Source organism: Theropithecus gelada, chromosome 14 (assembly GCF_003255815.1).
Source record: "Theropithecus gelada isolate Dixy chromosome 14, Tgel_1.0, whole genome shotgun sequence".
NCBI classification, from domain to species: Eukaryota; Metazoa; Chordata; class Mammalia; order Primates; family Cercopithecidae; genus Theropithecus; species Theropithecus gelada.
Genome location: NC_037682.1, coordinates 94,828,030 through 94,900,118, shown reverse-complemented (window position 1 = coordinate 94,900,118; position 72,089 = coordinate 94,828,030). Strand labels below are relative to the sequence as shown.

General features: G+C 39.4%; 1 protein-coding gene across 2 annotated transcripts; it reads left to right on the top strand.

Annotated features, from left to right (window-relative positions):
* The first annotated feature begins 33,049 nt into the window (after positions 1-33,049).
* MMP13 (matrix metallopeptidase 13) lies at positions 33,050-46,192 on the top strand. 2 transcript variants are annotated; one of them, XM_025356892.1, is made up of 11 exons: positions 33,050-33,192; positions 33,285-33,526; positions 34,179-34,327; positions 34,508-34,633; positions 36,610-36,771; positions 38,561-38,678; positions 39,637-39,770; positions 40,745-40,904; positions 43,049-43,152; positions 43,581-43,698; positions 44,817-46,192. In XM_025356892.1, exons 1-11 carry the CDS (start codon positions 33,073-33,075, stop codon positions 44,851-44,853), a joined length of 1,470 nt encoding a protein of 489 aa, XP_025212677.1. In that variant the 5' UTR covers positions 33,050-33,072; the 3' UTR covers positions 44,854-46,192. The 2 variants fall into 2 exon arrangements, with proteins under 2 accessions (XP_025212677.1, XP_025212679.1); XM_025356894.1 differs by lacking the exon at positions 43,581-43,698.
* Positions 46,193-72,089: the final 25,897 nt, after the last annotated feature.

The following is a 72,089-nucleotide window of genomic DNA, read 5'->3' as shown; positions in this document are numbered from 1 at the left end:
GGACGTTTACTCCAACAGTGTGTATATGAGTCACTTCCAGAGCACAGTTTTGGTCAAGTGGCAGTGGCAAAGCTCAGATCGCAGCCACAAGTGAGTGGTGAGAAAAGGAGGCAGTAAAATTGAGGAGAGAAATGGGACAGGACCATAAAGAGAATAGCAAAAGTTCCCGCTTGGAAACTCAGGGAAGTCAATATGACAGGGCAGCATGGAAGACAGGGTGGGTGGAGAAGGGGCTGGGCAGGATTACCCAGGACATCTTCAGCCAGGGATGGGGGAGGAGTTTTATTTTGAATGAAGGGAGACATAATTGGAGGATTTTAGTGAGAGAGTGAGATTATCTGGTTTTCTATTGAAAAACATTTTCTGAACTGGGCATGATGGCTTATGCCTCTAATTCCAGCACTTTGGGGGGCCAACGTTGGAGGATCGCTTGAGGCCAGAATTTTGACAGCAGCCTGGGCCTCCGTCTCAACAAAAAATAAAGTAAATTAGCCGGGCATGGTGGTGCCCACCTACAGTCCCAGCTACTTGGGAGGCTGAGGTGGGAGGATTGCTTGAGCCCAGGAAGTTGAGGCTGCAGTGACCCAAGATTGCACCATTGCACTCCAACCTGGGTGACAGAGTGAGACACTGTCTCAAAAAGAAACAAAAGCAAGCAAACCAAAAAAACAACAAAAAAAAAAAAAAAGGAAAGAAAAGAAAAACATTTTCATATGCTACTTATTCTTACAAGAATAAATTTTATGGCAAAAAAGTGGAGTCAGTAGGGACCAGTTATCAGGCTACTACAAATGGTTGAAAAGACAACACCCAGCTCGAGTTTTGCTACAACTGTATTTCTTCCTGATTACACAAATACAGCAATAAATATAGGAATGTGATTTTTCACATTTTAGGTTATTACCTTCAGAGAGAATTCCTGAATTAAACTAACTGAATTTCAAAAAATCACCATTTTTTTTCCCTTTAAATGTAGCCTATAATAGCACTATTCACAGTAGCCAAAGCATGAAAACAACCTGGATATCTACCAAAAAATGAATGGATAAATAAATTTTAGTACAGGCACACAATGGAGTATTATTCAGCCATAAAAAGGAATGAAGTACTAATACATGCTATGAGATGATACACCTCCAAAACGTTATGCTAAGTGAAGAAAGCCAGATGCAAAAAAATCGCATCTTGTTTAATTTTATTTACATGAGCCACCCAGAATAGGTAAATCCATAGAGACAGAGAGCAGATTGGTGGTTATCAGGGACTGGTGGGAGGAAGCATGGGGAATGACACATTTTTTTTTGTGCGGTGAAGATTAAAAGGTTTTGGAATTCAATATACATGGTAATTCACTATAGATGGTAAACATTGTAAATGCACTAAATGCCCCAGAACTTTAAAATGATTAATTTTATGTGAACTTCACCTCAATAAAAAAAGTGGGTTAAAGACATTCTGTACATTTCTTTACTTTGAGAAACCTTGTAGTGTGTTCACTTGGGCTTTGTAAAAGGAGGCAATTTATCCTAGTGCCAGCAAGGTACAAGAATTCCAGTTTTATTATCTACCAACAGTATTCTTTGCAAATAACACTCCAGTTAAAAATTCATTGGTTATTTGTATCTCAGCCACATTTTCTCTTCTAAAAATTGTTTCTTTTTGTCTTTTACTTCTTTGTACTGAAGTCTGATGCTTCTCTTATAATTCCTTATGTCCTTTATAAAATAAACATAATATCTCTTTTTCTGTTCTCTTTGTTGCACATATTTTTCCTCAGTCTGTCTGCCTTTTTAAAAACTATGTATTTTTTTCATTTCTGTATCATCATGCCTACTTGTCTTTTTTCATTGCGATTTATTCTTTTACCTCTAAGCTGAGAGAGTCATCCTTTTCAGGAAGTCTAGTTAATATTTAATTGCTTTTTTTCCTACCTTTTGTATGGTTTGATCCATCAGGAATTCATTTTTAATAGTTAAAAAATTCTTTATAAAGTTTCCCCCTTTTTTTTTTTTTTTGAGACTGAGTCTCACAAAAAAGACTCAGCCACCCGAGTTGCTGAGATTACAGGTGTGCACTACCATGCCCAACTAATTTTTATAGTTTTAGTAGAGACAGGGTTTCGCCATGTTGGCCAGGTTGGTCTTGAACTCCTGGCCTCAAATGATCCATCCACCTCGGCTGCCCAAAGTGCTGGGATTACAGGCGTGAACCACTGTGCCCCGCCCAAAAATTCTTTATAAGGTTTTCTATAGGCAGATGAGAAGTTCTAATTTCTTGTTTTTATGAGAACAATATCATTTTGAGCATAGTTTCTTAAAATTGAGCAATATGCAGACCCTTTTTTAAAAAAGAATATTGTAGTCTTCAATGATAAAAAAATTATTATGTAAATAAATTCCTGTTATGGGTTGAATTGTGTCTGCCCCCAATTTTTATGCTGAAGTCCTAACCCCCAGAATCTCCGAATGTGGTCTTGTTTAGATATATGGTCATTGCAGAGGCAATTAGTTAAGATGAGCTCACACCGGAATAGGCCTCTGATTCAATATGACTCACTGGTGTGCTTATAAAAGGGGAAATTTGGACACAGGCATACGCACAGGGAGAATGCCATGTGAAGATTAGAGCTATGCTGCCACAACCAAGAAACTGCCAGCATCCAGGAGAGAGGGCTGGAACAGATCCTTCCCTAGCTCCTCAGAGGATGCATGGCCCTGTCAATCTTGGACTTCTAGCCTATAAAACTGTGAGATAATAAATATACATTGTTTAAGCCACCCTGTTTTTGGTACTTTGTTATAGCTGCCCTAGCAAACTAATACACTTACATATGCACAAACTAATACTAGTTATACACGCCATGAACCTATAACTCTTTTACAGCATCAAAGCAAAGTACATTTACAAAATACATAAGGCCAAGTTGAAATGAACTCCATTAAGTTGACATGACGTTCAGTGCAATTTGCTGAAACTAGATTATGGCTCCCAATATGAACATGTTTCTGACTTTCCTTATTCACGTATGGGTGTAATGCAATTCTCCCACCCTTTCTCTACCCCAGAATCTTCCTTCACACAGCGCTTATCACGTCATTTAGTTTTTACTTTGCCTAGTCAGTTCTCTTCCGTTCTTTCTTCAGTCATCCTCAATAATTTTTAAACATAACAGTAATCAACATGGACCCTGAAATTATGTCATAGTTCCTGGTTACAAGGTGGTCATCCAGACAATTTAGGTTATACGTATGTTGTTTACCTTTAGCTGATCATTAAAATGAAAATGTAAAATAAAAAATTATCATGGGAACATTGCAGACCCCTAAGAATACATGCACAAATTACCAAGCATTCAGAAACCTGGATTTGGGAAAAGTGCAACCCTGAGAGATCCTTTTATTTGGTGAGGTTTACCCTGGGAACACTCTCTCTACTCTTCTTTTCAATAATCAACTGGATTATTGGGGCAGAGAGATTTCCTGCATGTTCTCACCCTGGTTTGCTTTTCTTTGTTATGGTTGATGACTTGAAGTCCCACCTCCCTCTCAGAGAATTCTGAAGATGCTGTAATTGCTTCCTCAAAGCCAGCTTTTTTGCCACCACAAGGCAGTAAACACCTAAGCTGTGAATAGGGTTCAACACAGTGTTCTCATGACCTAATGCAAAGGCCTATTTAAAAATAAATAAATAAATATATTAACTTCAGGTCAGCCAAGAATGTGAGCTGAAAACAAACCAGTCAAAGACCAACAGGAAAAGATGAATTCATATAAGCATTTACTGAAAAAAAATTAAAATCCCGACAATGTAAATCTAGACTGCTGTGGTCTCACTTCCCAAAACACCCAGGGTAGAAACCGGAAAGCCAGTAAACCACTTCTCATGCTCTGTAATTTGGAAGAGGAGAGAACTAGATTTCACAGCATTTGGACACCTTTGCTCAACTGTACTATAAGCACTTTTTTTCCTCTTCAAATTTCTGGGAAAACTAGCATTTCTCTAAAATAAATGCCAGATTTTACCCAAACCTGGGCCAAAAGAAATAATAATAATAAAAAAAAACTTGAAGAATTTATTCAAGGCTTCTTGTAGAAATAAGCATCACAATCATTAAAACATTCTAAGTTAATTTCACCAATGCTGGCTAATGGGATCAGTAGACATGGGATGTGCTGACTTATTCCTTTGTGCGGTGCCACATCCTGGGGCAGGATGAGAGAAGTGATATCTTTAAGCTTGAGAACATTTAGCTGATTGCTTCCCAAGGCAGCTTTGAAGTTGACATGATTCAGCCAATCAAATAGTTTGCATCATGGGGAGACTAGAGAGAGTATGTGGCATGGAAAGGAAATCTAAATTTGAATCCTGGAGGACTTTAGATAGATAAGTTCTTATATTTTCTTAGCTCTTGCTTTTACATGTGTAACTTGAAGAAATTGACCTCCTTTATAGGATATTATAAACATTAATTGAAGTAAAATATGTAAACTACTTTGGTCTCACACACACACATTATATACATTATATACTCAAACACAAATATTAGGTAGAACAATTAGAAATGGATATTAGTCATTGTTGACCTACAAAAATGGCAATTTCATGTGGTTTGACTTAATATGTATGTAAAGAATTATAGGCAATAGCAAAAAAGTAAGGAACATCACCTCTTTGAGTTACACAAGATGTTTAAAATATGAAGCACCCATACTTTAAGACATAATGGATAGTGCAATAAGACATATAGGTGCTGCAGTGGGAGAAGAGAAAACAAAAGGGCAGAACAATAGCCATGTGTCCATTCCTAGTGCATATCGAAGAAAAGGCATAGCAAGAGAACTGAACTAGACCCTAGACCCATTTTGGCATATATACGCTGTGCTAACATCAACTCTTCAAAAAAAAGTAATTTATGAGCTGAAAAAATAGAATATGCCCAATACACAAGGCAAATTAAAAATACACTTTGATTTGTCTTGATACTTATTTTTTAATTCAATTAACCCTGCGGCATTGTTTAATGTTGATGCATGTTGATGCCAGGATGTGAGTCATAATATTTTGCTCATTAGCCCTTATTTGCTATCCTAATGGAATGAGCTAGCCCTGAGACATGCAAGATTACAGTTGTTTTTCAACTTTTCAGACTAGTAATGAACAATGTTCTACCAATTTGCCACCCCCACATTTGGTCTCCTGGAAATAACTTGCCCCTTTCAAGTTTTGTCTCCAGATTAGTGGTTCAGATCTTGACTTTTCAATTAGGTGACTTTCCTACCTGGTGACCGGATGAACCCTGTGGCTTTTTCCAGTTAGGAGACAGGGTGACCACTAACAGGAACTGGATCAAAATGGTGAGAGAGAGTATGTGGCATGGAAAGGAAATCTTATTTATGGCAGACAGCAAAACTAAAATGAGGTCAGAAGGTCAGATTAGTAGCTGACTTGGAGTCTTACCTTTGGGGCTTAAGAAAAGTTCAAAAAAATGTAGCTTCGTGGGAGCTGGAATAGGGGATGACCTATTAGAGCAAAGAACTCAAGAGTGGTTTACATCCCTATATTCATTACATTCATGAGTTCTTCTGGAATTATGAGTTCAGGGAAACCCTCCAACAGTTTAGCAAATACAGAGATTTCATCACGTTTCCCACCAGACAAGTACAGACCGATGCATTGCTCAATGTCTGTACGGTAAAATTATATGGTGTGGTATATGTAAAAGAGGAAAAGCCGTAGTGGAGGACATCTTATTCCCCATAGAGCGGTGCTAATTTTGGTTGGTAGCACCACTGCGGCTTCCAGGAATCTAAAGAAAAATAAAAATATTATTTTAAATGGTTTCCCTAATGTGACACATTTACTTCAGAACAGAAACAGTAAAATGTTTGACTCAATGATGATATTCTAGACCTTATAATGGAATCTTGATGAACCTTTAATTATTATAAAATTATTCTCTAATTATTTTTGCTTATTTTCTCTTCTTTTCTCCTGATTGGCTTATTGTGGGGTTTTTGGTTTTTGTTTTTTCAAGACAGAGTCTCACTCTGTTGCCCAGACTGGAGGGCAGTGGCAACCTCTGCCTCCCAGGTTCAAGCAATTCTCCTGCCTCAGCCTTTGGAGTAGTTGGGACTATAGGCATGAACCACCACACCCAGCTAATTTTTCATTTTGCTAGAGATGGGGTTTCACCATGTTGGCAGGCTGGTCTTGAACTCCTGACCTCAGGTGATCTGCCCACCTTGGCCTCCCAAAGTGCTGGGATTACAGGCCTGAGCCACTGCGCCAGCCTTATTGCAAGTTATTTTATGAGAATGCAATCTGGGTAACAAGCCATCTTTATTTTGACTTGGAATTTTTTTCTGCCCAAGATTTGAGAAACTCTGCCCCAGTAATTATTTAGGATACGTTTACCCAGAGGTTGCTTGGAAGTGTTGTGTGGAGATAACATGCCAAATATAAATGAGTATCCACTTTGGTATGTTATTTATTTATTTATTTTATTGATTTTTGAGACAGAGACTCATGCTGTTGCCCATGCTGGAATGCAGTGGTGCAATCTCAGTTCACTGCAACCTTTGCCTCCTGGGTTCAAGTGATTGTCCTGCCTCAGCCTCCCGAGTAGCTGGTACTACAGATGCCTGCCACCACGCCTGGCTAATTTTTGTATTTTTAGTAGAGATGGGGTTTCCCCATGTTGGGTAGGCTGTTCTTGAACTCCTGACCTCAAATAATCTGCCCACCTCAGCCTCCCAAAATGCTGGGATTACAGGCGTTAGCCACTGCAACTGGCCTGGGATGTCACTTTTTATCTAAACAAATTGGCTACTCCATAAGACAAAATTTGTAGTAGTAGTAGAAGTAGAAGTAGTAGTAGTAGTAGTAGCAGTAGTAGTAGTAGTTAGTAGCAGTAAAGACATGGTCAATTTCAGAAATATGTAATACAATTAAATGCACACTTTATTTTCAAGATGCCTATTGGTGTTACTGTAAAATGTTTTAGTGTGTATCAGTAGGTGAAAAGCATTGGAGTAACACCTTACTTAGGAAGTTGCCTGAGCCCAGGACAACTTCCTTTTTCTTCTAGCTTGGTCCTTGGGATCATTTGTTATTTGCTGGTGAAGGGAAGCAAGGTATGCCACACCGAAATATGCCACTTTGACGTAAAGATTATTTTTAGCTAAAAGCAATTGAGAAGAAGCAGACACAAGAAAGGTCTCTGCCTTCCTCCTATCTGCTTAAAAGAGGGATATAAATTTGTCAAGGTTTTCCCCATACCTCTCTACCAGGAAAGACAGAAGTTAATCACCAGAGACCACTCTAGACCTTTATCATCCTGAAGACTGCACCCAGAGTAGTCTACATAGCCAACCTTACTAAACAGCCTTTATCTATAATTAATTTCCCTATATATTTGCTCTCCCACAATTTGCCACCCCAGAAACTCAAAGTACTTTTCCTTTGTTTTGTCACTTCTCTACAAATTGTTCTTTTGTTAAGATGTGATCTAACCCCAAGTTCTAATCACTTCTTTGAATTACTCATCACTGACTGCTCCTTTGTGTATACACAATGCACATGCTAGCAAACTTTTGCTTGTTTTTCTCTTGCTAATCTGTCAATTGCTAGTCTAACTTACAGGGCGCCATTCTCCCCTTCATTGGTCTGGGACTCTCTAAGCAAACAACTCCATTGAGTTATCTGTATGAATTGTTAACAACAAGCAGAAAGTGATTTGGCTGACTTTTGTCCCCAGATGGGTTAAGGGCACCAACCAAATGTTATATACAGATCTGAATCTTTCAGTCTTGAGTGTTTACTTCTTGATATTTTCCCCCTTTTGACCTTTAGTTTCACGTTCTTTCTGTGGGATATGCCTCTCTCTCTCTGTTTTTCTCCTCAAACTCTAAATTTTAGTTTCCTTATCTGTAAGAAGGAAATAATAATAAATAATCACACCCATTAAGTATTATTATATAACTAAATGAGGTTATTCAAGTTACAAAATAAGCATTAGCTATTATAACCATTCTTCTTATTTAATTTATATGTCAGTGTGTATAATGCAGAATAGTGGTAGAGGGACAAATTAGCCAAAAAGAAACTTTCTTAAAATAAAAGTGATTGATTTAAGGACTATTCTTCTGGTCAATTTCAGAAAATATGTAATACAATGCACACTTTGTTTTCAAGATGGCTACTGGTGATTATTGTAAAATATTTTAGTGTGGATCAGCAAGTGAAAAGTGTTGGAGTAACACCTTACTTAGGAAATCAACCTAAGTGATTTGGGAATTGTTAACTTTGACTTTCTCCCTCTTTGTTCATCCTGCATTATCTCTTATATTCTTTTTTAATATATTTTAAGTCCTGGGATACATGTGCAGAACGTGCAGATTTGTTATGTAGGTATACATGGGCCATGGTGGTTTGCTGCACCCATCATCCCATCATCTACATTAGGTATTTCTCCTAATGCTATGCCTCTCATTGCCCCCCTCCCCAACCAGGCCTCAGTGTGTGATGTTCCCCTCCCTGTATCCATGTGTTCTCATTGTTCAACTCCCACTTATGAGTGAGAACATGTGGTGTTTGGTTTTCTCTTCCTGTGTTAGTTTGCTGAGAATGATGGTTTCCAGCTTCATCCATATCCCCGCAAAGGACATGAACTCATTCTTTTATATGGTTGCATAGTATTCCATGGTATATGTGTGCCACATTTTCCTTATCCAGTCTATCATTGATGGACATTTGGGTTGGTTCCATGTCTTTGCTATTGTGAATAGTGCTGCAATAAACATATGTGTGCATGTGTCTTTACAGTAGAATGATTTATAATCCTTTGGGTATATACCCAGTAATGGGATTGCTGGGTCAAACGGTATTTCTGGTTCTAGATCCTTGAGGAATTGCCACACTGTCTTCCACAATGGATGAACTAATTTACACTCCCATCAACAGTGTAAAAGCGTTCCTATTTCTCCACATCCTCTCCAGCATCTGTTGTTTCCTGATGTTTTAATAATCACCATTCTGACTGGCATGAGATGGTATCTCATTGTGGTTTTGATTTTGCATCTCTAATGACCAGAGATGATGAGCTTTTTTTCATATGTTTGTTGGCCACATAAATGTCTTCTTTTGAGAATTGTCTGTACATGTCCTTTGCCCACTTTTTGATGGGGTTGTTTGCTTTTTTCTTGTAAATTTGTTTAAGTTCCTTGTAGATTCTGGATATTAACCCTTCGTGAGATGGGTAGATTGCAAAAATTTTCTCCCATTCTGTAAGTTGCCTGTTCACTCTAATGATAGTTTCTTTAGCTGTGCAGAAGCTGTTTAGTTTAATTAGATCCCATTTGCCAATTTTAGCTTTTGTTGCAGTTGCTGTTGGTGTTTTAGTCATGAAGTTTTTGCCCATGCCTATGTCCTGAATGGCATTGCCTAGGTTTTCTTCTAGGGTTTTTATAATTTTAGGTCTTACATTTAAGTTTTTAATCCATCTTGAATAAATTTTTGTATAAGGTATAAGGAAGGGGTCCAGTTTCAATTTTCTGCATATGGCTAGCCAGTTTTCCCAACACCATTTATTAAATAAGTAATCCTTTCCCCATTGCTTGTTTTTGTTAGGTTTGTCAAAGATCAGACGGTTGTGAGGGAAGAGAGAGACCCTCTCATATTGTTTTATATTGTTTTATACTCAGAAAAGGAAAGAGAAGCGAAACTAAAGGCAGGTAGCCCGGCTTCTAGGAACCAGACCAGAAACGAGTCCTCGGCCTGCCTGACCTAAGCCTGATAGTTAAAATTCCACCCCTGACCTAGCAACTGATGTTATCTATAGATTCCAGACACTGTATGGAAGGACATTGTGAAACCTCCTGTTCTGTTCTGCTTCACTCTGACCACCGGTGCTCGGTGATGGCAGCCCCTGTCACATACCCCCGCCTGGCTTGCTCAATCGATCACGACCCTCTCACGCGGACCCCCTTAGAGTTGTGAGCCCTTAAAAGGGACAGAAGTTGAGCACCTGAAGAGCTCGGCTCTTGAGACAGGAGTCTTGCCCGATGCCCTCGGCCAAATAAACCACTTCCTTCTTTAACTTGGTGTCTGAGGAGTTTTGTCTGCAGCTCGTCCTGCTACATTTCTTGGTTCCCTGACTGGGAAGCAAGGTGATTAATGGACGGTCAAAGCAGCTCCTTAGGCGGCTTTAGCCTGCCCTGTGAAACATCCCTGCGGGGGATTTCAACCAGCGGGAGCGAGGCGGATCCTGACAGCGCTCCCGGGTAGACATTTGCCCCGTGGGAAGCCTCACCAGAGCAGTGTGTAGCAGGCCCCCGTGGAGGATCAACGCAGTGGCTGAACACCGGGAAGGAACTGGCACTTGGAGTCCCGACATCTGAAACTTACTAAGACTAGTCTTTGGAACCTGCCCACTCCATTTGAGTGGAAGTGTGGCCTGATCACCCACGGCATGCCTTTATCACCACTTTGGTTTTGGTTTTGACTTGGTTTGAATGGCTTGACAGGATGGGTCTTGGGAACCTGCCTACTCCATCTGAGTGGAAGCGTGGCCTGATCACCCATGGTGTGCCTGTACCCACACTTTGGTTTTTGTTTTTGACTTGACTTGGATTGCTTGATACTTTGGTTTTGGTTTTGACCTGGCTTGGATTTCTTGATACTCTGATTTTGGTTCTGATTCTGGTTTGGCGTAAACTGTAAAAGTGTGTGTGTGCCCTTTTTACGTGTTCTTTCTTTTGTAGTGTGCGTGTGGCGTGAGCGTGGTGTTTTGTCTCGGGGAGACATGGGTCAAGCACAAAGTAAGCCCACCCCACTAGGAACTATGTTGAAAAATTTCAAGAAAGGATTTAAGGGAGATTACGGTGTTACTATGACACCAGGAAAACTTAGAACTTTGTGTGAAATAGACTGGCCAGCATTAGAGGCAGGTTGGCCACAGGAGGAAGCCTAGACAGGTCCCTTGTTTCAAAGGTATGGCACAAGGTAACCTGTAAGCCAAGGCACCCAGACCAGTTTCAGTACATAGACAGTTACAGCTGGTTTTAGACCCCTTCCCCCACCACAGTAGTTAAGAGAGACAGACAGGAAGAGACAGAGAAACAAAGGAGTCAAGAAAAGAGAGAGAGAGAGAAAGAGAGAGGCAGAAAGAGAGGAAGAGACAGAGGCAAAAGGAAAGTCAAAGAGAGAGAGAGAGACAGAAAGTCAAAGAGAGAAAGAAAGAGAGAAATACAAGTGGTTAAGAAAAAAACAGTATATACCCTATTCCTTTAAAAGCCAAGGTAAATTTAAAACCTATAATTGATAATTAAAGGTATTCTCAGTAACCCTGTAACACTCTAATACCACTTTGTTGTCATTGTAAACAAGGGCGTATGCCGAAAGCACTGAGGCCTTCCTATAAAAAATCTTTAACCCAGTAACCCATGGATGGCCCAGATGCATTCAATCTATAGTGGCAGCTGCTTTGCTAACAGAAAAAAGAAAAAAAAAAAAAAAAAAAAAAACCAGGGGAGGCAGAATTTATGTAAAAACAGTATTATATGGTAAATTCTTGTCCTGAAATAAATTAACTGGTTGTTTAAGGAAAGAAATGTTTGTAATAGGTCAGAAAGTTCAGACATGTCAAAGAATTGTCTGCAGAAGTCATGAAAGAAAAAATGTTACAAAAAAAATTTTATGCCAAAAATGTTGCATAATTTAAAAGTAATAAGGCCTCCTGAGTACTATTGAAGAAGCAGTTTATGTGCAAGGTGTATAAGGAAAGTAAAATACACCTTTGGTAAAATAATTATAAGGAGGCATAAGAAAGTGGATTTTTACCTACATTAAAATGTTTTAAAAAAGTATTGCTTTGAAAGTTTAAGCAAGTTTTAAAACGTTAATAGTAAAGAAAATTCTGTGTTAGCTAAAGTTAAAAAGGTATGATCCATTTTTTCTGTAAACTGGACATTAAAGTAAAAACGCAACAGGTTTTTCTTAAAGCACTAACCTGCTCTTTAACAAAGATTAAGGGAGCCACAGTGGCTCAGGCCGGTTGTCCTGGCACTTGGGGAGGCGAGGCTACATGTTCACGGCCAACCTGGTCAACACTGATTGAAAAAAAAAAAAAGAAGATTAAAAAAGGTTAGAAAGAGTCTATGAATATCTTACCTTATAGTCCAACATTAAAAATTGAATAAATGTGTATACAAAGTTTTATTAAAACTAACATTAACCTTAATAGCCCACTAATATAAAGGTGAAATTTAGCTTATCTGGTATAAAAATCATACAAGAAGCATTATTAAATATAAAATGGTGTTTAGCTTTCTTTGGTCTAAAAATTAATAAAAATAGGTGCTAAAGGAAACATTCATTTTACTAGAGGATCATAGAAGTTAAAGACTTGAAACAAACTTTGGCAATTAAGACAGCATACCAAGATGCAAATGCCTGGTTGAAATGTATCAAATATTCCATCTGCACGTTAAATAAAAGCAATTATTATGCCCATGTACATGGCAGGCCAGAGGCCCAGATTGTCCCCTTTGCACTAAGGTGGTCCTCCAGTCGACCAAGCGTGGGCTCCATGGTAACTCTTTTCCAGGATTCTACAGCCTGGTGTAATAAGTCATGCCAAGCTCTCTCTGCTATATCCCAAAGTCTGGCACCCTGCGCATCAGCCCCCAAAGGCCATCCAGCCCATTCCATCTCCCAACACTAAGTTCACTTTGTGTCTCTCATGACAGGGAGGAAACTTAGCATTACTTGGAGACCTGAAGGAATGCAATGAGCTTAAGAATTTTCAAGAGCTTATCAATCAGTCAGCCCTTGTTCATCCCTGAGTGGATGTGGTGGTATTGTGGTAGACCTTTACTGGGCACTCTGCTGAATAACTAGAGTGGCACTTGTGCTTTAGTCTATTTAGCTATCCCTTTCACCCTGGCATTTAATCAACCAGAGGGAGAAAAAATAGGACATTGTAGAGTGAGAGAAGCCCCTTATGGGTCTTTCAACTCTTACATCTATTTAGATGCAATTAGAGCCCCGCAAGGAATACCAGATCAAGTTAAAGCTTGAAATCAAATAGTTACAGGATTTTAGTCATTATTTTAGTAGGTTACAGTTAATAAAAATGTAGATTAAATAAACTACATCTATTACAACCAATAGCAACAAACTTTTCATGAGTTAAAAGAAAAACTCATGTCGGCTCCAGCCCTGGAGCCCACTAATAAAAAGTGAGAGTCTCAAAGAGGAGAAATGAGGGAAGAGAGAGACCCTCTCATATTGTTTTATATTGTTTTATACTCAGAAAAGGAAAGAGAAGCCAAACTAAAGGCAGGTAGCCCGGCGCCTAGGAACCAGACCCAAAACCAGGCCTGGGCCTGCCTGACCTAAGTCTGGTAGTTAAAATTCCACCCCTGACCTAGCAACCGATGTTATCTATAGATTCTAGACATTGTATGGAAGGACACTGTGAAACCTCCCGTTCTGTTCTGTTTCACACTGACCACCAGTGCTTGCAGCCCCTGTCACGTACCCCCTGGCTTGCTCAATCGATCATGACCCTCTCACATGGACCCCCTTAGAGTCATGAGCCCTTAAAAGGGACAGAAGTTGAGCACGAAGAGCTCGGCTCTTGAGACAGGAGTCTTGCCCGATGCCCTCGGCTGAATAAACCACTTCCTTCTTTAACTCAGTGTCTGAGGAGTTTTGTCTGTGGCTTGTCCTGCTACAGTTGTAGATGTTTGGTGTTATTTCTGAGGCCTCTGTTTTGTTCCATTGGTCTACATATCTGTTTTGGTACCAGTAACATACTGTTTTTATTACTGTAGACTTGTAGTATAGTTTGAAGTCAGGTAGTGTGATGCCTCCAGCTTTGTTCTTTTTGCTTAGGATTTTCTTGGCTATACGGTCTATTTTTTGGTTACATATGAAATTTAAAGAAGTTTTTTCTAATTCTATGAAGAAAGTCAATGGTAGCTTGATGGGAATAGAATTGAATCTATAAATTACTTTCAGCAGTATGGCCATTTTCACGATATTGATTCTTCCTAACCATGAGCATGGAATGTTTTTCCATTGGATTGTGCCCTCTGTTATTTCCTTGAGCTGTGGTTTATAGTTTTCCTTGAGGTCCTCCACACTCCTTGTAAGTTAATCCAGGAGCTGATATTTTGAAAAGATTAACAAAATACATAGACCGCTAGCCAGACTAATAATGAAAAGAGAGAAGAATCAAATAGACACAAAAAAAAATGATAAATGGGAGATCACCACTGATCCCATAGAAATACAAACTACCATCAGAGAATTCTATAAACACCTCTAAGCAAATAAACTAGAAAATCTAGAAGAAATGGATAAATTCCTAGACACATACATCCTCCCAAGTCTAAACCAGAAAGAAGTCAAATGCCTGAATAGACGAATAATAAGTTCTGAAGTTGAAGCTATAATTAATACCCTACCAACCATCGAAAGCCCAGGACCAGACAGATTCACAGCCGAATTCTACCAGAGGTACAAAGAGGAGTTGGTACCATTCCTTCTGAAACTATTCCAAACAATAGAAAAAGAGGGACTTCTCCCAAACTCATTTTATGAGGCCAGCATCATCCTGATCCCAAAACCTGGCAGAGACACAACAAAAAAAATAAACTTTCAGGTCAATATCCTTGATGAACATCAATGCGAAAATCCTCAATAAAATACTGGCAAACCGAATCCAGCAGCACATCAAGAAGCTTATCCACCATGATCAAGTTGGCTTCTTCCCTGGGATGCAAGGCTGATTCAATGTTTGCAAATCAATAAACGTAATCCATCACATAAACAGAGCCAATGACAAAAATCACATGATTACCTCAATAGATGCAGAAAAGGGAAAAGGCCTTTGATAAAATGTAGACAACCCCTTCATGCTAAAATCACTCAATAAACTAGGTATTGATATTTCAAAATAATAAGAGTTATTTATGACAAACCCACAGCCAATGTCATACTAAATGGGCAAAAGTTGGAAGCATTCCCTTTGAAAACGAGCATAAGACAAGGATGTCCTCTCACCCCTCCTATTCAATATAGTATTGGAAGTTCTGGCCAGGGCAATTAGGCAAGAGAAAGAAACAAAGCGTATTCAGATAGGAAGAGAGGAAGTCAAATTGTCTCTGTTTACAGATGACATGATTATATATTTAGAAAATCCCATCGTCTCAGCCCAAAATCTCCTTAAGCTGATAAGCAACTTCAGCAAAGTCTCAGGATACAAAATTAATGTGCAAAAATCACAAGCATTCCTATACACCAACAACAGACAAACAGAGAGCCTAATCATGAGTGAACTCCCATTCATAAGTGCTACAAAGAGAATAAAATACCTAGGAATATCTTTTATATTCTAATTAGCCAACCCTAGTGGAGGCTGTGAAGCAGCTGAGTATTTTGGGGAAGTTAATGATTTGCTCAGCACATACCATGCCTGCAGCCCCCTTTCCAGGAGTGACTCCTTAAACGCTGGTTTTACATGTCTATTGACCACTGTAACGTCATCCTGGCCACCTAATTTAACCAGTACCCCTGACCCAAAGGTAACCATTATAGGCTTGCCAGAAAGCTTTATGCAGGAAGAACAATTCTGTATTGGAGAGCATCTAAATTGAATTAATCAGATTCTTTGTGTTAGAGCACATCACACACACACACACACACACACACACACACACACACCAGAGTAGGTAGAAATAGAAAGGCTGAAAAGCATATATCTAAAAAGGTTTTACAAGCAGACACTTTGAAGCAATAGAAAGCATAAATAAACAGAAACCAAGAATGAAGGAAAACTAGGACAGTCAGGGGTCAATTCAGGCAGTAGAGAGTTAAGCAGGAGCAAAGAAACAGAAGCAAAGAGGCATGAGTGCAGCAGTGACCCTAGGCTAGTCTTGGGCTTTGGTGGGAATATCAACCAGAGCTGATTGGACAATGAGAATTGCCAGGGCATTGGGAAAGAACTTTTAATTCTCCATGAGGACTACCTAGATGGTGTAAATATTTTAAAGGTAATGAGGCCTTCATAACTCCCTTCAAGTATTCCCAGATAGCGACCACTTGGTCAATCTTTGGGATAAGCTGGCCCTTACAGGCGACCCTACACCTCACATTCTGACTTCTTTCTCTCCCTTTTCTTCCTTTCTTTTCAGCTAGCAGATAACCTGCCAACACTTAGTGATTCTGTACCTGAGCATCCCAGCAGCACTCATAACTTAAACATGTGTCACATCTTCAGGCACCTTTCAGGTTGGCCTTTACCATAAAACCTCAATGCACTGTGTACTCAAAGGTAAAGCCCGGTGAGGAGAAAGGTCAAAGAGAGGACTCCTGTGAATATGTCAAAACAAGGAAGAATATGATTTATCAACTGGAAAACAACTTGTTTATCTCTGTATATTTACCATATATGCCATTTTCTCTACTCAGATGTTATTCATCCTTTCTCTGCTAGTCAAAGTCCCTCACCGTTGTTAGTGGCACAATGTCAGATGTAATCAAGTTCATGCACGTTTGTGTGTTTTTACAGGGTCAAGTTTTTATCGATGCTGTTTTCATCAGTAAAGTCATGAGCTGCATGAAATTCCCAAGGAGGCAATTTTCCTTAGAGCTGCAGGCACTCAAGCCGATCCACCAAGTCAGTCAATATTGTAAACCATACATAGTAGTGTATTTAATCTATATATAAATATTATACATTAAATATTTCACATTAAACAAAGTGATATTTAACATAAAGAGAAAAGGGGAAAGGAAAAAGGGTTTAATGAACCAACCTAAGGAGAGTAACATGAACAAGAAGAGTGTCTTGGACTGATCCGGATGGTCCTCAGCATCTTGCAAGGAAGAGTCTTTGATTTGGTGACAGCCTTTGGCGGCACAGGCCGGGTGTTGATCATGAGTGACAGTGAAACAGTGTCTGTTAACATGGCCATCTTGAGTTGGTGAAGTCCTGTTTTTTTCTAAATAGCCCTGGAGTCCTCTGGTGAGGACTAATAGTAAAGAATGTGTGTAGTTATATCCTTCTCTGGTTGGGTGCAGTCTCTATTCATTAGGTGAACATTTGGTCCCTGTTGGCATAATGTCTTTTGAAATGTAAAACTGAGTCTTTTTCTAAGATAGAGTTACTTATATCAACGGTGCTCTATACAGTCATGAAATCCCTGCAGTAGTAATTAAAATTCACTACCTCCAGGAAGTGTTTCCCAGTTCACTGATTTCTACCTCATCTGCCCTTAGCTCTTGATTATTTCTGTTGCCTTATATTAGAATGTGTAAGAGAGACGCTGCTTGGTAAAAAGGATTCTGATCATTTGTTTTCCCTTGTTTTGTGTCTGAAAGATTATGTCTCCTATTTTTTGCATGTCTCCTAAAACTTTAAGTACTCTGTGCATAGTTAATGCTCAGTAAATATTAACTCATCTTCAGTAATAAACAACAGCAGCAAGTACTGACACCAGTGAAAATTACTGAGAACCTATTTTGTGTCAGGTGAGGTATTTTTGCTTTACTTATATTATCTGTATTCCTCATATTGATATTAAAGGTAAATATTTTTCATTCTTAGTTTACAGATGAGAAAAACGAAACTCAGAAAAAGGTTAAACAATTTGCCAAAGTCACACAGGTTTTAAGTCATGCCATCAGGATTAAACTCAGTGTTTCTTTCCATTACACCACTGGTTAACATTTTCAGGTATTCTCTTCTACTTAAGGGGACTCAGTGTCTCAAGGACTAGTATTGCCTATAGCCTAAAACATGAGTTTTCACATTAGTCTACTTTATTTTGAAAATATTTTGCATATCTGAATTAAGAATTTTCTTCCTTAAATGACTTTTGAGGAAACAAGTCACTTATTTATTTGTTATCTATAGTTTTTTTTTTTTTCTTTCTTTTGTGGTTGTGGAAAATCCAGTGGTGATTCATGAACACAAAATAAATTTCAAAGCTTTTATTAAAGGTATGCAGCACCCTTCGCCCTGCCTCGAGGGCATGACTCACAAACTCTCCTTATCATTTATATTTTAATTTAATGTAGGCCACAAATACTGTCTAGAGTTGAAGCCAGAGAACATGACTCACATTATTCGGTGACTCTTTGTATCTTAAAATCTTTTCAATGTAAAAAATATTGTAAACAACTCCTTGAAATTGTATGTATTAACATTAATGGTATAATAATATTTAGCTTACTAATATTTTAATTGAATGAGGCTTCTTACTATTTAAACTGGATTTGGGTCTAGGTGACTTTTCTGTTTAATCCATCCACCAATCAAGTAATCTTTGAGCACTGACTTCATAAATTCAAGAGTTAAAAAAATAATTGTAAGTAACACGTGGCTCACAGTAAAAACAGTTATGAGGAGGTTAGGTTCACAGAGAACTCTCTTCAGACAGACAATTAAAAATAAATCTTTAGAGCCTCCTCTATATATGTTCTCCTCTCTATATATTCTGATTAGAGAGTTGCTTGTGCCATACTGCTGTACTTGTTTTCCTGGGACTCAAATATGTGTGTACTAAAAAAGGCAATTACATTTATATTATGAGGAAAAGAGCAGATAAAAGCATGTTGTAACAGGTAACCAGGGTTAGTCTGGTCTAGGATGGCAGAGAAGTTACATAGCTGAACTAGGTTAGCACCATTTGTCCTCTTATATCTCTACCACTCTAATATCCTTTCCCCTAAATATCATCTTTAGATCATGGCAATTCAATATAGACCAGAGCTATTTACAAGAAACTGACAAATCAGTGTTCCAATGGTCATTTGGATTGAAAAACACACTGCTAGGCAAAAATATGATTATTAAAGAATCATATCCAATAATATATCTATTCTTTGCCATTGAAAGAAATGTATTAAATATATGATAATCAAGAGCAGGACTTCTCAGTTTATTTGAAGGCAGAATGAAGGGCTATGGGTGATTTTAAAGGATGGTTCTCTTAGGCCTGCTGTGTTACTCTTTCCTCCCTTACAGGCCAGATATTCCAGGGAGAGCATGCTAGATATTGCTGCAGACAAATCTGTCTGTATGTCAATCCTTAGTCTGCTTAAATTATAGAAAACAAATAAAAATTGTAAAACCCTGCAAAAAACAAGAGAATGAGAGAGTTCATTATTACTTGAGAGATTCCAATACTTCTCTGAAACAAACAAAATGATAATATTGATGTTTCAGAGTTGATTTCATAAAAATCTGTGTTTAGTACTGATTTTATTTATTTATTTATTTATTTATTTATTTATTTATTTATTTATTTAAGACAGAGTCTCGCTCTGTCGCTCAGGCTGGAGGGCAGTGGCATGATCTCGGCTTATTGAAACCTCCACCTCCCAGGTTCAAGTGATTCTCCTGCCTCCATCTCCCAAGTAGCTAGGACTACAGGCATCCTCCACAACACCCAGCTAATTTTTGAAGTTTTACTAGAGATGGGGTTTCTCGATGTGGACAGGCTGGTCTTGAACGCCTGGCCTCAAGTGATCTGCCCACCTCGGCCTCCCAAAGTGCTAGGATTACAGGCATGAGCCACCGCGCCCGGCCCTGGTCTTTTATTTTTAAAAACACTTTCAGGGTTTATAACATTAAAAAAAATCATTGAAATTCAGTAGTTAATACATTGCAAATAAAGAATATGAATGCATTATAGAATATCAAATTTATGAACATTTGTTAAATATGTGTTATCTTTCTCAATAATTTGTTAAATGTGTATCATCTCTTCTACATTTGTTAAATATGTAATATTTTTCTTAAAATTAGTCATTAAAAGGTATTATTAAAATAAGAAAAATATAACATGAAGAAAATGGAATTAATTATAAAAAATTAAAATAAAATAATATTGTTAGATTATTTTTAAAGGCTATTTAAAAAAATCAATTCAAAGGTTTTATGCCTGAGTCATGAAAACTGATAAACTTTCCAGTGCTGAAATAGCTCTTTCAGATTCTACACCAGTTTGGGAACAATTGAGGAGATAGCTATAAGCTGACTCCAGATATTTTCCTCTGATACTCTGAGCTTAAAAAAACACCACTATTTATTTCATAACTTTGAAGATATCTCTATTTATTTTAGTTGAGACTGGGTCTTGCTATGTTGCTGAAGCTGGTCTCAAATTGCTATCTGTGATTACAGGCATAAGCCACCATGCCTGGCACAGGTATCTTTTAAATTAACCTACCCCAGCTGAGATTGCAATTTTTTCACTATAGTTTTGCTTTCAAAGAAAGTACTTTATGTTCACTTTCATAGTCTATGATTCATCTACAGATGAAGATTTAGTATATCTAGTTTTCTGTATTAATTTCAATACTACCATGTTCATGCTTTACATTTTTGGAAAATTTTCTACTTTGCTATCATAATTCAATAAAGTGTCTCCACTAATTGTGTAAGATCAGTTATGAGGAATAATAATAAAGTGCTGACTTATCTTAGTAATTTACATTTTAACATTTATTTCAGATTCTAGTTTTTTTTTTTTAAATAAAGTCACTCTCACTCCTTTCTAGTATGTTTTCTTAGAGAGAAAGAGGTAGAACGACAGCTGGTGCCCTGTTCAGTTCAAAGACGTGCGCACATGTCCCACCACCTGGGACAGCAGAAAATAGGTTGAAAATGAATGAGCTTACTTAGATCTCATTGGAAAACTATCTTTGGTCACCAGCGGTTTCTGGGACCCATTTCTTGAGTTAATGCTTAAGTTTTGAGGGGCTTCATTTTAGTTTTTGGATTGTGATGTGCCTCAAACCCCATCGAGTGACTGGATTTTCTAGAAAATGAGTAATGGTAGAGCAAACAGATTCAAAGTCATTAATTCAATTTGGATATGACAAAATACCCTGAGAGCAAATGAAAATTAACATAAATGTCTCAATTTCTAACAGTTATGCAATATTCTTACATCTTCAAGCTGAAAGCACTCTGAAGTCAGCACAAACTGACAGGTGTAGGACTTTCCAAAATGTGTAAAGCATTTCCTCCTGGAGGAAGAATGGATCAAATTCTACCCCTTGCTTGATCAGATTCATCAATTTGCATATTTGTACAAGAGGGGATCCATTCTGCCTAATCATTTCTGTTTGCCGATGTTTTGGAAAGTTGCGAAATAATTTTGGTTTTGAAAAAATGTAACACAAATCCTCAGTGATGATTTACCAGACCATGACTGAATTCCTACATCTGGATTATATTATCCCACTTGGGATTAGACTAATGATTAAAATCATCCTGGCAGCAAGGTAAACAGATGAGTTCCCACACTGAGGCAAACTCATAGCAAAGGCCCTTGGGTCATGACTTTTTTGGGGAAAATTCTTCCTAGTCTTATAGCCCTGTCTAGTTCTGTACATATTCATATCTAGGTGTCTGGCACAGACTCACTGTAGTAAATAAGAGCGAAAACACAAGGACAGTGTCTGGCCCGTCCGTGACTTGATAATAAATGCCACTTCCCTTCTAAACCATCTCCCTTCCTCCCTTCCTCCCTTCCTCCCTTCCTTTCCTTCCTCTTTCTTTTTCTATTCTTTCCTTCCCTCCCTCCTTTGTTCTCTCCCTCCCTCCTTTGCTCTCTCCCTTCCTCCTTTCCTCTCTCCCTCCCTCCTCCCTTCTCTTTCTCTCTGTCTTTCTTCCTTCCATGTCAAGGGACAAATTACAAGCTGCCTGATGCTAGCCAGTTTTAGAGATGAAATCCTCAAAAAGGCAAAACTTACATTCTACATTTAAGGACATTAACCAAGGAATGAAGCCTTTGTTTTTAACCTATAAAAACTTTTACTTTGGACAAAAGAGTGTGCTGCACATGCTCTGTACTTGAACAAAAATTAGTGCGAATAAAGTAAGGATAAGAAATGAATCTTGTGCCAACCCCTTTGACCCTATAAAAGCATCTCAGTGAGGCAGATGCTCATGTTATCACCCTCCAAGCACTCACCTCCAAATGAAGGTATCTGCTGACCACCAAGTGGCAGAGAAAATTGCCTCTGTGCTCTGGAATCTCATTGTCTGCTGGCTGCTACCAGTTCCCTTATGTACTTCTAGAGAATGAGATATCCTAACCCATGTGGAGTGGAATTGCATCTTGCAGAGGTAACAGGTCCTTCCTATTGGTGTTTCCCTAATTGAGCATGTAGTTTTTTCATTTAATGGCCATGATCGTGTGCTTTCTTTCTAGCATTATTTGAAAGCCTTTTATCAACTTCCTTTGAGATCAACACACAAGCAGAGGAGAAACTCCAAGCTCCTGCAGAACAGACCCCAGCCTATGGCAGGCCTTCTTTGGGCTAGAATCAAATGGCCAACTGGATGATGAAACTTTAGCCCTGGTGATGAAGCCAAAGTGTGAAACTCCTGATGCAGTGGAGTATAATTTTTTTTCCCTCAGAAAATGAAGCAGCTAACTGGTATCTTGACCTACAGGTGAACGTGTTACTCATAATTTTTTCTCTATACAATGTGTCATGTTGCTATAGCTGCCAGGGTTCGCTTTTGCAGATCGCATCTTCATGTGTTAAGAAGTAGTTTGGGGTAATACAGAGCATTCTGGGCTATCCTAGCCAGGTGTCTGTGATTTTAATTCCTGCACCAAGTTTATCACTTTGTGTAATTTTAAGGAAGCTTCTCAATGTCTTTTAACTGTTTTTCAATGTAATATAAAGGAATTAAGCTAGATGATCTCTGGGGGTATTTTGAGGAACTACAAGTCTATATCATCCACTAATCACTTCTGTGTATTCCATATCAGGCTATATCTCTGCTACTTGAATCCTGAGTTACTAAGTCATTTCTGGGTGGCTTAAAATACCTTTAAAATAAAAATTTTAAATTACAAAATATGACAGAGTACTAATGGTTTTATTTTTTTTTCTTGTGTAATAATTATCAATGAGAATTGAACCTTAGGAAAAAGCTAAAATTAGTTGTCTCTTTACTGTAGTAGCTAGGTACAACAAATCATCTTCCAAATTTAGAAAGTTCAGAATCAACAAATATTAGCCCATATCATTGAGTGGAGCTGATGCTTTCTCAAGTGAGATTCTATAACAACTCAAATGAAGTGAAGGATTAAGACATGAGCTAATTCTAGCAAAAAAAAAAAAAAAAAAATCTGTAGATAATCTTCTTGAGCCTTTCCTTTGTCTCCATTTATTTGTTCATTTGTTCATCCATTCAGCACAATTTAATATAGTGCCTAATATGCAATAGGCCTAGGGCTAATCTCTAGGGATATACAGATGAACAAGAAACATTTTTGCACTCAACTTCAAGTACATCTGGAAGATATTTCTCTACTAGTGAATGTCTTTTAAAGAAAAATCTCATTGATTTAAAGGCTGCTAATAGAGTTGAATATTTTATATACTACGCATAAAACTCATTTAGCAAAATGTTGGAGAAAGGATACACTTTAAAGTCTGTCTGTGTTAATGCTTAATTTTACTCAAAAAGCAAATCAAAGAGAGTGAAAGCTAATTCTTTCTAAGGGTTTATGAACTTAATGATTCTTTTACCTTTTTTACAACAATTTTTTTTTTAATGTTGTGTCTAAGAACTCGGAATACCAATTCAACCTTTTAGTATATCACTAGTTGGTCTGTAGTACAGACTGAATGTTAATTTATTAGTTGTACTCAATTATCTCTTGCCTTGTACTTCAATATAATTTAAAATACATTCAAACATTTTATAATAAATGGAATTGTACAACCTTTCTTAAAATTACTAATGACTTATTAAGTTTTTCAACCTTGGGTGATTATAGAACAGTTTAGATTTTCTTAAGCCAAGGACAATCATGAACACATAAAAAATAAGGCTGTCTCTTAAGAAACTTTAATATATCACGGTGTACCTTAGATTTCTGATTCCCTAAGGAACAAAAATAATCATCAAAAGCATTTATTTTTAAAAATGCAACAATATTTAAAATGTCATATTTGAGGCTTACTGAAATGCCTCTCATGTGTATGTATGTGGGTCAGAATAGGGAATTACATGCCAGATTTACCCTCTGAAACTGTGGACCGCACCGTCCAAGCAGCATTCAAGGCTTGGAGTGATGAGACCTTACTTTCAATAGACTTTTCTGGGACACTGCTGACATCATGATCTTCTTCGGAAGCAGAGATAATAATGAAGAAACGATTTTCTTTATTGAAGATATCCCGAATACCCTCTATGTGAAGTGATAGGCTTTGTTATTGTCTTGATGATTTTCCCACAGTTATTTTCTGAGTTCTTTCCCTTTTAGAACATACTGATCTCTCCCCATTTGATGGACCATTTTAGACAGCCAGCTCATGCTTTTTCTCCTGGTAAGGGTCTGAAGGTGATGTTTACTTAGATGATGATGAAATCTGGACAAATGATTCCAAAGGTAAAGATGAATATTCTTCAGTTGGGATTTAATGTGGTCATTGAACGTGAAGAGTGGTTAAAGTTACAGAAATCTCCCTTTTCAGAGAAAATTGCTTTGTCCATTTTATGTACATAAGTGGCCAAAATATTGGGATTTCTAGCTCCTATCCCTAAATGGCAATTAAGGCAACAAAACAGAGTCAAACAAAATGCTTTTTGAGGTCTTGGAGGGTTAAGCTAACACCACGGGAATTGTGTGGTAACACCATAAGGTTTGACTTGACCCAGTTTTTTCCCTCAGTGGTTGAAGAAAGTGTAACAGAGTTTACCAATTGTCAATCATTTAAATTGCAGTGTGGTGAAACTATTTACAGTGATTCACAAACAAAACATATTGTCATACATTCAGATATAAGACAATAGTCTTTATTTCATGCTTGACTGTTTTATTTTATATTCCTATTCTTAACTGACATTTTGACTAAGTGTTATACGAAGAGGTAGGCAACACAGACATTAAATATCTATCTACAATGTCTCTACTTTTTTATTAGGGACAAAAGTGTCATTCTGATTATGAGCTGGCATACAAAATGTTTCTCATAGTAACCTAATGAGCAGTAGAAAAGCTTTCTGTAAAAATTCCCCAAAGTTGGGCAAATGTGAAATTAAGAAGGTGTGTGTGTGTATGTGTGTGTGTGTCTGTCTGTATCAATTACATACAATACTTATGTTTGCCAAGTACTTTCTGCCTGATGGCTTGCTGACTCAATAAGAATTATTGTAATTGACATTTTTATTGTTTTTATGTGAATATTGCTAAATACTTTGAAACAACCTAAAGCCTCAGATTTGAATTTCTCTTGTATGTCTATCTATTATTGCTGGAGAATCAGCAACTGTTTTCACAGTGCCAAAATAAACATCGAATAAACTCCATTATCATTAATTCAGAATTTAATCTTTTTAGCTACCACACATTGAGCATTTCCCATTTTCCAGGTGCTTTGATATGAATAATGTAAACAACAACAAAAGCTCATTACCACTGCAGTTATTGAGCTCTTATCATGTGCCAAGTGCTTTACACTAACCCTATAAGACTAGTTTTATTATCCTCACTTTACCTTGCGAAAGGAGGGCTCCTGTCAGGATGTATGCAGGCTTTTCCACATCTATCGGGGCATACTGGTCCTGCTAGTCTCAGTTTGCTGGATACATGGAAGCCGGACAGCCCCAGTTATGTTCCCCATCACAGTTAGGGTGCCTTTCATCATGTCTGGAATTCCATTATTAGACATTTGATTCTTTGAAGCTTGGAGGCTTGTTATCCTTTCAACAATTACAAATACAGCAGGTGCAGTGGCTCATGTCTGTAATCCCAGCACTTTGGGAGGTCAAGGCAGGCAGATTGCTTCAGCTCAGGAGTTTGAGGCCAGCCTCAGCAACATGGAGAAACTCCATCTCTACAAGATGTAAAAAAAAAATTAGCTGGGTGTAGTGGCATGCACCTGTGGTCCCAGATCCTCAGGGGGCTGAGGTGGGAGGATCGCTTGAACCCAGGAGGCAAAGGTTCTAGGGAGCCAAGATCGTGCCACTGCACTCCAGCCTGGGTGAAAGAGTGAGACCTTGTCTCATAATAATAATAATAATAACTACAAATATTTGCAAGAAGAACAAGGCCTATTTTAAAGTTTCCATCATTGGTTGGTGGTAGTGTAGGGAGGTTAAGACAGCTAAGGCTAATGTTCTGAGACAACAGAGGGCAGGACAGGAGATAGTGACGATGTAGAGATGAATTACTGAGGTGAGGGGAGAGAGATGAAAATTGATTGAAAGATACTGAAGAAGAATATGTCATCCCTTGCACTAGAATGTCGGCTTTGCAAGAGCAGGAATTTTTGTCTGTTTTGGTTACAAACACTTATCTCTAGAACCAAGAACAGTTTCTGACAGTGAATGAGTGAGCTAATGAATGAACAAATAAATGAATGAATATAATAACCCTCTTCACAGGAGCCATGTAGTGAGTTTAGTTCTTTTTTTTTTTTTTTTTTTGAGACAGAGTCTTGCTTAGTCGCCCAGGCTGGAGTGCAGTGGCGCGATCTCGGCTCACTGCAAGCTCCGCCTCCCGGGTTCACGCCATTCTCCTGCCTCAGCCTCCCGAGTAGCTGGGACTACAGGCGCCCGCCGCCTTGCCCGGCTAGTTTTTTGTATTTTTAGTACAGACGGGGTTTCACCGTGTTAGCCAGGATGGTCTCGATCTCCTGACCTCGTGATCCGCCCGCCTCGGCCTCCCAAAGTGCTGGGATTACAGGCGTGAGCCACCGCGCCTGGCCGTGAGTTTAGTTCTTTACCTGTATCATCTCTTGAGAGCCTTCATGTGACCCTTCCTTGACAGAGGAGGAAGGGAAGGTTTGTGAAAATGAAATGAACTGCCCAAAGTGAGGGAGCTCATAAACGGCAGAGTTGGAATTTTGGCTGGTGCATCTGACTGCAAGGCCTGGCCTGTGCTCTTAATCCCTACATGGCTCCATCGGTTTAGTTGAGGGCTGGATCACTGGAGAGGTAAAAGAAACGAACATCCATCCACACTTCAAAATATTTCTTTTAATTTAGAGTTAGTTTATGATGTTTCTTGCCTTACATATGTTAAGACAGACTATAGGCTAAATATATCAATAAATCAACTTTAAGGAGAGAGGTGTGTGTATGTGTGTGTGTGTGTGTGTGTGTGAGAGAGAGAGAGAGAAAGACAGTCCTGACATATTATAGATGAGTACCCCATTTTTAAGAGAAAAAAATGAATTTGTTTTCTTTTTTCTTTCCCCTTTACCTTTTTCTTTCTTTCTTTCTTTCTTTTTTTCTTTTTTTTTTTTTTTTTTTTCAGATGGAGTGTCGCTCTGTCACCCAGGCTGGAGTGTACTGATGCGATCTCGGCTCACTGCAACCTCCGTTTCCTGGGTTCAAGCAATTCTACCTCTGCCTCCCGAGTAGCTGGGATTACAGGAAACTGCCACCACGCCTGGCTAATTTCTGCATTTTTAGTACAGACGGGGTTTCACCACGTTGGTCAGGATGGTCTAGAACTCCTGACCTCAGGTGATCTGCCCGCCTCGGCCTCCCAAAGTGCTGAGAAAACAGGTATGAGCCACCACACCCTTATCCCTTTTACTTAGTTTTTTAACAATGCAATTATAACCTTTACCTTCTCTCTACCAGGCACAGCAAGGTTATCTAACAATGTGTTTACTTAGAAGTTCCACAGATGGAACCCTGAAGCAAATCAGGTCTCTGGAACTCTCTTCCACCAGGAGATTGCTTCAATTTATAGCTTACTTCTGCCTGCGATGGCTCCAGCCAGACCACCCAACAGATAAGACATCCGAAGCAAGTCCCGTAGACCCCACACCTCATTGTTTCCTCCCTTACATGCCATTCATGCCAAGCTCTCCTTTTAAAAGCCCCTGTCTTCTGCCTGAAGACTGAGGTGGTGCCCTCAAGGCAGGAGCCTGTACTGACTCCCCTCAGCTAGCTCTGAAATAGGGTCACTTTCTACCAGGACTCGCTCCTTTTAACTGGACTCTGCAAGCAGTGAGTGACTGGACTTGCACTCCATTACAACATGATGGTTCAGCTTATGACTTTTTGACTTCACAATGGTGCAAAAGATATACGCATTTAGTAGAAACTGTACCTCAAATTTTGAATTTTGATTCAAAATTCTTTATAATAACTTTATTATAAAATGGGCTTTGTGTTAGCTGATCTCGCCCAATTTTAGGCTAATGTAAGTGTTCTGCACACTTTTTTTTTTTTTTTTTTTTTTTTTTTTTGAGACGGAGTCTCGTGCTGTGTCACCCAGGCTGGAGTGCAGTGGCGCGATCTCGGCTCACTGCAAGCTCCGCCTCCCAGGTTCACGCCATTCTCCTGCCTCAGCCTCCGAGTAGCTGGGACTACAGGCGCCCGCCACCACGCCCGGCTAGTTTTTTTTTTTTTTGTATTTTTAGTAGAGACGGGGTTTCACCATGTTAGCCAGGCTGGTCTCGATCTCCTGACCTCGTGATCCACCCGCCTCGGCCTCCCAAAGTGCTGGGATTACAGGCTTGAGCCACCGCGCCCGGCCTCTGCACACTTTTAAGGTAGTCTGGGCTAAGCAATGATATTTGGTAGGTTAGTTGAATCAAATGCATTTTTGACTTATGATATTTTCAATTTATGATGGGTTTAATTGGACTGTAACTCCATTGTAAGTTGAGGAATATGTATACACACACACACATAGTGTATATGTGTGTATGTAGTGTGTGTGTGTGTATGGAGGAAGGTTATCTAAAATATCTTGAGATGTTATAGTAATTTTTTTCTTTTGAGAAAAGTTTTTATTTCCCACACATTATATAATAACATTACACTCTGTTTTTGTATATTACTTTTTAAATCAGAGAATTTGCTTTTTTAAAAATATGTAATGACTTCCACGTTAGTGAATTAAGGTAACAAAGTGAGACTAAGTTGTTTAAAAATAGACATTTGCTTCATTGTTTAAACGTTAGGGATCCTTAAATATAATAAAATTGCTTGTTGTTAAAACCACTAAAGCATTTCTCCATTTTTCTAACTTGTTTTCATTTCTATTATTCACTACCAAACAATCTAGATTTTTCCTTTTTCAAAGACATTTGGGAGGGATTGGGCTAGAATGTGTGTTCTATTCCCGGTTGTTTTCTCTTAGAGTATTTGGTTAATTCTGGCCAAGGTGGGCATTCAGTAACCACTCTTTTTTAACCAAACACACAAAAAATTAAAATTCTTTAGGAGGGGAGCTCAGGAAATTAGGACTTGACTTTCAGATGTTATACTCCAATAAGAACCAAAAATAATTTCTTTTACTTCTTGTAAATTCTTTTAGTAACTTTTGTGGATCAACCCAGTATGAGTATAGCATCTCTGAAGAGCATGCGATTCAAATGTTGAAAGTAAATGACCTCCTAAGTTGCCCAACCTTTTCTTTGTAGCTACAGCATCTTAAATGAGCTCTTCTTTTGTTTTGTTTCACACCTGTGGATGATGCCATGACTGTACAAAAGTAGTGCTTAAGTTCAAATTTAGAAGAAATTTAGCTTTCCTTTTTTTCTTTTTTTTTAAATGGGGCCTCCCTATCTGCCCTAGGCTGGCCTTAAACTTCACTCCTGGGCTCACGCAATCCTCCAACCTCAGCCTCCTGAGTAACTGAGACAACAGGCATGCCCTGTGCCCAGCTAGCTCTCCTTTTTAAGACCATTTAAGCCCAGTTCGTGAGGTTATGAAAGAAAAAGAGAAATCAGAAGGTAGAACAAAGCAACCATCAGAGAGTGTCTACAAAAAATTATTACTTCATGCACTTGCAGAGTCAAACCACTTACATTTTAGAAAAATAAACATACCGTTAAGTGCCATCAACAATGAGTTTTTACTATACCCTACCCTGAAGCCAACATCTTGATCTTAACGGTTCTTCAACTTCACGATTTTTCATAATTTTAATCCAACTCAGATGACCAGTTGTTCATGTTATTCCTAGTCTGGTTCCTCCCTGTGCTTTAGTATCTGGCTGTTCATAGACATTTTTGGTTCCCATTTGGGTGGCGTTTTGAACTCAAAAACTGATGATGACCTATGTTGTAAAAAGTCCCATATTGCTAATGTCTGAATCAGCAGTAAATACATAATTTTAATTTAGTCCGGTTTTGTTTGTTCGTTTTACAGGTTTTCAAATTTCCCAGTGATTTGGAAGACTTGTTAGAACCGTTTTTAAATACCAGCTCAGCCCAGCCCTGTTGTGTTAAAGATGACATCTGAAACCACAAATCATTTCACTGTGGTAACCAGAAGGCTTGACTTTGAGTTTAACAATTAACAACTGATAGAAGGACTTGCGTTGACAAGCAGTTTGCCAACACATTACGATGTGATGACACAGCCCTATCACCATCTAAAACCACTTTTCCATGAACAATATTCTATAAACCAGCAGTCTGATTATTTTCTTAATGAATTAATGTTTATTTTAATCTTTGGAGGAATTTTTATTTATTTCTACTTAAGAAAACTACAGGCCGGGCGCGGTGGCTCACGCCTGTAATCCCAGCACTTTGGGAGGCCGAGGCGGGCGGATCACAAGGTCAGGAGATCGAGACCACGGTGAAACCCCATCTCTACTAAAAATACAAAAAAAAAAAAAAATTAGCCGGGCGCGGTGGCGGGCGCCTGTAGTCCCAGCTACTCAGGAGGCTGAGGCAGGAGAATGGCGTGAACCCGGGAGGCGGAGCTTGCAGTGAGCCGAGATCGCGCCACTGCACTCCAGCCTGGGCGACAGAGCGAGACTCCGTCTCAAAAAAAAAAAAAAAAAAAAAAAAAAAAAAAAAAAAAAAAAAAAAAAGAAAACTACAGAACATATAATAGTATGTTCTCATTAACCTTTCCATGTTTTTTTATTTTGTGCTGATTATGTTCTCAAATGGAATGAGAAACTAGTAAAATATTACAGTTGTTTGATAATAAACATTATTTTTAAAGTTGAAAAATAGTGGCATGTATTTATTTTCATTTTTCATTGAAAAGGTTTTTTTTTTTTTTATGGGTGAGGTAATATTGTAATGATCCTAAGAGAAAGGCCCTCATCTTACCCTTCATTTCATTTCCATAGAGACTAGCATGGTATCCCATATGGCTGATGCTCAATTAATATATTCATTAAATTGATAAAAAAGCTTCTTCTAGTTTGAAGTGATAACATTTCTACAAATTTGTGAAAATCTGTAAGAACAGTTAGCCTCCTCGATTCTTTTACTCCACTTTCAAATGTTTAATAAAATGTCATTTGTTTTCCAGCTTCTTAAGCACTTCTTATTTATTATCTAATGAGATTTTAATATATTATGAAAATTTATTTGTAAAAACAAATGCTTTCTAATAAACTAACTTTTATAAGTTTAGTAGATGAATCAAACTTTTTTGGATAATTTTTCACTCAGTCTCAAAATTAAATATTATGATACACGGAAGCAACTTAAAATAAATTATTGCTTTGCATTCCTGATTGAGCACAAATCTAATCCTGAACTCACTGGAAACAAATCTATTTGAAAGGGTATATTTGGCAGTATTTTGTTTGGATAAAGGCATATAGTAAATTTCCCTCAAATGATCACATATATGCTGTAGGCTTTTCTGATTTTTTCTAAGGCACTGGCTACTCCAGATTATAGCATTTTACTCATATGTTAGAATACCCATTTCGTATTCACCCTAAAGCTGTATTCATGCTCCTTCTCTTTGTCTTTATATGTTTCTGACCTGAGCATCATTTTCTTTCTGACTCTTAGTCACTCAAATTAACTTGCATTTCCAATCATTTATTTAAAGAAGTCCAATAAATCCAAAGATCATGGCCTATATTGCTCTACCCATTTGCTTCTGCAGGGGACCAAAGATGGCACTTTGATTTCACCATACTGAATGTGTGATGTTCTGAAAGGAATAATAGGGTAGAGGCCCCTACGACTATTTTCCTGAGTGGTTGGACCAAGAGTACTTCTATTATTCAAACTTAAAATTAAAAATTGAGAAACTTGAAATTGGCCTACTGCAGCCCTAGTTTTCTTGGGCACTCCCTGAGGTGTAGGAACCAAACAGCTCAGCTTTTAAGAAAATATCTGAGAATGGAAAGGGTAGAGGTCATAAGTAGACAGGGATGGTGGTCAAGAACACTGAGTTTTGAGTTGGCCTGGGTTCAAATCATGGTATCATTTATAAACTATATGACCATATACAAGTATTTAACTTCTCAGTGTATCAGATTATTCCTATGTAAAATGGAAAGCAAGCTTTCTGACAGCACCTATGTGGCTGTTGTAAGGATTAAATGAGATAATGCCTTTTAAACCTAGAATGCAGTAATCCCTGTTTGTGCTAGCCATTACAGTCGTTGTGTTCCAATGTAATTCTTCTACCTCTGTCTGGATCTGTAGGGAATTTATGCAGGACTACATATTCGTTGAGAGGTCTTGCCAGTGTGTTTAAATTCCAACCATGGGGCTCAATTCTGTGGTTGTGCTATAGTACCTCCAAGTCTTCTAGCTTGGTTTTGGTCCAATATCGTGGGCTTCACGTAGACACAAGATATCTTTCTGTAGTTACTCTAGAGAAAATGCAGTTTATACTATACCAGGATGTAGTAAACATTCTAGAAGCAGTACTAAGTTCCTCTTTATGGAAGTAAACATGCCATCTTGATACACTTATTATTTGAAGAAGTAAAAGTAGCTAGTTTCTTACAGAAGGAAAAAAAAACATTTTTGCTAAGTGAAGTAAAAAATGTACTACTCTCTGCTTCTTCCCACAGTATCCATAAATATGCGGAGGCCGTTTATTTTGCCAGATGGGTTTTGAGACCCTGCTGAAACAAGAGATGCTGTCATTTATATTTCCCTCAAATTCTACCACAAACCACACTTGGGAGGGAAAAGAAAAAGTCGCCATGTAAGCATGTTTACCTTCAAGTGACTAGGAAGTGGAAACCTATCCATAAGTGATGACTCACCATTGCAGGCCTATAAAAGTAAAGGTATTCTCTGCGGAAGGACAACAGTCACCAGGCATCACCATTCAAGATGCATCCAGGGGTCCTGGCTGCCTTCCTCTTCTTGAGCTGGACTCATTGTCGGGCCCTGCCCCTCCCCAGTGGTGGCGATGAAGATGATTTGTCTGAGGAAGACCTCCAGTTTGCAGAGGTAGAGTATCTTGCCAATCCTGATGATGCGGTTGGTACATCTCAGAAATGTCCTTCTCTTTGAAACGCGGTTCATTTTGGTCTCTTTTCTAGCGCTACTTGAGATCGTACTACTATCCTACAAATCTCGCGGGAATCCTGAAGGAGAATGCAGCAAGCTCCATGACTGACAGGCTCCGAGAAATGCAGTCTTTTTTCGGCTTAGAGGTGACTGGAAAACTTGACGATAACACCTTAGATGTCATGAAAAAACCAAGATGCGGGGTTCCTGATGTGGGTGAATACAACGTTTTCCCTCGAACTCTCAAATGGTCCAAAATGAATTTAACCTACAGGTAATTATAGACTATCTTTCTTTCATATTTGTTAGCCTTTTCTTGTTGTATTAAATGTCTAATATTAAGTAGGCATTACTATTTAATAGGCATAGCTTTAATGTGGTTTTCCAGAATAGCTTTAATGTGGTTGCCGAGATTGCCTCATAACATCTATTATTGTCACAGTAACCCAGCATGATTTTTTAGTGGGCATCTCAAAGTATTTCTTTTAGAAATGAAATCAAAAGAGAAATAAAAGTAGATTAAAGAAAATTTGCAAACGTAGTGCATTAGGTATATTTATCACAATGATTCTAAAGATGAAGAGTTCCACTCTTTCTAGAAACTTTACAGAGCTATTTCATTTATTTGGGCTTTATCAATGTAATTCAAACTTTTAGCATGCAAAATAAATTACATTAAACTTTGGAAAAATTTTAATTTCAGGTGCCACATGGTCAGATATTCGGAGATACTCAAATGTCTGAATTTGTGACTTTTTATTCTTGTATGTCATCATAATTAATACATTCTTTGAAACAATAAACCTCTAGTAGAACTTTCAAAGAAATTATTGCATTTTGAATTGAAGAGCAATATACCAAGAAAATGTATTCTAAAATAGCTGTCACTTTCCAAAAACTTAATTGAAACTTTCTCTGTTAAATAGAATTGTGAATTACACCCCTGATATGACTCATTCTGAAGTTGAAAAGGCGTTCAAAAAAGCCTTCAAAGTTTGGTCCGATGTAACTCCTCTGAATTTTACCAGACTTCACGATGGCATTGCTGACATCATGATCTCCTTTGGAACTAAGGGTAATGATGCACATTTATTTTTAAAACATTTTTATATTCTAATTCTTAGTTGGTTCCATTTTGAAATTATTTCTTTCAGTCATTCATTACTTTTTAAAGCATTCAACACCAATTTACCAAACACCTGTGCTAAGTACTCCTGGATGTGATAAGACTCCTAACCCTTGCTTTTGTGTGTAGAGCATGGCGACTTCTACCCATTTGATGGGCCCTCTGGCCTGCTGGCTCACGCTTTTCCTCCTGGGCCAAATTATGGAGGAGATGCCCATTTTGATGATGATGAAACCTGGACAAGTAGTTCCAAAGGTAATGTTTCTTATAAAGATATCATTTATGTGTTGTTAGATTAGACAGTGAACACACTGGTATGGAAGTTAAAACACATAAAAGTTAAATATATTTGGTATTTGACTATATTTTCTTAAATAAAGTTTATCTTAGACATATTAGTGTCTCTACAATTGACATTTCTACAAATTGATATTCAACATTAAAAAATGAACAAAATCTACTTAATCTGTCACTGTGGCTTGAGGGATACTAATGAACTCTGAAGTAGGACCAAAATGTTTATGTTTGTCAGCCAATATGTTATTACAGCAAATTACCTTTTGGCATGTTGAAGAAGTACAGTTTATTATAAATATATAACTAAAAACTACCAGGGTTGGATCTATGGGTCATACATGAATTAGATGTGAAATGAAATAAGTTTTTCTTTGGTAGAAGTATGTTCAATCAAATTTCTGTTTCCCATTATATGAGTTGCTTGATTCAGTCTTGTCTGTATATGATAAACACCATTCTTAAAAATCTAGACAGAGTCTTACCCCAAACAGCATGAAACAGACAAGGTGGCAGTTGTATTTACAAGAGCAAAATGAAGTTGCATCTTGAATGAAATCAGTTAGTAGTTGAATCTTCAAGTCTCAAAATAATTGGGAATGTTAATTTAGGAAGAAAAGCCATAGATTTTTCTAACTAGGACTTAGTTATGACAAGTAGAGGTTGTCTTCATAGACAGCTGATTTTATTATTCATTTAAACAAGAAAGATTATTTTTCCAAAGAATAAAACTGGGCCTTACATGTTCAGTGTCTCAACTCTAATACCTAGAATCTGTCTGTGGAGGGAAAAGTGAAAATTTACATATTTATGTTCTGGATATTTCAGAGGTAAGAACGGTTTCAGGAAGAAGGAATAAGATCCAGCATTGTTAAGGCAGAATCACAATAAGCCTCAAATGTAGGTTCCTTTGTAAATTCTGGGTTTGAAATACTTAACTGAAATGAATGAAAACATCCACAAACCAGTCTGGATTCATTTTTCAGTGGAAGGCCAAGAGCAGTACCCATTACTAGTCATTCGATGAAGAATTGGCACTCAGATTATGCGACCTCTAGTTGCTCTCATGGTCTGCAAGATTTGCTAGGTTGGTTCATTTTCTTCGTGCACAGGCTGCAATAGCAAAGGAAATTTAAGGTCAAGTGGGATCCACTGGTACTAGTTTTCAGGTAATCTAAGGACAAGTAACAACAATCCTATTGCCTTACACTTCTTATTTTTCTTTTAGTGTTTTATTCTCTTTTTTCCAGTTTGAAATACCTGTATTAGGAGGCTCAAAATTGGCAGACAGAATGCTTAGAGGGAACAATGTAAATTCAGTGACATAGTGGTCTTCTAGAGTAAAGATGGCTAATCATGTCTAGAGTTTCTGTTTCTTCAAACCCCAGAGTCTAGAGACGTTCTAGAAAGAATCATTTGGTTGGAATTTTCTCCCAAGAGTATACACAGAGAATCTATTTAGTGCATCCTCCATCCTTGGTACGGTCCCTTTGGGTGCTGCCTCCTGATTGGAGGATGTTCTGGGCAGAACCCTAGCTAGGTACCACCCTATGTGATTTCCCCACTCCTCGTTTAAGGTAATCTCTGTCCACTTCCCTCACCTGACCTGAGAATACTAAGAGCAAATCAGGAGTCCTAGTGTCTTCATGGTAAATCCTTATTAGTTACTAATTACATGAGAGTAATCTGTTGACATTCTAATTGTGTAGGCAGCTATAATCAAAAGAACACTAAATTATTTATAAGAGTTAAATCAATACTTTGAATCTTCCTTCAAGCAACTGAATACTGATATTAAAAAGTAAGAGAGTGAAGAAAGAGAAAAGAAAGAGTATATAGCGAAGAAAGAAACATACCAAATAGATAAAATGATACTCCTTTCATTACCTGGTCACTGGAATTCCTTTTTTTCTCATTGTTTCTTTATTTTCTTACAGGCTACAACTTGTTTCTTGTTGCTGCCCATGAGTTCGGCCACTCCTTAGGTCTTGACCACTCCAAGGATCCTGGAGCACTCATGTTTCCCATCTACACCTACACCGGCAAAAGCCACTTTGTGCTTCCTGATGACGATGTACAAGGGATCCAATCTCTCTATGGTAACTCAGTTATAGAAATAGAATATGATTGGTTATAAAAGCAGAAGAAATCCATGCATTTATTTTCTAAATAGCAGTCATGCTGCACAATGATGTTTTGGTACAGTGAAGTGCATGTATGACAAAGGTTTCATAATACTATAATACTGTATTTTTAATGTACCTTTCTTATGTTTAGATACACTTAATACTCACCATTGTGTTACGAGTGCCTGCAGTACTCAGTACAGTAATATGCTGGACAGGTTTGTAGCTTAGGAGCAATAGGCTGTACCATATAGCGTGTATGTGTAGTAGGCTATATATCTAGGTTTGTGTAAGTATACACTACGATGTTCACCCAATGACAAAATCTCCTAACACATTTTTCAGAATGTATCCTTGTTGTTAAGCGACACATGACTCTACTAACTGAATTCACCACTGCCAATGCTGCTTTCTTGGTTTTGTTACTAAAACCTAGGAAAACACACCCATTTTTTCTTTCCAAATCTAACTACCCACTCAAATAGAAAATACTTCATTCTCCAATTTTTTGCAGACTATAACTCCCTGTATCTGTATTTTATACATTGCAATGTGCATTTGATACCCTCAAAACACCTCTGCAATAAGAAAGAAAAATATTTTATTCTCCATTTAACCAATGAAGAAACAAAGCCATGTAGAGTTTAAGTAGCATACCTATAGTAATATGGTTGGTGGTGAAAGTGAGTTCCTAAAGCTTTTAGAAATTCCAAGTACTCTTTCAACCAGTCCAATTTGGCACAGTAGAAACCTCTCAAGTGGCCTGTGGTAGTTTTTAATCAACATCTACAGTAACCATTGTAAAAAAAAAAATTCTTCCTTTTCACTTACCCCCCAAATTTTCAATAATATTTACAAAATCATTAAACCTCAACCCAAATATTTATTTACAGATGACCTGTTATAAATAGAGTTAAAGCCACAGTGCACAGTCATCAGTGTAAACATTTCTAGAGCACATAGTTCAGCAAACTTGCTCACATCACCCAAGCCATTCTTTTCCCTTCTAAATTTGAATCTATCACAGTAACTAGCATAGCCATGGGCATGAACTTGAAGATGGCAAAGGGAATTTGCAAATTTATTTTGCAGTTATTATTTCTACATTATTATGACTCAGGGACTGATGAAAGAACTAATATAAACTAGACAGAAAAAAAAAAAACCAGTGTAGGATTATTATTGTGTACTGCACCCCCATCCCGTCTGCACTCATGGGAGCTGGTTGGAAAGTTACCAACATTTGGCAAGTCACATAAGTGCTGAAGGCCTGACTTGTCGCAGCTGAGATACAGCTGCACCATGGCATACTGGTAAAGCAACATTAGCTGATGTTGATAGCTGGTAAAATAGTCAAGAGGAGGAGGCGAGATGAGGGCTTTCGCAGGAGAAATACGCCATCAAAAATGGCTTTGAGGGGAGTCTAGTTTTCAAGAGCAGTCTGTCAATAGATTGTGCAAGGTGTAGGGAAAATTTCTTCAAAGTCTGTTGCTTTTTTTCCCTCATTTTTATCATCAACCTCAGGAAACCTAAGTTTATAGTTCTAAAGAATCTCGAGAGGTCTTGAAGGATGGAAGTAGAGGGGAGGAAGGAAGGAAGATTACATGGTACTTGCACCATAATGTAGGAGCCCCAGGACCTACTGCTTTTCCTGGAGAAAACCCTCTCCCACTGTCCATCAGCAGATCAGCCTGTTGTGCTGTGACCCAGGTTTTCAGTAATGTCACATTCATAACTTCTCTCTTGCCTTTCACAACTGCAGGTCCAGGAGATGAAGACCCCAACCCTAAACATCCAAAAACGCCGGACAAATGTGACCCCTCCTTATCCCTTGATGCCATTACCAGTCTCCGAGGAGAAACAATGATCTTTAAAGACAGGTACTCTTGAGATTCTTTCATAAAGTTTGTATGCGACAAACATCTGTGAAGCTGTTTCTGCATATCGCCAAAACATCCTGTCAGACTTCCAAAGGCGAAGTTAACAGTAAAAATGGGCAGGCAGCTTACTTCCATATTTCAGATCAAATAAATGACTGATGGATAAATGTTTCACTTTTCAGTGTACAACCTTGGCATTGTGTAGCTTGTTTTTACATCTCTAGTTATAGTCTTTCTTGTAAATATAACCAAGAAAATCTAGAAATCCAATTTATTTTAAAAACAGACAAGCATTGAAAGTAATTGCTGTATTAATAAATGGTTACTCGTTAGGCCCACGCGGATTTGTTTTGGCATGGAAAGACTTTGATTCTGGATACATATGTTGGAATTCGAGAGAGAGAATGAAATGAACCTAGAAATGCAATATAAAATTTTAATTTCTACATTGTTCTAGTATGCATATTTGTTCATTCATTCATTCATTGATCCCTCATCTGTGATCCAACAGCATGTTTACCCCCTCTGTTATAACTCTAACTACATTGTACTCATGGGATGGGGTGTGGTTCTCATGTATCAGTTTTCCCAGGCCAGGAGACCATGGAAGACATAGTTCATGTAACTCATATCTTCTCTCTGGAGCCCAACACAATGCCTGGCAAATTTGCTTGCCCCTAGCAAGATACCCAAAATTGAGCAAGACAATTTCAACCCACAAAGAACTTAGAGACCTCGCAAAGGCTCTGCGAGATTTCAAAGTTGAATACCTTACGCTAGTTAGGATAGCACAGCTTGTCACTGGAACTGAAAGGGTAATGGAATTTTTTCCCCTTCACAGGTGGGAGGTATTGGTTGTATCTAACTTATCTGTGTTATTGTGGAGAGAAGTGACTAGCAGGATAGAAATATAGCACTTAAAAATGTGACAGAAAACTCCATTTTACTTTTGTGTTAGATTCTTCTGGCGCCTGCATCCTCAGCAGGTTGATGCGGAGCTGTTTTTAACGAAATCATTTTGGCCAGAACTTCCCAACCGTATTGATGCTGCCTATGAGCATCCTTCTCATGACCTCATCTTCATCTTCAGAGGTAAGCTTTCCACAGAGGAGGCCTCGCACAGGACCAGGGGAGGCAGTGCTGAACTTGATGCCAATAGAGATTCAGTAAAATGATCACCACTGAAAATATGCCTAAATTAAAGACCAAGTATTAAAAAAATGGAAGCCAGAAAGTACCTGAAACCATTCTACCATGAATCTTCAAATTGAACATATAAAAGGTCTACATTGTTAGACTTGTCATATCCTCTCTTTCTTTCATATGAATCATGTCAGTTTTTTCTCTTAGTTCCTCTTAAAAATTGTTTATTGAGAAAACATTATAACAATATATATTCTGAAAAAGTGGAAAAAATATTATGAATCATTCTTCCTTCTGAATAGTCAGTTGATTTCATTTGTTCATTTTCATTATGTAATACATATTTTAAAATATTTATTTTCATAGTACTGATACATTTTTATATTCTACTGCTTTCCTTGACATAAAATTATGACCAATTTCCAAATTGCTACTTTGCCTTTATGACCATAATTTAAAATGACTACATAACTTTCTGCTGACACTGTTTCTATTGTTCAACTATTTATAATATTAATGTTATAATAAACCTACTTTTCAGAGAAGAAAATAACTTTCAAACTGGTATAAAATTTGAGTTTTCAATCTAATTAACCCTTCCTACTTTGTTGTTTATTCATGTAGAAATTTTAATGTTTTTTTTACCTAGCTTTAAACTTAATATTCAGAACCAATAAATTGCTAAGTTAATTGTGATATTTGATTAGCTATATTCATAACTTGGAAATTAAGATCCTAAATTTTATTTTTTTGTTTCAAGAATCCTTATATTTTTATGTTTCATAAACATGATGACTGTAAATACTAAATATTTTATTAATATTTCTAAATGTATAAATGGGCCTGCCCTTAAGCACATGTCTACCTAGGTAAGTCTTAATAGATTTCCCTGGATAATAAAACTGTTATTTCACTCATTCCAGGTAGAAAATTTTGGGCTCTTAATGGTTATGACATTCTGGAAGGTTATCCCAAAAAAATATCTGAACTGGGTTTTCCAAAAGAAGTTAAGAAGATAAGTGCAGCTGTTCACTTTGAGGATACAGGCAAGACTCTCCTCTTCTCAGGAAACCAGGTCTGGAGGTATGGCAGCAGGATATACTGACACATCTGTGTCATAGCCACAAACTGCCTCAAATATCTGTCACTACTAGAAAATATTCCTACACACTACTGTAAATGTCATACTAGTCATTCACTTTTATTCCATGTCAGCTCTTTCAGGCAGCCCCTCAGACATGCATTTAAAAGTCTCAAGCTCTCTTGAACACACACACACACACACACACACACACACACATATAATACTCAAACATTCCTCTTCTCGAACATTCTTTTCTTAGCCATTTGTTATGCCTCTCAACCATCTTTGGCACCCCCTCTTTCTTTCTTTCTTTCTTTCTTTTTTTTTTTTTTTGAGACTAAGTCTTGCTCTGTTATCCAGGCTTGAGTCTAGTGGCATGACCTTGGCTCACTGCAAACTCTGCCTCCTGTATTCAAGCAATTCTCGTGTCTCGTGTCTCAGTCTCCCAAGTAGCTGGGATTACAGGCATGTGCCACTACACTCAGCTAATCTTTATATTTTTAGTAGAGACGGCGTTTTGCCACATTGGTCAGGCTCCTGGCCTCCAGCAATCCACCTGCCTCAGCCTCCCAAAATGCTGGGATTACAGTTGTGAGCCACCGCAGCCAATTGACACCTTCTCTTTCTAATCTTTCTCCTGTATTCTCTTTCTTGTCACTTTCTCCTAATTTACATGTAGCTCCATCTTCCATGGCCAAAGAGGATACCAGCATGAGTACAGGAAAAGATTAGTTGAGAGAGAAAGCCTTCCTATCTGCAGAGTTAGCTGATCCACTCAAGAGGTTGACCAGGAAGCTGACAGGCCCATCATTTATAAAGTGAAACTTTCTGAAGGGCAAGTGAAGCTGGAATATTTAAAACATATGTAAAGATTCAGGCAGCGTTGACATCAACAACATTTAGGAGTCCAGATTCAAGTCTATATTTGGGAACGGGAATATCTCATCAGTACCCTGCATTCAAAATGTTTAAAATGGAAACTTTCCTCCATCTCTACATACACACAGTTACACACACACATGCATACCCACACACACGCACATACCTGTATATATCATCTTTGCCTTTTGACTTATTTCTGACAATGACATTTACAACATTCTAAAAATCACTGCCAGCTTCTACCAGGTACTGCATTTCATTCCCTACCCTCCATAAGAAGTACGTGGTTCAGTCAGGATTAATTGCTTACTGCAGCTCAGATATGCTGTTCTTTTGTATTCCCTTACGCTTCTCTTATGCAATTTTTTTTTTCCTTTGGCGAGGAGATCCTTCCCTGCCTCTCTCCCTCTTGAAATTCTGCCCATTGTTTAAAGTTCATTCAAAATATCATTTCATCTACAAAGTCTTCTTTGATTTCCCCATTCAGGGGTTATTGCCCGGTTTCCTGTACCCCCATGACATTTCATGATTACTCTCTCATGCTTCACTTCTGTTGCCTGGTGTTGCAGTTATGTGTAAACACATGCCTTAGCTTTATTGGTAGTTCAGTGGTTATGTTTTACTTGTTGGAATATACCTTCAGAATACTCAAAAGCTCTCATCAGTAGCAGTAGTGGCACCTTATAGGAGCCTGTTTTCCTAGGTTAATTTTAGGATATGTTTGCTTGGTTAGGGTGTGGCTGCGGGCAGGGGAGAAGGAGCTTGAAATATGCAGTTATGGAAGGGGAAAACTATGCTTCCCTTCCCACCTTTATTATTACCATATGCCCCTACAACTTTTTACTACAGAAATTAAACCTTAAATATTTTTGTAGCCATTACTGTGTTTAGCAAGTTGTCTTACACATAGTGGGAAATCAATAGCTAATTGTTCGATGCACAAACATGCATTTATTTCATGCTTAAGAACACGTTCCTAATGGCATACTTTTATAACAGATATATCATTTGTGAAATGGAAATGAGCTTGTAACTCTCCTTAAAAAGATGGCCTTCGGGCAAGTCGACAAATACTTATCAAGCAGCCACTGTACACTCAGTATTCTCATTCCTAATGTTAAAAAGCTACCAGATGTTTTAAATGGACTTAAAATTTTTAAATTCGTGTCAATTTTGGAAGATGCCATTGTGTCTATTGTGTTATTTCTAAGGTACTTTCTAAGAAATATAACTGACTTAAGAGTTTTTTTTCTTTAAATAGATATGATGATACTAACCATATTATGGATAAAGACTATCCAAGACTAATAGAAGAAGACTTCCCAGGAATTGGTGATAAAGTAGATGCTGTCTATGAGAAAAATGGTAAGTAGTTACATTGCATTGACTTTAAAGAGGAGCTTCTGTAGCCCCTGAAAAATCTTTTCTGTACAAATCATTTTTAGATAGGATCTAGATGTGTTAATAAATGTATGGCAGTTAAGGAATTAATCGTTCGTGTGTGACTACCTACAAAGACAGCAAACCAAAAAAATAACATGCTGAGAATAAATGAGAATTTTACTTAATGATTGCTAATTCTATAAATACGAGATGCTAAACCTTCAACATTACCTTCAGCTGTGCTTAAAGATGCAAAAATGCAAAGGATATTGCCAGAATTCAAACTAGGTGTGGAGTGGGAAGTAATTTATACATAAAGACTCATAACTACCATAACTATGTAGTGACCTTTTACTTTAATTATGTTCTCAGCCTTTTATTTTTATTTATTTATTTATTTATTTTGACAGAGTCTCACTTTGTCGTCCAGGCTGGAGTTCAGTGGCACAATCTCAGCTCGCTGCAACCTCCACCTCCCGGGTTCAAGAGATTCTCCTGCCTCAGCCTCCGGAGTAGCTGGAATTACAGGTGCCTGACACCATGCCCAGCTGATTTTTGTATTTTTAGTAGAGATGGGGTTTCGCCATGTTGGCCAGGCTGATCTTGAACTCCTGGCCTCAAGTGATTCACCCGCCTCGGCCTCCCAAAGTGCTCAGATTACAGGCCTGACCTCACCAACCTCCTTTAACTATGAAAAGAGATATTATTGATAACTTATAACAAATATCAGTCTGGGTGCGGTGGCTCATGCCTCTAATCTGAGCACTTTGGGAAGCTGAGATGGGTGGATCACTTGAGGTCAGGAGTTCAAGACCAGCCTGACCAACATGGCAAAACCCCATCTCTACTAAAAATCTCTACTAAAAAAAAAAAATACAAAAAAATAAAAAATAAAAATAAAAATAAAAAATAGCTGGATGTGGTGGCATGCACCTGTAATCCCAGCTAGTCAGGAGGCTGAGGCAGGAGAATTGCTTGAACTTAGGAGTCAGAGGTTGCAGTGAGCCAAGATCACTGCCAGTGCACTCCAGCCTGGACGACAGAGTGAGACCTCTGTCTCATATATACACACAAAATCGATAATTGGCCGGGCGCTGTGGCTCACACCTGTAATCCCAGCACTATGGGAGGCTGAGGCGGGTGGATCACGAGGTCGGGAGATCGAAACCATCCTAGCTTAACATGGTGAAACCTCGTCTCTAGTAAAAAAAAAATACAAAAAATTAGCTGGGCGTGGGTGGCAGGCGCCTGTAGTCCCAGCTACTGGGGAGGCTGAGGCAGGAGAATGGCGTGAACCCAGGAGGCAGAGCTTGCAGTGAGCTGAGATCGCACCACTGCACTCCAGCCTGGGCGACAGAGCGAGACTCCGTCTCGGGGGAAAAAAAGAAAAAAACTCGATAATCCAAGTAGCAAAACTGTCTAGGAAGATTCACACCTTAAAAGAACAACTAAAAAATAAAAATAAAAAGATAAAAAATTTAAAAAGGAACAACTATGAGCAATACATTAAAGCACTAATAGAGTTTAAAAAGAAAAAGGTTGACATTCCTACAAACGGGATCTAAGAGATTGAACCGTTAATATTAACTGGATTAAAACCTTATTATTTTCAAACTCTGAAATTGTCTTTATGCTTTTTCCTGTAGGTTATATCTATTTTTTCAACGGGCCCATACAGTTTGAATACAGCATCTGGAGTAACCGTATTGTTCGCGTCATGCCAGCAAATTCCATATTGTGGTGCTAAGTGTCTTTTTAAAAATTGTTATTTAAATCCTGAAGAGCATTTGGGGTAATACTTCCAGAAGTGTGGGGTGGGGGAAGGAGAGCTATCAGGAGAAAGCTTGGTTCTGTGAACAAGCTTCAGTAAGTTATCTTTGAATACGTAGTATCTGTATGACTATGGGTGGCTGGAACCACATTGAAGAATGTTAGAGTAATGAAATGGAGGATCTCTAAGGAGCACCTGATTCTTGTTGCTGTACAAAAGCAATGGCTGATGATATTTCCCACACCACAAATGGGACACATGGTCTGTCAATGAGAGCATAATTAAAAAATATATTTATAAGGAAATTTTACAAGAGCATAAGGTAAATCACATTCATACAATGAATAAATCATTCTTACTAAAAAGCATAAAATAGTATGAAAATGGAATTTTTGGAGAACCATACATAAAATAAACCAAAGGAAAATGTCTGTAATAAATAGACTGTAACTTCCAAATAAATAATACTCATTTTGCACTGAGGATATTCAGATGTACGTGCCCTTCTTCACACAGACACTAACAAAATATCAAAGTCACTAAAGACAGGAGACAAAAGAGCAGCGGTGAGAATAGTAGATGTGGCCTTTGAATTCTGTTTAATTTTCACTTTTGGCAATGACTCAAAGTCTGCTCTCATATAAGGCAAATATTCCTTTACATATTATAGAGGATAAAGAAGGATGATACCTTTTTATTAAAATATTTCAGGTTTTTCAGAAGTCACACGTTACAAAGTTAAAATTGTTATCAAAATAGTCTAAGGCCATGGCATCCCTTTTACATAAATTATTTGATTATTTAAGACTAAAAGTTGTATTTTAACCCTATTTTACCTAGCTAATTATTTTAATTGTTCAGTTTGCCTTGGATATATAGGCTATTTTCTAAAGACTTGTATAGCATGAAATAAAATATATCTTGCAAAGTGAAAGTATATATATATTAAAAGAGAGACATCCAAATTAAAAAAAAAGCACAGTCTACTAGATTGTGATCCCTTGAGATATGGAACGATGCCTTTTTCCTCTGCATTTAAAAAAGTCCCCCAGCACTTCCCACAGTGCCTATTGATACTTGGGTAGGGTGCTTGGCACTTATTGAATATATATGATTGGCCATCAAGGGAAGAACTATTGCTCAGAGACACTGTTCATAAAAACTCAGGCAAAGAAAATGAAATGCATATTTGTAAAATGTATTAGGAAGTGTCTATGTTGTTTGTAATAAAAATATATTTTCAACAGACAATTGCTATATGGTACGTTTTGTCTTTAGGTATAATTTCAATTTTCCTCACCCAAAGAGGGTTCATTGACAATATTTTTATTTTTGGAGACAGAGTCTCGCTCAATTGCCCAGGCTTGAATGCAGTGGTGTGATCCCAGCTCACTGCAAACTCTACCTCCCGAGTTCAGGCGATTCTCCTGCCTTAGCCTCCCGAGTAGCTGGGATTACAGGTGCGTGCCACCATGCCTGGCTAGTTTTTGTATTCTTAATAGAGACGGGATTTCATCATATTGGCCAGCTGGTCTTGAATTCCTGATCCCAGGTTATCTGCCTGCCTTGGCCTCCCAAAATCCTGGGATTACAGGTGTGGGCCACTGCGCTGAATACTTCTTCCTCTTTTTTTTTTCTTTCTAAAAAAAAAATATTTAGGCCGATGCAGTGGCTCATGCTTATAATCCCAGCACTTTGGGAGACCAAGGCTAGAGGATTGTTTGAGCCCAGGATTTCGAGATCAGCCTGGGCAACATGGTGAAACCCAGTATCTACAAAAAAAAAAAAAAATAGCTGTGGGTGGTTGGTATGTGCCTTTAGTCTCAGCTACTAGGGAGGCTAAGGTGGGAAGACTGCATGAGGCAGGGAGAGGTCAAGGCTGCAGTGAAATGTGATCACACCACTGCACTCCAGCCTGGGTGACAGAGCAAGACCCAGTCTCAGACGAAGAAGGAGAAGGAGAAGGAACCAGGTCCCAGCTACTCAGGAGGCTGAGGCAAGAGGATCACCTGAGCCCAGGAGGTTGAGGCTGCAGTAAGCTATGCTTACACCAATGCACTCCAGCCTGGGTAATAGAGTGAGACCCTGTCTCAAAAAATAAAGAAACAAAAATAAAAAGGATGTTTAACTTGATTTCAGAAACATTTTCCCTATGTTTTACCATTTTCTTTCATGATATTTCTCTCTCATGGATAGACAGAAAGACAGACAGATATACATAAAGATATATAGATACAAAGATATACATAAAGTTATATAGAAAAATATATATAGTCGAGATTGTTTCCTGACTTCCATCTTTACTCCAGTCTCAATTCAAGATTCCAAATCTAATTGGTGTTACCTTGATTAGTGTCCCTCCATGGTAACCAAAGCATCAAATTCAAATTATAGCAAATGTCTATTTGGAGTTTACCACTGGGGATAGAGGTAGTATTAAAGAGAGCTGATTATGAACTGAGCAGATGGTCCTAATAGAATCTTCTATGAAATAGGTTACAGGTAAAATACAGATAGCCAGTTTGTATAGATATTCACGAATGGGGTTGAGAAAACCAAATGAATGCTTAATGAGAAGTAATATTATATTCACAAATTAAAGTGAGAGTGCATTTACCTAGAGCTAATGTACTAGGCAAATGCACGGTCTTCAAATTGAATTGCAGCTAGTAACAGCCTCTTCATCAGATAATAAGGGTAAAAGGCTTGAAAAACTCCTCAAAGTGAACCAACAGCATACTTGTATTTGGAATAGGAGAAACTGACAAGATCTTATATTGCTGTAACAAATTTTGCTCTTGGAATTATCCTGGGAGAACTTTTCTATTAAACCAAAAATATTGTCCTGGATTTCCACATCCTCATGTCAGAATAAAAACACCAAAATATATATAGCAGAAAGATAGCCACCATAAAAGCTACCAAGTTTAACTCACTTCCCATTTAGAAAAAAAAAAAAAGTGCAGCTCTCTGCTCACACAGTTTTGTCGGGGCCAACCAGAGTGGATTAAGCCTTGGTCACAGAAAATACTCTGATTTACGGATTCATCACGAGGCTGTGAGATTTACAATACTTCCACTAGGTGGCACCAGCAACACCCTTTTAGAAAAGGTTGAACTGGTCAGAGAATTCAGTTAAGTCACAAAACCAGTGCTTTGTTCTTTAACATAAGATTGAGGAACTTAGCCACATCGCTGATTGTTTAACTCCTGACTTTACATTACTGACTTTCAAGTAAGATTTAATAGTAAGAACAGCTTGCTCCAGGTTTCCAAGTTTTTGCATATGAGTTCCCCTCACTGATCTCTCAGAAGTGAGCCGGGATTCTGTCATCCTGATTTGGTGGCTTGATGAAGCCACCAAGACCTGAAGCATGCGCCCCTTAGAGCAAGGGCTTGTGAGTCATCACAGGCCCCTGGGTGACAGACTCCAACGTGATCTACAAGATGCACAATGTACACAACCAGTAGAATCAGCACTCCAAAGAGAAAACAAACCAGCACTATTCTGGCACCAAGAGGGAGGAAAATCCGAACTACTAGGCATGATAAATTTTGTTTTCTAAATAAAAAAGTGGGCCAGGTGCGGTGGCTCACACCTGTAATCCCAGCACTTCTGGAGGCCGAGACGGGTGGACACCTGAGGTCAGGAGTTGGAGACCAGCCTGACCAACATGGTGAAACCCCGTCTCTACTAAAAATACAAAAATCAGCCAGTCATGGTGGCAGGTGCCTGTAATCCCAGCTACTTGGGAGGCTGAGGCAGGAGAATTGCTTGAACCCAGGAGGCAAAGATTACCAACCAAAACAGTGAACAATTGCGTTTTACCTGAGGGCAATGGCGAGTTTAGAGGAAGAAAAGCTTTACAGTTTCCAAAGTTGCTTTCTCACATGGTTTAGTTTTTCTAATTTTTTGGACTTTTATAACCGCCTGGTGTATTGAAGTATGCGAAATGCTGATTTAAGATTCCTTGATTTTGTTCTACCTCACTGCTCACAAGACACTCAAATTGAACTGCAGCTAATAATGATCTCTGGAAAATAAAAAAAATGTGCTGTGTTTATAGCAACAGCATGGCCATTTTTGTAAGAATTTATCATGATGTCTTAATTGACCTGAATTGCCAAAACTGCCAGAGGTGTGTGAACCAAAGCAACTCCATCTTAAATAGGAGCTGGGTAAAACAAGGCTGAAATCTACTGGGCTGCATTCCTAGACTGTTAAGGCCTTTTCAGTCACAGGATGAGACAAGAGGTCGGCACAAAATACAGGTCATAAAACCTTGCTGTTAAAACAGGTTGGAGTAAAGGACCTGGCTAAAACCTACCAAAACCAAAATGGCGAAGAGAGTGACTTTTGGTCGTCCTCACTGCTACACTCCCACCAGCACCATGACAGTTTACAAATGCCATGGCAACGTCAGGAAGTTACCCTCTGTGGTCTATAAAGGGGAGGCATGAATCATCCACCCCTTGTTTAGCATATCATCAAGAAATAACCATATAAATGGGCAACCAACAGCCCTCGGGGCTGCTCTACGGAGTAGCCATTCTTTTATTCCTTTACTTTCTTAATAAACTTGCTTTTACTTTGCATTGCAGACTCGCCCTGAATTCTTTCTTGTGTGAGATCCAAGAACCTTCTCTTAGGGTCTGGATCAGGACCCCTTTCCTATAACAAAACTATACCCTAAAATTAGATTCTGTGAGAAGGAAAATTTCTCTTTCATACGTGAGCCTGAACAGGTAAAATTCTATTGCATAAATGTTATCTCAGTTGTACACACATGGAGAAACACGCACAAGTATATGCAAAATTCATTGTAACCCACTCTAGAATTACTCATTCAATAACGTCATCACACATCAACTGGGCAAGGAACAATTGTAAGTACGTGATATCCAGAGAATTCTGTCTCTTAAATTTTGGTTGCAATGAAACTGGACTTACTATCCAAATCCACCTGTTATGATTTACAGTTTTTTATAAGTGAAGATATTGATGCTTTTTTTTCCATAATTTATGCTGGATTAAAGGACATTGCCCAAGCATCCTTATCTGTGTTCCATCTTTTGCACTTATCTGTGTCCCATCTTTTGCACCAAAAGTAGGTAAAATTAGCAACTAAAAAGATTTATTTATTTATTTTTTGTTTGTTTTTAAATGGTTACCTATACCAGTAGCCTTCCTTTTCTGGACAATCTTCTCTTTCCTTTATTAGACTGGGCACTAAAAGCCTGCACAGGTCACAAGCAAAACCATTCATGTGGCCCTTCCAATTCTATCTAAAAAGAGATGTTGTGTTCTGAAGTTAAGAGCATTTGCCTTTCTGGGTTGTATCCTTTGGCCAGCTCGTGCTTCGGCTTAGTGAGTGCCCAGCGCCTTGTGGCTTTGCTTCCAAAACAACGCAGGGAACAAGAAGCCTGAGCTGTGTTTCAGAGCACATGGGGTACAGTGTGTACGCTAGTGCTGGCTCAGTTTTTGGCCAACTCTAGTTTGGATTATTTTGAGCTGAGCAGAGGGCTGGGACACAGCATCAACTGTGCCTCCAGCCATATCCTTTTCCAAACCCACTTGCAAGGCTTTATCCCTTAATAAATAAGATATCTCCTAAATACTTGCATTCCTAATTTCATAGGAAACATCTAACTTGTTTTATGTTTTGAATAACAGCGAGATAAGATATAGGTTAAGGAAGCAGAATCTCAAGGAAGCGAAACAATGGGCAATATTGTGCAGTCGTGGTAATGGAAGTCAGATACTTGGCACAAAAATTACCCAGACATTATGTGGGATTAACTGGAATATGAATTAAGGGCTCAGAGCTATTTCATGAGAATTTCACTGTACACTCTGTATATGTAATATGCTTCTACTTGGTATTTACTTTTAAAACATTTCCTGAAATCTTTCAATGGGGCAGCTTTGGGGACTAGAGGAATATGGAAATATTGTGTGTCCTGTGTTTACATAAGATACTAAAATTTACAGAAACTTATTAGATTATCTGATTTCAATTCCTTCAGTTTACAAATAAAAATCTGGGGCCAAGAGAGAGGAAATGGTCTTTTCAAGAGCATAGAGTAATGCTGAAGACTAGGCCATAAACATCATTCACTTTTCTCCTTCTAGCTTGTTAACTCCTCTACTCTCCTCTAATCTAGGCCGGGGCATAGATTGTCTATCAGGGGCATGAAATGTAATTCTACTGTAATGATACCACTAGCCTGATGGCATCCATGTCCCAGAGTCAAGGGAAGCTGAGCTGATGTCTCTATATTATCTTGGATGCTCAGCCTTTGCTGACCATGTTCTCCCCACTGCTGAGGCTGCTTGACCATGACTGACCTTAGTCAAAAGAGATTGAGGGAGTTGAAACTCATTTGTCTGGGGTTCAATGAAAAATCTTTGCTAGAACAACTTTGACTTTGTATCTACTTTTGAAAACTGGGTTTCTGTGTTTTCCCCAAGATTGAATCCCCACTTTTGCTACGGCATAGCATACTGGATCTCTCCATTATCCTCTACGCCAGAGTCTCTGCTTTCTATTTTTATTTTATTTTTAACTCTTATTTTAGATTCAAGGGTACATGTGCAGGTTTGTTGTATAGGTAAACTTGCCCCCTGGGGGTTTGTTACAGATTATTTAGTCACCTAGGTACTAAGCTTAGCACCCAATAGTTACTTTTTCTGCTCCTCTCCCTCCTCCCACCCTCTTCCCTCAAGTAGGCCCCGGTGTCTGTTGTTCCCCTTTTTGTGTCCCTGTGTTCTTATCATTTAGCTCCCATTTATAAGTGAGAACATGTGGTACTTGTTTTTGGTTCCTGCGTTCGTTCATTTGCTAAGGATAAAGGCCTCCAGCTCCATCTATATTCCTGCAAAGGACATGATTTTGTTCTTTTTATGGCTGCATAGTATTCCATGGTGTATGTACCACATTTTCTTTATCCAGTCTACCACTGCTGGGCATCTCGGTTGATTTCATGTCTTTGCAATAGTGACTGGTGCTGCAATGAACATAGTGTGTGCCTTTGTCTTTGTGGTAGAATGATCTATATTCATTTGGGTATATACCCAGTAATGAGATTTCGGGGTCAAACGGTAGTTCTGCTTTTAATTCTTTGAGACTTGCCATACTGCTTTCCACAGTGGTTGAACGAATTCGCACACCCACCAATAGTGTGTAAGTGTTTCTCTTTCCCCACAACCTTGCCGGCATCTGTTATTTTCTGACATTTTGCTGATAGCCATTCTTACTGATGTGAGATGGTATCTCATTGTGGTTTGATTTGCATTTCTCTAATGATTAGTGATATTGAGCTATTTTCACATACTTCTTGTCTGCACACATGTCTTTTTTCCAAAAGTGTTCATGTTCTTTGCTCACCTTTCGATGGGGTTGTTTGGTTTTTGCTTGTAAATTTATTTATGTTCCTTATAGATGCAGGATATTAGAGTCTCTGCTTTTTAAATATTCTTTGTCCAGTAGATACTTTTTTGCAGACAGGAATCTTGCTATGTTGCTCAGGCTAGAGTGTCATGGCTATTCACAGATGCAATCATGCACTACAGCCTCGAACTCCTGGACTCAAGAGAACCTCCTGCCCTCAGTCTCTTAAGTAGCTGGGACTACAGACACCTGCTATTGTGCCCAGCTTCTTTCTTTTTGGTTGACTTGAGGGGCTTAAGTTCTGGTTCCTGCCAGAGGTTGGGTCCCACTATTTATTGATGAGAGGCTGGTCTCTGCCTTTAGCGAAGACATAAATATTGAGACAAATACATACAACAATCTTACATTTTACTCTATTTCAGACATCTTATATTTTTCCTCTCCCTTTTGCCTTTAGCCATAAGGTTGACTTGTTTCTTCAGAAAGAAAATAGCTGTCAGCCAGGTGTGGTGGCTCACGCCTATAATCCCAGACCTTTGAAAGGCTGAGGCAGGTGGATTGCCTGCAGGAGTTTGAGACCAGCCTGGCCAACATGGGTTTAGTAGAAACTCTGTCTCTACTAAAAATACAAAAAATAAACTGGGAATGGTGGTGGGCGCCTGTAATCCCAGCTGCTCAGGAGGCTGAGGCCAGATAATCACTTGAACCCAGGAGGCAGAGGTTGCAGTGAGCTGAGATCGTGTCATTGTACTCCAGCGTGGCTGACAAGAGTGAGACTCCATCCCTTTCTCCCCACGGCCAAAAAATAGCTTTCAACTGCAGAGGCCTGCACCCCCACTCACATGAGTGCACACCCCATAGCCTTGCTTGAGGCATTGTCAGCATAAACACCAATCCCAACCTTTATTCTTCCAGCTCCCTCACTGTCATCTCCTGCAACAATACATGTTCTTTGACCTCCTCAAGACCACTTTTACCAAAGCCCAGGCCTGTCCCTGACACTTATGAGGCCCCTCCTCTGGGCTGGTTCTTCTCTTCTGATCCCTGGCTTTGCTCTGCATTGCAAGCGACCTTAAGTGCAAGGTTATGGACATACCACCTATAGGTCCTTCCACATCTGCTGACCTGGTAGCCCATTGGCCACCACTAGGAGTGTGCACATCATTGAGGGGACCCACCCTTGAGAGAATGAGCCTGTGGAAGATGCCCTCTGAGGCCTTGGAAGCAGGAAATTCAGGGGACCTGTGGTCTAGAGCAGCCCTGTCTAAGAGAAATATAGCACAAGTCACTTGCAGAATTCCACATTTTCTAGTGACCACATTAAAAGCAGTAAAAAGAAATAGGTAAAATGAACTTAAATGATATATTTTATCCTTTTTTTTTTTTTTTTTGAGACAGAGTCTCATTCTATCACTCAGGCTGGAGTACAGTGGCGCGATCTCGGCTCATTGCAACTTCTGCCTCCTGGGTTAAAGCGATTCTCCTGCCTCAGCCTCCCAAGTAGCTGGGATTACAGGTGTGCACCACTACACCCAGCAATTTTTGTATTTTTAGTAGAGACGGGGTTTCATCATGTTGGCCAAGCTGGTCTCGAACTCCTGACCTCAGGTGATCCACCTGCCTTGGCCTCCCAAAGTGCTGGGATTACAAGAGTGAGCCACCGCGCCCAGCCAATGAAGATTTTTTAAGAAGACGGTTTTACATCCTGTTTCTCATATAAAGTCTTCAAAATCTGGTGTGTGTTTCATACTTAACAGCACATCTCAATTCTGACTGGCCACATTTCCAGTGCTCAGTTGCTACCTGTAGCTACAGAAGGGGACAGTGCAGGAAATGGGTGGGTACAGGCACCCGAAGGCATATCCTTGTACCTGCAGAGAACTGCAGCCTGGGGAGAGCAAAGCGGGCCCTGATACAGGGTGGCGCTCTCACCTTTTCAAATCTATTAGCCTCCTTTTGTCTCACTGTATTCTGAATCTACCCCAGATCTCTAGACACCACTCCTGCTCCTTTGCCCTTTTCACCACTCCAGCCTACCAACACTTGTATTTGCTTTCAAGATGAGGAACATGGAGGAATTGCTGGAGGAAAACACAAAGTTGTCGGAATATGAATTCTCCACCTTCACGAGTATTGGATTTTATTTTTTTATTCTTTATTCTTTATTTTTATTTTTTGGAGGTGGGGATGGAGTCTCGCTCTGCCACCCAGGCTGGAGTGTAGCGGCGCGATCTTGACTCACTGCAACTTCCGCTTTCCGGGTTCAAGCATTCTCCTGCCTCAGCCTCTCGAGTAGCTGGGACTACAGGTGCCTGCCACTGTGACCAGCTAATTCTTGTCTTTTTAGTAGAAATAGGGTTTCACCATTTTGGTCAGGCTTGTCTCAAACTCCTGAGCTCAAGTGATCCACCCGCCTCAGTCTCCCAAAGTGCTGAGATTACAGGTGTGAGCCAACGCGCCCAGTCAGGAGTATCGGTTTGACGATGGGGATGCTGCTCTGTGGCTGCAGTGAAGAAATTGGAACCAATATGATCATACAGACAAGAAATTATCTATAAAACATTGTGTAAATCAGCCTCAAGGCAGTTCTTTACCTGCTCCCAGAAGAATGGTGTGAAACACTGAAGAAATTACATAGCCCTCCTGAGTCTCAGTTTCTAAAATATGGTTGATAATAGTAACGAATGTGTATATTTTCTATGTGCCAGGGATGTTTACGTGCTTCACATGTATTAATTAACTTATTGTCACAAAAGTTCTATTCTTGTTCTTATTTTATGAGTGAGGAGGAAAGCACAAAGAGGTGAAGTGACGTGTCCTAGGTCACACAACCAGTATGTGGAAGAACTGGAATTTGAACCCAGCCATTCTATCTCTAGAACTATGCACTAAACTGAAAGAATGGATCTACAGCACTTAGCAGACTCCTTGGCACATAGCAAGTACTCAGTAAGTCATAGCTGCTACTTCCTCAGTCCTGAAGATGGCGGTAAGGGTGGGTTATGGGTGGTGGAGGTGTGGGTGAGAGGTCTAACAAAATCACACACAAACCACACCCTCAACACCAGTATCTGAAGTCATTCTTTCAGGTTTGCAGCTGTGGTCCTCAAGTACTTCCTCTGTCTGTACAACCTCAGGGCCACTTCTCAGTTTAGTCAAATAAGTGTTTGTATATCTACTGTGTATTTTTGAGGGCATAAAGTTCTGTTTTAAAAATTCAAAAAAAAATCTATCTAGAATTAAAACTAAAAACATGAATCATGGTTTTTTTATTTGCAACTAATAAGTCTTGCCTGCCTTCGTTTGGTTCTGGACAAACAGAGGGTCTTTCCTTGATGGGTGGTGGAATCAGAAGACCCTTCTGCCTTTTGTGAAGACCATTCGACCATTTAGCCAACTACTGAACTATCCACACTAATGGTGATTATTGGCATGGGAATGTGGTGGCTTAGGAAATAGGAACAAATGCCCAAGAAAAGATGCATTATTATTGGTCCACAGAATAAAGTTTAAGCTTTGTTCGAGGAAACAGTTTTTCTTTTACTAGATATCTTAGTTAGGCTAGTTTTAAAATTTGTCTATATTTCCTGAGCATATACAAAGCCAAGGGAGAATGGCCCAGTGGTTTCTAAAATACAAAGAATATTAGCCAGTCATCAGGAATTTCTCTCAGGGAAATGTGAAGACCAGATGGGATGATGGAAGCACTGTACTTGGGATATAAAACATCTGAGACTAAAATCTTGCTGGATGCTCAAGTGGGCACGGACAAAAAGTGCTGACATCCAACACTTCCCTGAACCTATTTATTCCCTTACTTACACAACTTGGCCATGCCATATGACCCAGTCAGATGAAGTACAAGATAGTCATTTTTTCCAAACATATGCCTGACTTTATTTCTACATCAGTAACTGAATCAACTCTGAGGATTCATAGAGTTGCTGAAAACACCAAATCCTCTTGAGCCTTAACCCATTGTTTTAAAACCACATGGAGTGGATGTAGTCATTCCACAGACAGCACATCGACATGGCCACACCCTTAGATCACCGGAACGTGTCTCATGCTACCTGGAGGATATGTTAATCTCTCTCTGCCAACTCCAGTAGTAACTGACGGTTGATGCGATCAACTCCCAATTCCTCCTCCTTGAGAAAAGGAAGAAGATAGTTTAAGGTGTTCCCTTCAGTTGTATAATCATTGATGATTCTTTACTTAGTGAAGAAGGATTAAGACTTTGGACCTGGGGGTAAAAACACACCCTGTAGAAGCATAGTTTTATACCAGCTGGATGCATGTTACTGAATATGAAATCACAATCATCAGAATTGAGTCAAGTTTGAAAAGACTCTCTGTATATCCCCTTGAGGCTCATTCCCATAGTTGGAGCTCTCAGGAGGTGGGCAAGCTACCATTAATACGCCTGTCGTCCAAATTTCTTAAAATAAAATTTAACGCTGAGTTTTTTTTCATTGCTTCCTAATTCACTAGGGATAGTAATACTGTGTATACAGCAAATCAATTCTGATTACTGAGGTTGTTGGTATATTTTTCAGGGAGGAACTAAAATTAGGTTTAGTTTCAAAATGGAGCCAAGCCACTCATGTGAGAAGTTTAAGTAAAAAGTGCCAGAATAGCATACAAAAGACACTCAAAAAGAAAAAAAAAATTAAAAGTAGCAGGACATATTTAGTTCATCATATAAATTGACTGGCAGGTTAGAGTTGCAAGATATCAGATTATTTGGTCTATATAATTCTACAATCTAGGGGTAAACAACATTCCCATGGCAAAGTAGGTACATTCTCATGGTTGCTGACCACTGGGAACATACTTGGTGACCAAGAGTAGAGTAGTTTGGGGAATAACAGGTCCCTGAAATTAATGGGGTCTCCCTTCTTACTCTCAACGAAAGTGCAAAAACTTCCAGTATTCCAGTGACTCCCCATGTAGCTCCTCTCTGAGGTAGTATAGTTCTGCTGCAATCCCTAGACAAACACTCTGTTAAGAAAAGTAAAGACAGACTCATTTGATCTGTGTGGCACTGAGTAGTTTCATCGTTTACCTGTGACAAAGGATAGTGACTTCAGCATGCCCTCTCAGGCTGGCAGTCCCCATTGTGATGGTTCCTGTACCGGAGCTATGGTGATGAGGTGACTGTGATGATCACTCGCAGGCCAGGGCCGGCTGTAGAACCTTGAATGAATCCAGCAGGTTCTCTGCTTTGATGAGAGTCACGTTGGCTACAAAGCTTCCCAGGTTCACGGCTTTATACTGACTCAGAAACACCCCTGTGTATGAAATGCTGGTCACTGGCTTAGAGGAGGGTTTAGACGACAGGAGCTGATTACAGTGTGCAAGGAGAAAGGGAAGAGAAATGGGAGGAAATAAGGGGCCTTGGATTGGAATAAGAGAAAGAAAAGACTGCATACTCTGCAGCTATTCACCTGGCTACAAACTGCTATGTCCAAAGGGCACTTGGGAGATGTGCCTCCCACCCCAAATGGGCACACATTAAACAGTGCCGAAGTGGAATATGCTGTCTGGAGTGTGTGTGTATGTGTGTGCTCATCAGGGGAGCTATTGCATCCACCTAGTCCTATTTTCCTGCAGCACGGACCACAATAAGAGCACATGAGTCCTAGAGCACAGTGACTGGAAGATCGACAGCCCAAGACTAGAGGTGGTCCCACAGCCTCTGCAGACCCAAAGATACACATTTAAATTCCCTCTTTGGAGATACCCAGAATTTCTTTTGGTGTTTTGGCCACAGCAGCACAGCAGCCAAATGTGATAATGCAGCACAATAATGCCAAAACAATAAAATATCAAGGTTTGAATTTGAGCTCTAGCACTTTCAAGCGCCTCTGTGTTTTGCATTCTTGTGCATTAAAATGAAGATAGAAATACTTGCCTTGCCTACTTCACAGGGTTGCTCTAAGGATCATATAAAATAGCATCTTTGAAATATGTAAATGATAAAGTATGTATTAACATGAAGTATTGTTGGTTATTTCTAGATCCCGGCTCCCTCTTCCTCCTTCCCTTCCTTCCTTCCTTCCTTCCTTCCTTCCTTCCTTCTTTCCTTCCTTCCTTCCTTCCTTCCTTCCTTCCTCCTTACATTCCTACTATTTTCTAAGATCTCCAAAGGCTAAGTGCTAAGCAATGGGGATTTTGGCCTGCATCACTGGAAGTTATTATTTAAATCATCTCTGAATGAATTCACTTATACCTCCTCACATTTAAACCAAAGGAATCATCCAGTAACAAACACTAACAGGAAGGAATAGAGGCACAGCAAGTTCATATAGCATATTTAGAGCTTATTTATTATATAGAAAAGCATCTTTCAGATTTTCTAGACTAATAAATATTTTGTCCCTTCTTTTAGTTTTTGGTAGTTCTATAAAATCCATTTCTTCAAAACCTTTTGGCTTTGGAATTAGGATCTCTAAGGTGTTGTACCAATAAATTTAGAAAGAGACTTCTGTCATTACATGATGTCGAAGCCAGTACAAACTAGACAGGGAAAATACAGCCCTGGAGCAAGCTGAATCTTGTAGTTCATTTGTGGTTTTAAAATCATTAACTTGTGGGAAAGGAAACCCAATTATACTGTAATAAATCTTATTACAGAGAAGAGGTTTAAAGCAAGCACATGTTTAATTAATAATCTAGACATTATTACTCACAGCCTTCCTTGCCTTTCATGTGGTAACATACTTAATTTATTCACCATTTTGGAAAATCTGTTTTACCATCAAGCTCTAGTTCCAGTAAATGTAATACAATCCAGAGCATAGAGAGAGAGAGGATGATGAGGCTTATAGACCCCTAGTCTAGACTCTAAGACACTGCTCCTATTTCAGTGGGCAAACATCTGAATATCCCCTAGGTTGTCCTTAAGCCGAGTTGAATGAGCAAGATAGGTGGGGACCCCTCTATTGTGTTACCGATTATAAAATTGTGCTCTATCAATTTTACTGACTGGAAAAGAGTGCTTAGTAAAGGCCTAGCCAACCTTACAAGTGCAATTGAAATGCCACTTCTCCATTAATTCAGATAGAATTCTCTTATCTTCCTCTTCTACAAAGCACATTGCTTTTACTTTTCTTCCAGCATTTGTATCTCCCATTAGCTTGAAGAAGCATTGTGGGATCACATTTTGTGCCTACAGCTCTGCCTTTTACATAGAACATTCTGAACCAAATTGGATTGAAGCCTGACCCTGATAGGGAACTATGAGGCTCCACATAACACAAAACTTCCACAACACAATGATGGTGCCAATGTTTCTAAATGAGTCAAAGCCGCAATCGAAATGGTAACCTGAACAGGTTCATCATTGCCACATTAAACAGTAAACTTCTGGGGGCATGAGTAGTGAATGCATTTGATTCTGACAGACTCTCACACTGTCCTCAACTTTCCTCTCCCTGTCTCTTCTAGATAATACGTTACTTGAGGGTGGAGGCACTAATTGTCTCTTATTGTTGATGATCTTTTCCTATCTCTCTGCCCAAATGTCAAATGCTGCTATAGCATATGTCCATGCTCGGTTCATAGTTTATGAACTGCACTGAGTCTACTTCTGACACGTAATTAATTCATCCAATCCTTGTTACGTAGCTTCAACCCAAAGTTCTACTATCCTACTGAGACTGTGCTTTCAAAGGTTTTCTGAATAGCTGTGTTTCCTTAATTGTCAAGCATAAGAGTCTTTATTCCTCATGTCTTTGCTATTTTTGCACATCAGGGAATGGTTAGGGGTGTACGCTTTTGACGCCGCTGACATCTGCTCACTTTTTAAAGGTCCTGGCATCCATGGCTTCTGTAAGGTCACGCTTGATTGGTATTTCACTTAGTTCTCTTAGTTCTGAGTTTTTTTTCTTCTGCTCTCCCATAAATCTTCTCTAAGTTTCTCTCTTCAGGCCTTTTCTTTGTCCTTGTTATCCTGCCTTTTCCTGCTTAATGAACTTCTGGCATTTCCAATGGCTCTTTCCTGAGAAGACACCGCCTCTTCAGGCTGTATCTCTAGCCCAATCTTGATCTGAATTTTGAGTGGCTGTTGCAACTCTCCATTTGAAGGTCTTGGTGGTGACACTGAACTTCGAAAAGCAAGACAGTGCCTAATTGGTCCCAGTTTGCATCACCAATGTCATTCACCTCTTGTTGCTTATCTCCTGATTTCTTCCCATTCTTTGACCACATTAGTGCTTTTCTGTTCTTCCCACCTATCAAACTCATTCCTGCCCCAGGGTCTTTGCAATTGCTCTTCCCCTTTGGGGCCCACCTCCCCTGGTTCTCCACACCACTGGCTCCTTACTCTTAGGCAGCCTTGGGGCGGCTACCCTCTTTTAGGGCACTCTGTTCTACTTCCTCCATAGGGTTTATCACTCTCTCAGTGTGGATCTGATACCTGTTTGTTTAAATGCAGGTTCTATGAGACTGAGTCTCAGTCACATTGTAGCCTTAGCACCTAGCCCCCATTAGACATCCCATTGCCGAATTCTGCATTAGGAAAACCTGGGTTTCAGTCCTAGATCTGTTGTTGACCAGCTGTGTACCGTTGGGCAATTCATTTTGCTTCCTCAGACAACCGTTTTCTCTTCTGTGAAAAGATGGAGTGCTGGTTTTTAAACCACTTTCCATGTATCGTCTAAGAGGCCCCCTTAGGTGTGTGTTGGGGTTGGGGAAGTAATGAGAGGAGGCCTGAGTAGGAAGTACCTGGGACCCTCCCACCCAATCTTACCCCAACAAGAATCGTTTTCCTTTTATTTTGCTACACATACTGGACTTCCATTTAAAATTTCACGTGCAGAAAGATGCCTACATTAAAATTAAACATATAAATTTTAAAATCACTAATTCCGATCATTATTAGGCCTTTTTCATCTTGAATTATGACTCTATCCAAAAGACCTTTCCTGTCCTCCTAAAAGTCAGTTTGAATTTCCTGGTACTATTTTTGGTTTTGCCACACAAATCCAAAACTTCAGAGTTGTTTTTGACAGATTCCTGTTTCTCCCCTCCTCCACCCAGCAGGTTGCCCCATTCTGCTAAATGCCTTCCTTATCAGTTTCTTATTTTTATTTCCACTGCCTAAGCCCTGGGTCAGGACCTGATAACCTCTTAACCAGACCATTGCAATAGCCTGCATTCTGTCCTCCCTGCCTCCTATGATGGTCATCCTTTTCCACACAGTTACTAATTTATCTGTCTAAACAATATTCTAGTAGTTTTTGTTTAAAACCTTCAGTGGCTTTTTATTGTCTATACAGTGAATCTAAATGACTTATCCAGGATCCTGCCCTAGACAAAGCACAATTTATGCCTACCGTGTCCACAGCCCTCTCCTCACAGTCCCATATACAGGGGTTGCCATGCTCTCTGCCACAGGATCCCACTGTCCTGGCCAAAGCATCTGGCTAGACATATACAGTCTGGGCAATGACCTCTAAGGTAACCCGGCAAAAGAACTTTGCCTAACAGGTGTTCTATATTGGATGGCAGTCGACTGACTAATCAGATACTCTCTCACAGAAAATTTAAATACAAGATTTGAGAGAATCCACAGACATTCAGGTACAATAGAGTGAAGAGATACAGAAAGAAGATGTGTCGAGCAGAAGCTATGAGTCAGGAGAAGTCATGAGTGGGTGAGAAACCATCTCACAGCGAGGGGAGCAGAAAGAGTTCTTTGCCAGCAAGAACAGAAGCGGAAATGGAGAGAGAGTTGCTGACCCGTATGGCTGGACATATGTTGTATACGCTACTTTCTCCACGAAGCCACCCTTTGTCACACTAGACCAATGTCATCTGCCTTCTGAACACAGCACTTAACTCCTCTATTTTGGGTTTAATTCCATTTTGTATCTTTTAGTGCTCTTTGAATGCAAGTAGTAGAACTGAATTCTAGCTAAGGATGCTGGGGAGTTCACAGAATTGAAAGAAAAGCTCAACTCCTAGATATCAGGAAGGACAGGATCCAACAGAGTCCTGATATATTGGAGCAGGAACCCAGACTTCCTCTGGCACTCCACTGAGATGATTCCGCTCTCCCACTTCCATCTTACAGTAGTCCACCCAAGACTGAACCTCCAGGAAGAGAGAGCTGCGTTCTCTCGGCTTAAGGCCATCAGCCACTCTTGGTGGGGCAGTGTAGGGATGACTAGACTTACAGCCCATAGCACAATGACCCTGGGGGACAAGGAAGGGAAAGGTCCTCAGAACAGAAGTTGGATAATTTGCAGGCAAACAAAGCAAAACAGATTTGCAGTACATACTCTTCATATTTTATGATTATTTGCAGAATTGTCTTTTTCTCCACCTTAATGGAGGCAAGTAATACATTTTCCCCTTGAGGGAAGGATCCATTCTTTTCTTTGATTCCTCAATACGTACACTCTTATTACTAATGGCTAATATTTGTGGAACACACACAATGCACCATGCGCTGTGCTGACTGTGTTATGTCTGTATCATCTGATCTTCTCGGCAGACAGATATAGTAATTCTATTATTAAGCTCATTTTATAGGAGAAAAAATCATGGCTTGAAGAGGTTAAAAATTTTCTTAGAAACATAGCTAGTAAGAAACAAAATCAGGATGTGGACTTTTGTGTGACCCCAAAGTCCATGTTCTTAACCACTCTGATGTAGTGACTCCATGGTATATGAGATGATTGATATAGATTTCTAATAAAAGTGATAAAAGTGTTTTCCTTGCTTGTTCAAAAAATCTTTTAAAACTTCATGTAGTCCTGTACATATCTACAACTTAACAGATCTGGTGAAGACTCAGAGAAAAGCTAAGGAGAGGTAGCAAAATGCAGAGAAATCACTGAGGAAAGAAGGCCTGAAAAAAAATTATGATCCTCAGTGTGAAAAACCCCAAAGTACATGGTCAAGTGAACCCCAGTGTCCATGGATGAAGAGACATCCAGGTTGTTGAAAATAAATGAGACTGGTCGGGTGCAGTGGCTCACGTCTGTAATCCCAGCACTTTGGGAGACCAAGGCGGGCAGATTACCTGAGGCCAAGAGTTCAAGACCAACCTGGGCAACAGGGTGAAACTCTGTCTCTACTGAAAATACAAAATTTAGCCAGGTGTAGTTGCACGTGCCTGTAATCCCAGCTATTCAGGAGGCTGAGGCACGAGAATCACTTGAACCTGGGAGGCAGAGGGTGCAGTGAGTGGAGATGGGGCCACTGCACTCCAGCCTGGGAAACAGAGAGACACTCTGTCTCGAATAAATAAATAAATATAAAATAAAATAAAAGAGACAGCCTATGAGGACCTTTTGTAGACTGAGAAAACATGGATATTTTTACTGTAACACATAGATCAAAATGTAAGTAAAACCATCAAATTTTAAATAAAGTTTCAGTTCACATGAAGGTTAAGTCTCTGGGGCTGCCACTACTTTTGCCAGTTGAAGTTAATGGAGCTCTCCACCACTCGGATCCTGCTGTGGGGCCTGGAGGCAATTTGAGCTTGCTTCACTTCCTCGATCTTCATGTTCTTAGAATGTGACTTCCCCCTCTAACTTCGAGAGAAGTAAAACTGTCAGGATGTTCAGGCTACTGCTGGAAGTGGGCGCTGAAAGGACGAATTTGCTTCAAGGAGATCTCATGTGAGTCATTTGTGTTCCTAGAATGCAAGCCTCAGCAGGGACAAAAGACAGCATGGGCAAAACTGAGCTGAAATGAATGGTATCCGAAGGCTTCTGTGGCTCAGGTGACCGTGTTCTGTGCACTGACTTTACAACAAAGAATCATGGTTGTACCCCTTTCTGGGTCCCATCCCGCAGATCTCAGCTGAGGGTATACCCCATGGCAGGGTTCCCATGTTTGGAAAAGACGACAATTGAGGGAAGGGAGTGGGTTACATGGAAGTTGGTGACTTCCTCCACACTGTGCTCATTTAACCCATGTTCTGACCATCACTTCCATCTGCCTTCAGGCTCTTTGGATAATAGGGCAATAAAATCTTGATTCCTTTCTTTTCATTTTCTGCAGCACTTTGTAGCAGTTTTTGCTGATGAACACACACTGAGATGTGCTAATTCCAACTCCCAGGTTGTTTGAGATGTTATTTCACATCTGCTTCAAAGCTGCTTCGTTAACCTTTTGAGTGTCTCTGTCTTTTTATCTCCTCTGCCTCTGATCTAATTAGATTATAAGTCTTTGAGACCAGGATGGATCTTTTCATTCTCCTGTATCCCTGAAGGTACATCTCACATGTTTACAAGATACGTAGGAGTTCATGATTGACCAAAAGCAAACAGAAACTGTTTCTTCATCCCTATGCAGTGTGCGAGTGTCTGGGCTGGGTTTGAACAAGAAAGAATCACCTTCCAGGCAGAAAGAACCAACCAATCAGATAAGAAAAGTATAAAGTTTTTCAGTATGAATTTATGTAGATGACTCAAAACACATGGAAAATAAAGGAAATATGGAATGTAAAAATATTTTTGTTTTCAAGAAGGTGTTTTTCATCAGTTCATTTTATTTAGAACATTATCTACGTGGGGTCAAAATATCATTTCCTCTTACCCTATACTTAGGACAGATCTATTGTTTTCCTTTATTATTAATCAAAAATAATTCCAAATTAGTTCTGCATTAGACAAAAGTGAAAACATACACCAGAGGCCAAAGTCACCCAGTAGTCTTCATCATTTTTTCAGAGAAGAGAAAAAAAGATCTGGTAACTTCCTCCTTATTTAACAATATGTCACTCCTTTGTTTAAAACCCATCAATGGGCGGGTTCAGTGGCTCATGCCTGTAATCCCAGCACTTTGGGAGGCCAAGGTGCGTGGATCACCAGGAGTTCAAGACCAGCCTGGCCAACATGGTGAAACTACGTCTCTACTAAAAACACAAAATTAGCCGAGCATGGTGACGCACACCTGTGGTGCCAGTTGCTTGGGAGGCTGAGACAGGAGAATTGCTTGAACCTGACAGGCAGAGGTTGCAGTGAGCGAAGATCACACCACTGCACTCTAGCCTGGGCAGGACAGACTCCATCTCAAAATAAATAAATAAATAAATAAAATAAAACCCATCAATGGTTCTAATTGTCTTCCAGAATTCAATTGAGACTCTTCAGAATGGCTTATAAACATCCACCTGTCCTGATGCCGTGCACCCCATCTGCCTCTCGCTCTGTGGCCCCACATTCTCCTCTCCCCCACCTCCATACCTCCCCACCCCATTGCAGCCTAGGCTTCAGTCATTCTTTCAGTTCCTTGAAAATGTCATGCTCTATCCTTTCTGGCCTTAGTATATGACATTTTTCCCATCCCAGCTAACTCCCTCTTCAACCTTTAAGTTTCATTTTAAATGTCACTTTATCTCAGAGGTATTCCCTGGCTCCAGGTTTGAGTTAGGGGCATGGCCTCCCCCAACTTTTTTGGCCTTACAGTTGCCTGTTATCTTTTCTGCATTCTCCTTAAGACTGGAAACTCAGGGTACGGCAGGGATCATGAAAAGTATATTCATATATGTGTATTTGTACATATCTGTGTAAGCTTAATGTATACATACATGTATATATAATAAAACAAGTAGGAGAGAGGTAGAAAGATTTGTTTCCCTTCTCATGATCTAGTGTCCTGGAGTTAGGTATTTTCGAGTGCTGGGCACAGGGAAACCCCGGGTTACCCAGAAATTGGGAGTTCATGGTGAGGATGCTCGTAGACATGAGAAAGATAGGTGGAAGCTCTGCAGGCTCACAGCCACGGCATCCTTGGAGCAGGGCAAGAAGGACCCTGACACGCAGCCCCATACTTTAGAGTGTCTTACATATTTAAAAAACGTTGAAATACAAAGACTTTTTGAATTTGGTATCATAAGAAGGTTTTTGAAATTTTGCTCCCCCTTTGAGTGAATGGCATTATGAGAGAAGGAGGCACAAGCTGCTTTGGCCCACAGAGTCAGTACAGACAAGGCTGAGAGTGCGGCAATATGTGCACACGGATAGCAGGGTCGGGGGCGGGGGTCAAGTTTAAAATTGTCTGCCTTAAATCACATGAAGTGGGCATCTATGCAGATGAGGTTACGCAGATATCATTGCTCCCTTGCTCCTCCCTGCTGGGGTCGTGTAGTTTGGGCAGATGTTTAGAACCACCTGAAAATCTTACGTCAGAAAAGTGAGGTATTGGGGAAGGTCATCTATGCATTATAGGGCACTTGAACTAGTCAATTCGCATTCTAGGCTTGGGCAGGTCTAGTCATGCCGTGGTGTCAGAGCCCAGCTTCCAGCCTGTCTTGCCCTCAGGGAGCCACACTCACACTCAGGCTGACAGGCTGCTGGCCTGGAGGTTGGGGGCTGGGGGTGGGAGGTAGTGAAGGGATGGGATAAAGTGGAAGTGGGGACGGGAGTTCACATAACTTTGGCCTCCAGTCTGTGAGGGCCACATCTGAGGAATAAGCTGCAGGCTGTGGGTTGGGAATAAGAGCTGAGCCATGGGCATGGCTTGATGTAGAACTTCTAAATATTTAGACATATACTCAATAGGTTTCCACTTGCATTCTTATCATTTACTCCCCTCCAGTATTCGGAGTAGTCCTCCACCCAGCCTTGCTTCGTAATCAAAAGTTCCTGTGCTAATTGACTTCTTATAAGTGAACCTCATTACTTTCTACTTAAACTTTCTATTCAAGGAGTGATTTAACGTTTTTTCCATAAAAGGTATAGTTAACAAGTAGGAATTGTATATATTTAAGGTGTAGAACTTGTTGTTTCCTACGTGTATATATTGAAAAATGATCACCACAATCAAGCTAATTAGCTTGATTTATCACATCCTATAGTTACTATTTCCCTCCTTCCTTCCTTTTCTTCTGTGGTGAGAAGACTTTAGACCTACCCTCCTAGCAAATTTCAAGTAGACAATTCAGCATCATTAACTGTAATCATGATGCTATACATTAGATTTCAAAAACTCATTCATCTTGCATAACTAAAGGTTTGTACCCTTTGCCCCACATCTCCCCAATTCCCCATTCCCCCAGTTCCTGGCAGCCTCCATTCTACTCTCTGCTTCCCTGAACTTGATTTTTTAGATTCCACATTTAAGTGAGAGCACGCAATATTTGTCTTTCTGTGTCTGACTTATTTCACTTAGCATAATGTCCTCCAGGTTTATTCATGTTGTTGCAAGCTTTTTTATGTATGAGTACTATTCTGTTGTGTCTCTTTCTGTGTGCATATATATAAATATATATATATATAAAATATATATATATAAAGTATATATATATGAAACTCCATCTCAAAAAAAATGTGAGAGAGATATATATCTCTCTCTCTCACATTGCCCAGGCTGGAGTGCAATGGCATGATCTTGGCTCACTGCAACCTCTGCCTCCCAGATTCAAGTGATTCTCCTGCCTTAGCGTCCCAAGTAGCTGGGATTACAGGCATGCACCATCATGCCCAACTAATTTTGTAATTTTACTAGAGATGGTGTTTCTCCATGTTGGTCAGACTGGTCTCGAACTCCCGACCTCAGACGATCCATCTGCCTCAGCCTCCCAAAGTGCTGGGATTACAGGCGTGAGCCACCGTGCCCTGCCTAGCACATTTTCTTTATCCATTTATTCACTGTTGGACATTTAGGTTGTTTCTATATCTTGGTAATTGTGAATAACGCTACAAAGAACATGGGAGTGGAGATACTTCTTCAAAATCCAAATTTCATTTCCTTTGGACATATACCTAGTGGGAGTGACAAAACTTTTTTTTTTTTTTTTTGTAATAGGGTCTTGCTCTGTTGCCCAGGCTGGAGTGCAGTGGTGCCATCTCAGCTCACTACAACCTCTGCCTTCTGGGTTCAAGTGGTTCTCGTGCCTCAGCCTCCCAAGTAGCTGGGATCACAGGTGCCCACCACTACAACTGGCTAATTTTTGTATTTTCAGTAGAGTTGGGGTTTTACCATGTTGGTCAGGCTGGTCTCAAACTACTGACCTCAAGTGATCTGCCTGCCTTGGCCTCCCAAAGTGCTGGGATTACAGGCATGAGCCACGGCGTCTGGCCAGGAGTAACCAAACTTTTAAGGTGGACTTGTACTGATCCTATTTCTGTCTCTACTGATTTACCAATATGCCCATGTTCTTTCTCTGAGAGAGAATCCAACTGGTTGACCAGTCATTATTCAGTATGGAGCCTCTCTGTTGGGCAGACCTTTTATGACTATGTTCCAGAGACTACCCACCACAAGAGCCTGGGTAAGGGATCACTCTTTGAGCTAATCATCTGTGGTGGCGTTGGCAGGTCACACGTCCGTATCAGCATGGTGACTTTTGCTCAGGAAAACACTTTGGGCAGCAGCTCTGAAGAGGCTGCAAGCAGAGGAGGTGCTCAGTCCCATGCCCTGTACGTGCTCTTTCCTCCATCCCATACTCCTATCTTGGCCACTGAATGCAACTTTTGCACTAATTTTTTTTGAACAGTCGTTTGAGCAATTTTCGTCGTTCCCACTTAAAATTCACCAGCTGTGAGAATGTAATCTAAACCATTCTGACTCTTCTGCAGAAGAGGAAGAAAAAAATAAGAACTCTTCCTACTTCAGTGTATGACTTAGAGCCTTTCACATTACTTAGGAAGATGTGGTCAGCTTATTTTACTGTGAATTGACTAGGGTTACAGTCATACATTATGTGTCTGGGTTTCATTTCCTCTGCAATGATCAAAATTCGTCTTAATAAAATTAAGACAGTGGAAAAATAAACTGTGTCTATTTGTAGACAACACATAAACTTCTTTTCATTGCACAAGAGTTCAGACAAGTTTAGTGACTATTTTTTTGTATAATCTATAGAGAAACAGTGAAGGTTAGTTATAGAGCTATATCATCATGTTCTTAAGCTGACTTAAATACTGAATTGGTCATTTTTTAGTCCAGCAGTTTGGTCATACAGCCCTAGTTATCTTTCATAATGTTATGTGGTACCTACCACTCTGAATGGTGTGCTATGCTCAAAAGTAAACCAGGCTGGGCTCAGTGGCTCGTGTGTGTAACCCCAGCACTTTGGGAGGCCGAGGCAGCTGGATTACGTGAGGTCAGGAGTTCAAGACCACCCTGGTCAACATGGCAAAATCCTGTCTCTATTAAAAATACAAAAATTAGTCGGGTGCAGTGGTGTGTACCTATAATCCCAGCAACTTGGGAGGTTGAGACATGAGAATCGCTTGAATCTGGGAGCTGAAGGTTGCAGTGAGCCGAGATTTTTCCACTTCACTCCAGCCTGTATGATGGAGTGAGACTCTGTCTCAAAAAAAAAAAAAAAAAAAAAGAACCAGTAGGTTGACCTCACTCTTTCATGCCTACTATTGGCTCCTTACTCACCTTTCCTCTGAAAGTATGCAGCAGAATTGGATAATGGGCTTTCCCGGGACGCTTTTGAGTTATGAGTCTCACCTTCCTGAACCTAGTTCTACAAAATGTGGATGTGGTGTCAAAGGTTTCTGTAAAATGGCATATCTCAGTCTTTGTTCCACCTTGGGAGAAGAGCAGAAAAGAGATGAGAAAAATTGAAGCTTGAATTTGTTTTAACTAGAGAATTCAAGTTGTCAGAATCAAGAAAAGCTTCAAATATTGGATTTTTCAACTTTGATTATTCATTGGAACCAATCACCAGAGGTCTATGTTTTCTTTTTTTATTTTTATTTATGTATATATTTAGAGACAGAGTCTTTCTGTGTTGCCTAGGCTGGAATGTGGTGGATATTCACAGGCCTGATCATGGTACACTACAGCTTTGAACTCCTGGGCTCAAGTGATCCTCCTGCCTCAGCATCCTGAGTAGCTGGGACTACATGTGAGTGTCACCATGCTCGGCCAGAACTACGTTTCAAACACTCACACTTTAGTGCCAACCTGAGGATTCCAATGTCAAAGTCAAGGGTGGAGATTGGCATGTGTTTATATTTTAAGTTTCTAATGGTAAATTGATACTTAGGCAGGTTTGAGAACCAGTAACTTGGATGACAGGTTTATAAACTGCTTTTTTCCCTCCTCCGTTAGTAAGCAAGAGTTTTATTTCACTAAATGATAGACAGCACACATTGGTGCTATCCCTGCCTTAGGAGGAGAAAAGTTGGTTTTCAAGAGTAACCTACTCAATCCACCACAGCCCTTGAAAGAAAAGTGTGCGGAATCAACAAAACAGAATCATCCATCAACAAAGCGGCCTGACTTTGGATATTTACTTCCCTCAGAAATTCTTGTGTTTCCATATCACTTCTGTTTCTTAGGTATTGTGTTTATTTCGGGGGAACATCAATTACAGACGTTTGGTATAGTATTACATATGGGACTTCAATTGAATTCTTGAGAAAGTCAAAACAAATGGAAATACTACTCAGCAATTAAAAGAAACAAACCATGTACATACAACGGTAGGAAAGAATCTTAAAAATATACTACTGGTAAGAATTCAGACATAACATGTTACATATTGCCTAAATTACTCATGTGACATTCTAGAAAGTACAAATGTACAGATCAATGGTCTCCAGGGGCTGGGAGTGGGAGAGAGGGACTGACGCAAAAGGGCGAAAGGAATTTTCTGAGGTAATGGAAATGGCTATGTCTTCCTTTAATCTAGTACATGATGTTTACTGGAGGACAATATGGCCTAGGTTGTTGAAGCAATGCTTGGGTGTCACATGAAGTTTCAATGCTGGGTTAAACTGTATTCTTTCTTCTGTTTGATCAAGTCTACTGTTGAACCCCTTATCTTAATTTTTTAGGCTACTATAACAAAATATCTCAGACGGGGTGGTTTATAAACAATAGAAATGCATTTCTGACAGTTCTTGAGGCTGGGAAGTTCAAGATCATGGTGCTGACAGATTTGGTGTTTGGTGAGGGTCCAGTTTCTGGTTCATGGATAACACCTTCTTGATATGTCCTCACAGAGTGGAAGAGATAACCTAGCTGTCTGGGATCTCTCATATAAGGGCACTAACCCCAATCTTGAGGACCCTGCTTTGAAGACCTAATAACCTCCTAATCCCCAATATTATCATCTTGGGGATTAGAATTTCAATAAAGAAATTTTGGGGGTGGGACACAAACATTCAGACCATGGCACACTGAAATGCAACTTTGCATGTTTTCCTTCCTTTGAGACCCTGGCAAACAACCATTGTTATATTTTCTACTTCTATGAGTTTAACTGTTTTAGATATCTCATCTGAGTGGAATCATGTGGTATGTAATATTTGTCTGGCTAATACTGGTTTATTTTATTTAGTATAATCTCCTGAAGGTGCCTCAAGGTTCCTTTTGTATAGCATGATTTCCTCAAGGTTAGGATTTATAACAGGATTTCCTTCTTTTTTAAGGCTGACTAATATATCTTTGTATATATATATACATACACAAATGTGTATACACACACACACACACACACCTATATACTACGTTTTCATTTTTTTGAGACAGGGTCTCACTCTGTTGCCCAGGCTGGAGTGCAGCAGCACCATCTCTGCTCACTCTTACTACAACCTCTGCCTCCCTGGGTCAAGCGATTCTCCTGCCTCAGCCTCCCAAGTAGCTTAGATTACAGGCGCCTGCTGCCATGCCCAGCTAATTTTCATATTTTTAGCAGAGATGGGGTTTCACCATATTGGTCAGGCTGGTCTTGAACCCCTGACCTCAGGTAATCTGCCTGTCTCAGCCTCCCAAAGTGCTGGGATTACAGGTGTGAGCCATCACACCTGCCCTATAATATCTTT

Bases quoted from the DNA above. Each gene is read 5' to 3' on its own strand.
- MMP13 (XM_025356892.1), top strand. From the start codon at position 33,073: ATGCATCCAGGGGTCCTGGCTGCCTTCCTCTTCTTGAGCTGGACTCAT. The intron at 39,771-40,744 runs GTAAGCTTTCCA...CACTCATTCCAG, and splicing joins CCTCATCTTCATCTTCAGAG to GTAGAAAATTTTGGGCTCTT. The intron at 40,905-43,048 runs GTATGGCAGCAG...TTCTTTAAATAG, and splicing joins TCAGGAAACCAGGTCTGGAG to ATATGATGATACTAACCATA.